This window comes from Cannabis sativa, chromosome 8, assembly GCF_029168945.1.
Source record: "Cannabis sativa cultivar Pink pepper isolate KNU-18-1 chromosome 8, ASM2916894v1, whole genome shotgun sequence".
In the NCBI taxonomy this organism is placed as follows: Eukaryota; Viridiplantae; Streptophyta; class Magnoliopsida; order Rosales; family Cannabaceae; genus Cannabis; species Cannabis sativa.
In genome coordinates this window covers 12,459,456-12,513,023 of record NC_083608.1, presented here as the reverse complement: position 1 = coordinate 12,513,023, position 53,568 = coordinate 12,459,456, and the positions used below count along the sequence as shown (strand labels likewise).

General features: G+C 30.1%; 2 protein-coding genes across 7 annotated transcripts; both read left to right on the top strand.

The window, feature by feature from the left end:
- Window positions 1-26,845: 26,845 nt before the first annotated feature.
- Window positions 26,846-48,319, top strand: LOC115717592 (uncharacterized). Of its 6 annotated transcripts, none has more exons than XM_061102386.1 (10): window positions 40,095-40,256; window positions 40,390-40,479; window positions 43,069-43,138; window positions 45,026-45,106; window positions 45,190-45,254; window positions 45,381-45,782; window positions 45,895-46,310; window positions 46,396-46,546; window positions 46,636-47,192; window positions 47,966-48,319. In XM_061102386.1, the coding sequence occupies exons 6-10, from the start codon at window positions 45,570-45,572 to the stop codon at window positions 48,156-48,158; spliced, it is 1,530 nt and encodes a 509-aa protein (XP_060958369.1). In that variant the 5' UTR covers window positions 40,095-40,256; window positions 40,390-40,479; window positions 43,069-43,138; window positions 45,026-45,106; window positions 45,190-45,254; window positions 45,381-45,569; the 3' UTR covers window positions 48,159-48,319. The 6 variants fall into 6 exon arrangements, with proteins under 6 accessions (XP_060958374.1, XP_060958369.1, XP_060958370.1 ...); XM_061102387.1 differs by having other exon boundaries at window positions 45,021-45,106; XM_061102391.1 differs by lacking the exons at window positions 40,095-40,256; window positions 40,390-40,479 and adding an exon at window positions 26,846-26,989.
- Window positions 30,232-33,616, top strand: LOC133030400 (uncharacterized). The gene is made up of 5 exons (XM_061103137.1): window positions 30,232-30,315; window positions 30,667-31,482; window positions 32,381-32,569; window positions 32,675-33,121; window positions 33,286-33,616. The coding sequence occupies exons 1-5, from the start codon at window positions 30,232-30,234 to the stop codon at window positions 33,601-33,603; spliced, it is 1,854 nt and encodes a 617-aa protein (XP_060959120.1). The 3' UTR covers window positions 33,604-33,616.
- Window positions 48,320-53,568: the final 5,249 nt, after the last annotated feature.

Sequence of the window (53,568 nt, the reverse complement as noted above, 5' to 3'; positions counted from 1 at the left end):
TTGCATTGGTATCTATACATAGAGATTTCTCTTTTCTAATGATTTTTAATACAAAAAAAAAAGCATCTCATACTTTAGCAAGAGGAAGAGAATAGAAAATTATCCTGCAATAAAAAGAAATATATAAATCAGTGAGAATAATCCACTATAGCAAATAAAGGGACCCTCTGAAACCAAACCTTCATTTATCTAAATTTAATTAAGTCAACCAAACAATTGAAACTAATGGAATCTTGTATGCTTAATAGCTGAAATCAGAAGGAACACAGTCATTAAATAAGTCAAAGAAATATAATGTTGTCTAGCTAGTTTTCAAAATCAGCTATGTGGGTAAACAGATGCAGAAGTTGCTACCATCATTTTTATGCTAATAGAATGTTGACTGCTAATCACAATCTGTAAAATCAATACAAAGAGAGATATATACAAGTTCTTAACACTAACATACATATATGTATATTAAAAAAAAAGTAAAAAAAAAATAATGAGGTAACTCTCTTGCAGAAAGTTCATTTACCAAATGGATTGATCAAAAGGGTTATCACAAAGTAGACTACATCTCAGAACATGTACAATTCCTTCAAAGACTAATTGATGTACACATTAATTTAATATAGTAGAGAATCAATAAGTATAGATAACAAAGTAATATTATTGATTTTCATAGTGGCACAATTATCACATTGAAGCTCTATATAGGCAACCTAGAAAGTGGAGTGGGTGGTGGCATATTAATGTATTAAAACAACATCTCTTCACCTAAAAAGCAATTATATATAGACATAGAAATGAAATTTAATATATTAGCATATAGATGCATGGCTAAGATGCCAAAAAAAGTAAAATTGACGAACCTTTATATCTCTGCAAGGTACATCACAAAATGCCAATGGCTAGTGTAATAAGGTATAGGCTGCTAAAGTCTAATGTATTTACCGTGCAGAAGCATTACTGATTATTATTATCATTGGACTAAAAGAGACAAACAATGTTTCTATAATCTAACAAGCCAATGGAGTCAAACATACCACTCTTGTAAAGGGCTGAAAACCTGACCTTTACGTGTACCAAAGCATGGTCTCTTTTATAAATACTACATGCATGTGAACCCTGGCAAGTCTACAAAGAAAACACATTATTTAAATTAATGAATTTTTAATTTCTCTTCTTCAATTTTGTTGCCATTTATAAAATCAGAGCTCACCATCATTTATCACTTGCCCTCCAAAATCAAAGTCATCACCAGACCAAATCGTACGAGAATTAATCTCTATTTTAATCGTTAATTTTAACTCAATACTCATCATTTTGTATTATGATATCATAATACATAATACATCAACAATACATCAACAATACATCAATAATACATAATACTCGATATTGCTTAATTTGAATTATGTTACTCCCATTTTGTAAAGACTAAAGGCTTTGATACGTAAAATTACTATACATAATACATCAATAATAGATAGTCCACAAGGACTACACAATCTGGATATAAGATTTAAAATTGGAACTCATGAAGAAAAAAAATCAATCTTTCAATGTTAACTGGCCTTTGTAGATGAGAAGGTGGGATTCGTAACCTTCCCATATGAGTGGACTAAGAAGCAGAGTTGATAATAGAAGAAGCAGAGCAAAACCCATCATCATTCGCTACCAAATCAAGCGGACTGGAAAAGAAAAGTTCAAAAATAATTGATCCCCCTCTTAAAATCCATCATCACCGACCATTGACTCACATTTCGTGTTAGGACTTAGCATTTCGCCGAGCTCTACATCGCCGTGAACCTCCGATCCCCTAAACTGGTATACCCACCTCAAAATAGAGAAAAATTGAGAGTTAGGGTTTCTTAATTGGGGCATTTCTTATTTGAAAAAGGGGTAATTAGGCTACGGCTAACTTTTTTTTCCATTTAACTTATGTAATAATATATAAATATTTTTAAAGAAATTTATCTAATAATATTTAATAAACTAAAGACGTAATTATTATTTTTTATACACTTTTAAAATGTCACTAAATTTAATATTTTGTGTCATTTTTTAAAAACGTCATTACTGATATATTTTAGTAACATTTTTTATATGATATTAAAATTAAATATTACAAATTATTGATATTTTTGCTCAAATGTGGCAAAATATCCTTATAGTAATATTTTTTTAAAATGCCACAAATTAAAATGTTATATATTCTCATTAAAGTGACATTTTGACCAAATGTCATTAAATTACTATTATTGTAACATTTATGACAAATGTTACTAATTGGAATGTCACAAAAACCTAGTTATAGTTATATTTTTTAAGAAATTGGGCCAGGGAACTTTTCAGGTTAAGAGAATGGATGGATCAGGGCCCCTCACGCCTTGAATGTAGACCACTTACGTTGGTACTACCAATAGGCAAAGGTGACCAAACCTTGATAAAATCCCGTAAGCTTTGTGTGAATATTGAAGTAATTACCTTCTTCAGATACAACCTACAGGTATAATGACATGAGAATAGAAATAGTTTACATTTGATTTCACATTATATATTTTTATTTTTTAAAGGCCACAAGTTATGTTTTAAACAAGTGACCAGGAAGTTGGAGACATCCAAACTTCTCAGCTCACTTGGGGGGTACTATGCCTAGCAATGTGTGCCCCTAAAAAATGTACATTGTGCTATGAATAATTACCTTAATTTTAAATATGCATGGTTTTGTGATTTACATTCAAAACTTGAAATAAGATATGTTTTCAACCAAATTCCTCCAAAGGAAAAGTACGCTTGAATTCCTTCTTAAGGTTAGATGAATGGAGACTTAGAAAGTAAAAGCGTTTCCAGCCAAAATTCCCAAAAAGGGAAAAGACTCACCTGGAATCTTTTTCAGAAAGTTTTAATACATAACTTAAGTTTTAAAACTGTTGGAATTGTTCAAATTGATATAATGGAAAAGGCCTCGCTTGAACTCTTATACACTTTAGCCTTATGTTGTTTATACGATATCGCCTAAAGTTCATAGCATGTGAAATCGGCCCCCCAAATTTATGGATAGCCTTCATGACCTTAAAACCTTATAAAAGAGATTTAGATAAAAAAATATGCTTAAACACTAATAAGATTTTAGCCCAGTACCTAAGAAAGGAATAACGCCTGAAACCTTTAACGTGTTTAACCATTTTTCCTAAAGCACAACTCCACGGGAATAAAAATTAGGGAATGCTTGGAATGCGTAGGCTCGACTCCTCTGTAAGAAAACAAACCTTGACTAAACCTTCAAAAAACACTAAGGCTCTGTGACCATATAATTGTCCAGAAACAGCCTAGAAGGAAAAGTGGTGTTTCCACGATGTCCGATCAACTTAGGTTGGTGAGCTTCATAAAAGGCTAAGATTGAGGTGACCCTACCTAAAAACAGGAAGCAAACAAGAAGAAAGTATTTTTCAAACATTTCCTAAATCAGCAGAGGGGTTTAGTGTCGAATAAAATCGAAAAGTTTGAAATTGTGGCTATTGGAACCACCTATTTCTGAAACAACCTAAGATGACAGACCTTAAAATGATCTAGCAAGCCAATATGTGAAGATCGAAGCTAAAAATTGAAAGTAAATGAAGCATGAAGAGTTAAAAACTATTATAATGTCTCCCGGACCAAACAAATAAAATTGTCTTTGTGAAAGGAAAAAAGGTGCTATAGTTTTTGAGAATTAAAAATGAAGGCCCCGCAGACTGGGCTTATAAATACAATTCCGCGAATAAAAAAAATTTCCCAGGAAAGCATGGAAAATGAAAAGAAGGATAAATTATGGATTATTTGAGGTAGGAGCATCTGATTGAATGGTTGTGTAATACCCGGAATTAAGAAATGGATTAGCAAAACCCTAACTAGATAATTATGTATAATTGAGGAATTATATTATTATATAATTTATTATATGTGAAGTAATATGAATTATGACATGTTAAGACCCCGTTGGTGAGCCAAGGGCATTATAGTAATTATGACCCGAGAAGGGTAAAATGATGAAATTAATTAAATTACGTGCTTAATAGAACTATATTATTATATAGTATACCTGTGTTGTCTTTTCAGGTGTGTTCTGACAGGTTGGTGCGGTATAGTCACAACCGGGCATTTCGGGCCGAACCAGGTTCGGGCCCGAAATGTAAATTGGATTGATTTATTTAGTATTATTATTTATGAGTGATAATCTGAAATTTGTTTGAAATTTTTTATGCATGAATTGACAATGGTGCCCTTGAATGACTAATTATGTGGGAATTGGCCCTAGAGGAAAAAAGGTCTTTTGGCCTTATTTTCTAAGTTTAATAAAATGGATTTTAGAGAGTAAATGAAAGAAATTCTGGGTTCTTTCTCTTTGTCTCACCCGAACTCTCTCTCCCTCTCTAACCTCTTGAAGTTTCAAAGTTTTTATGTGAAATTGCTTGATTCTTGGATTGATTGGAAGCTAGATTTTTGGGGAAATCTTTGTTCTTGCCTTGTTGTGATTTTGAGGTAGCTTCTATAACTTGAAATCTCTTTAATTGTAGCTGAATTATGTTGGAAAATATAGATTAAATGGTATTGTTCCTAGACTTGCATGATAGGAAATTAGTGTTGAACTTTGTGGTTTTTGAGTGAGAAATCGTAAGATATGGTTGTGGTTTATGTTTGGTTGTGTTTGATTGTAATTCTAGGTCTTTTTCCATGCTTGAAGCTGTTTTAGTTAATTTTGAGCTATTGAAAAATATGAATGATATGTGGGTTTAAAGCTCAAGTTTGAGAGCTTGAGGTGTTGTTGTTGAGCATGGTTTTTTAGGGGTTATGCCATCTGAATTTTTGGCTTTTGCTATGGGATTTTGATGCATGAAATGCATTATTTGAGCATCTATTATTTGCTAATGATCCTATTTGTTGTTATTGTGGGCTAAGAATTTTGGTGAAGCTTTTAAGCTCTTGAAGTTGGGTTCTTGGAGAATCTTGCTCTTGTTTGGAGCTTATGTTGTTTGTTGTTTGAATCTTAGTTTAGATGCATTTGAGTTGTGATTTTTGAGCCTTAATATGCGTTTTTACCCTCTGTTTGGTTGGGGTTCGAAATCTAGGAAAAGTTGGCATGTTTAGGCCTTAAAAATGGAGTTTTTGGGTGTTCTGAACCCAGTCGTCGCGACGGGATTTTTGGCCGTCGCGACTGGGTTTGGCAGTGAGAAAATATGTTTTTCCCGATTTTGTTTTGGCCATAACTTTTGACTCGGGACTCCGTTTGGGACGTTCTTTATACCGTTGGAAAGCTTTTTTCGAGCTCTATGTGATTATCTGTATTTGAAATGCCATGAATTTATTTTATTAATGTGAAATCAGAGGTTAACCCTATTTGTGAAAATCCCAGATTGTGTGTGACTAGGATTACCGGCACCTGGTCAGGAGCACACGGGGATTTGGAATCTCTACTATTGCGGGACATTAGGTAAGACAGTGATTAGCACATAGAGTATGCGCAGTGGTGCTTATATTGAGAATGATATGCATGAATGTTTAGTAACCGGGATTAGGGTTATTACCCTAATAGGAACGGTCTAATAGCCTAGGGTTATTACCCTAGTGATATATGTGTATAAATGCCATGCCATGTTAATTGAAATGAGATTTAGGGATTATGCGCTCAAGGCATAATCAGGTTGGACTCGGTACTCATAACCGAGATGAACCACTTCTAAGGCCTTAATGTATTTAGACGTGTGAGAGTAACACGTGGGTCTACGTGATGTAGATTTAATTAGATGTATGAGCGCAACACATAGGTCTACGCCACGTAGACATAAATGGGCATGATGAAATAATGATCAGGTCTGTGCTATACAGACATATGTGAATGAGCATAATATATTTGTTATGATTTATACTGTCTTGCTGGGCTTGGCTCACAGGTGCTCTACTGTGCAGGAAAGGGTAAGGCATTAGCTGATCAGCCATGAATTTCAGGAGCAGGGCGAAGAATGTACATGTTCATGCCACTTCAGACCAAGCGGGTTATGGGTCTAATAGTGTTGATTTTTGTATTATGTTTTGCCGCTTAGGTCGGCTAGTAAGAAAGAACTTGTAATAAGTTTGTAAATATTTTTGGGATCCCAACTATTTTGTAAAGTTTAAATATATTACAAGTTTATTTTCAGTCTGTTTAATATAAAAGTTTAAATTCTATGCTATTTTAATTAGTAATCCCGATTAGGGGATTAGGGTTTCATAAGCATTTTGGGTAGCGTGTCTAATTATTTAGGGCGTTACAGATTGGGTCTGCAGGCAGTGCTGCAAGGACAGCCTGGGGAAGAGAATCATCCTTTACTGAGGGAATATCCACAACTTCTAGAGTTTGGGTGTCACCCACCTGAGCATCTTTTGTATCTTCTGCGTCCTCTGCCTCTTTGACCGTTATCTCGCCCTCATCATCACCAGCAGCTACTCCCCCATCGTAATCCTGAAGGTACTCGTCCATAGAATTGTTGAAAGTTTTGACTCTCTTAGAAAAGTCCTCGATATCATCACCCAAGTGGCTACTAATGTTGGGGATAGTCTCTTAGAGGCGGGCCAGCAAAATGACATGAGCAAGGTTCACGGAACTAGTTAAGGTGCTATATGAGACTCTTGCTCCTCACAACACTTTTCCTTCTCGGCCTCGAGTTCTTTACATAGAAAAGAAATCTCCTTTAAAGCATCATTAAGGTCTTGCTGATACGAGATCTTAATTTATTTCAGTTCTTCGATGGTGTTAGATTTTTTCTCGATCCGCTCGTTCTTTTCCGCAATACCACCCTTGAAAGCTATAACTTGGTCTTCTACGAGCTTTTGAAATGCTTGAGTAGATTTAACCTGAGCCTCTAACCCCTTAATGATACCCATTTTGTTTCAAAGCTCAAGGATTCTGGACACAGCTTAATTCTCAAGGTCAGTTTTGGCTTTTAGGGCATTATTTCACCCAGTGGTAAGACGAGCCTTGTATTTTGCTTCAGTTTGAGATGCAAAAGCTGTATTATAGTCGTTGTACTTTTGTAAATACTTTTTATTGGTCGTCTCCTCTGCCTCCTTGCAGTGAGACTCAACTTCCTTCCTTCGGAGCTCCTACTCTTTCTGGGTAGCTAGAGAAAGGTCTAATTGAACTACCATTGTTTGCACTTCCCTTCATGTTTGTTCCACGAAGAAGGCCATTTAAAACCAATTGGAAACCATCAGGAAATTACAATAGCATTTGGTGCTAAGAAATAAAAACCGACAAAGACAGAAATAAAAAATACCCTGGGTGCCTGCTACCTCGAAGCATTTGCTAAGAGTACAGGGTCAGAACTTCTGCCAATGGCCCACTTCTCCGTGGTTAGCTCTGTTTGTTGGAATTTATTTTACCAGGATCTTAGATCTACTCACAAGTATGTTTATTAACATCCTAAATATGAACTTTCTAAAACGATAAAATAAACACATATAAAGTTTAAGAAACCTTACATTGGGTGCAGCGGAATATAATGACTCCTTCCGTTCAGATATCTAGCCCTTGATTCCTTTCTGTAGCAGAGCATTATCAATATCTGAACCTGGATCTCTTTCTCTGAATCTTTGATGCTGAAACTCCTTTTGCTGAAGGTCTTTCTTCACGATCTTCCTCACTATGATTGAGGTATCACTTGATGTGTGTGGGCACTACTCTAATCACTAAGGATTTCGAAATATTGAAGAAGAAGAGAGGGAGTGGTCAGCAAGATAGGGAGAGAGAAGGCTCAGTTTTTCTGATTCAGAAAGTGTCAGGAAAAAGTCACATTTTTCTGAAGCCTTCACTATCTATTTATAGCATTCCACTAGGGTTAGATTTGAATTATATGGCATTAAATTAATGAAAAAATTAATTTAAAAACCTACAATAGGTGGCCGGCCAAGCATTAGTGGATTGGGCCTTGGGTTTTGCAATTTTGCAATTTTAACACCTTTTGTATCTGATTTTCTCAAAAATGCCAATTTCCTAATTCAATCATTTAAATGCCAATTCTAACTATTTAATAACTATAAATAATTATTAAATAATATTGTCATTTATCATATTTATTAATTGAACCATACAAAGTATCATAATTAACAAATATGCCCCTATAAACTCTTTCTTTACAATTTCGCCCTTACTTAGTGAAAAATTCACAAATAGACATAGTCTAATTTGAGAATTATAATTGATTAATCAAAACCAATTACATGAGTCTTACAAGAAATATTATCTCAACTAGTGGGGGGACCATGGGTCTATATAACCGAGCTTCCAATAAGTAGATCAAGAATTTAGCACTAAAATTCACTAACTTATTAATTCTTCGTTGAATCCACGCATAGAACTTAGAATTGGACTCTCAGTATATAGAATGCTCTATATGTTCCACCATATAGACACATCATTAGTTATCCATTGTTATAATCCTAATGTGATCAATGATCCTCTATATGAATGATCTACACTGTAAAGGGATTAAATTACCGTTACACCCTACAATGTATTTACTACACTGTAAAGGGATTAAATTACCGTTACACCCTACAATGTATTTATTCCTTAAAATACTTGACCCCGTATAAATGATATTTCAGCTTATGTGAAATGAGTACTCCACCATTTATGTTCGTTTTGTCAAGCTCGAAGGAGATCATCCTTTGCTTACTATTCGCCAGATAGAAGCTATAGATTCCATGTTTATGCTAGCGCTCCCGCTCAATTGCACTACCGTGTTCCCAAAATGTACGTATCACCCTGACCTAAAAGTAGGCTTAACTAACAAATCAAAGAACACGAATAGCCTTTCAAGATTGAGCCTAATCATAACAGGATTAAGAACATTTGATCTAGGTTCAACTTGGTGATATTGACTTGAATAGATATTACGGTAAGTTTAATAAATCTAAGTCAAAGTTCAATATCGGTCCCTTCCGATGCATACTCCATGCATCCAACCTGAGCTTTACTTTAACCAATGCTCTGGAAAGAACATAACATTTCTCCAAATGCAAGTAAACTCTGTTGTAGATTATCATATCAGTAAAACCCTATGTCTGATAAATCTAGGAAACTTTATTCACATAGTCATGTTTACTTTCCAATGTGTTGACGGCACAATAAACAGGATCAACTATGTGAAAAGGGTTTCAGATGAATTCATACATTATGTACATATAATCATGAAATAAATCATGTGAACCATGCAACATTAAATGTTATTTCTGATCTATATTAATAAGTAAATCTGATTATATTGAAATGAGTTTTATTTAGGGCATAAATCCCAACAAACTCCCACTTGCACTAATATAAAACAAAAAGTGTGTTTCAAATAATCTCAACACCTTGATATACAAATCAAGTGTAGTAGTAGTAAACTCCTCGTAATAGGATCTGAAAGGTTGAATTAACCACAACCTTTTCTCCACCATTACTCTTCCTTAATCACAAAATCATTGATAATGTGAAATTCCTCTCTATATGTCTACTCTCTTGGGATATTGGATTCTATATCTTTGGCAACTACTTTTGGTTAATCAGGAAATTAACACTAGTAGTTTAAGGCAATTTGGAATGGTGCCAAAGATGTATAGAACTTTCCTTAGACTGAATAAGTACCTTTCCTGCAGCTTTAACATTCAGTATCTCTCTGGTAGACCTAGAGACTTCAGATAGGTTTTTACACTTCTCCAAAATCACTATTCCACCCCCAGAGTAACCACCATCTTATCAGAAAGATTTACTAGCACAAAGGCAAATTACGAAATCTGATATGGTGTAGTCTAAGAGTTTTAAACACACTCTTATAGACTAACATATAGTTCCTCTTCTTTATCTTAGGATTTACTTGATTGTCTTCCAATGTTCTTCTCCTGGATTAATCTGATACCTACTCATTACTCCCACTCAACAGCAGGTGTCTGGTCTAAGGCATACAAAAGCATATCTAAGACCTCTCACTGTTGATGTAAGAAATTCTTTCATGGCTTTATCTTTTCTGGAATAGTTAAGACTTTTCCTTAGATAAATAAAATCTACCTAAGAAGTTGTGAAGCTTCTATAGATTGCCATTAGAAAGAAAATGCTTCAGCATCTTACTAAAGTAAGTTGCTTGCATTAGAGTAAGTAATTACTAGGTATACCACAAGCCATAGGTTTAGATAAACTCAAACCTATAATACTAGGAACAGGAAGTTTGTTAAGTCCATAGAATAGACTTATTAACGAAATTTCCTTTTATGTCCTTGTAATAGAAAGCTTAAGGTTATTCCATGTGAATGGATTAAACCATAGTTCTATTGGCTTTCTTCTTATTTCTTATCTTGACAATCCATTACTTGTTTAAACTCACAATGGATTTTAATCACTAGTGTCTCCCAAGTCATGAGAAGGTGAGTTCCTAGAAACTCTCCCACTACGACAAGGTACCGTGAATTATGTCTAAGAAAACTAAATTGTATTAAATTCTTCGGTTGTGACAAGACAACAGAGGCAGTGGGATCATCATATGTTATATAAGATGATAGAACACTTTTGGAATCAAGAAAAATATCTCCTTTATTTTCTACTTGTTTTCAGACTTAGTCATTATCTTGGAAAAGTAGTATTTGTTTGAACAAACACTTTCTTATCTATTGACAATGGGATGGTCCACCCCTAATCACTTAGAATAGCTAACAAACCATGGTTAATGGTTCTAACTTTTCTTAAGATTTTAATTAGGTCATCCATGAATCTAGTAATGATTTACATTAAGTATACAACCATTACATCATTCTGAAATTGTATTACCATAGAAGGAATTAGGCAACGACTACTAACTAATCATCAATATGCAACTCGAAATTTCTGGGGAGGTAAGTTTGGATATAATTCAAAAATCAATTTAATGATCTTTGAACTGCATATCTACTAACTATTTCTCCACCCCTATCAGTTCGCAAGATCTTTAACCACTTACCTTAATGGTTTTAACCATTGCTAGAAATTAATGAAATTTTTCAAACATTTCAAATTTCTTTGCTAAAAGGTATAATCTAGAGTTATCGTTTTAAGAATACAACGAAAAACTCATATCCACCCCTGAATGTACATCCATCTGCGAATGAGATGAACTACTTTCAGTGGATATAGGCATATTAACTCTTTGCAGAGATTGATCTTGTCAAATCCACTATGAACAAGATACAAATGCCATAGATTAAAAAAAATGTGGTAGAGTCTATGATGACATAGGTTTAGTTACATCAAAGAGTTCTTAGAATACTGCAAGTGGATCCTGGTCACAGAATTCCTAACTCATATTCCATACAGTTTTAATCCATTAATAGAAGATGGATATTAAACACTTGAGAAAGTGTAACTGTATTGTATTCTGGAATTAGAAATATAAGAAAATTTCTATTTGGAATCTAAAATTAAAGTCAAAGACTTAAATTTATACCAAATATTATGAGTAATTCTATCTTGGACCAGCACTACTAATACAAACTCTAAGTCAGATTTGCCCATACAAGTAGGAGATTTCTAAGATTGAGGATTTATATCAATTGGGAATAGAATTTCGGGATTATAATCATATGGTCATTTAATTTCTGAAGAGAAAATATAATGACATGAAATGATTTATAGACCATTCATCCAATGATATGTTTTGAAGCTAATTCGAAATGAATGAGCTAAGAGGAATTAGGATAATTTCGTTTATAAATAAGAATCCAACAATGCTTCGATTAGCGAAAGTCAAAGTAATCTTATTTATATAATCTTCTTGTTTCATATCGTAAAAATACTAGTCTAAGGTGTCATCAATTGATGAACAGCTAGATGTCGCATATACAATATTTATCTTTCGAGATCTAACACTATTATGTATGTCTAATGGTGAAAATCCACTAGGGATTTATCTCATTAGATAAACAAGCCAAGTTACACAAACAATGAAGATTCGAAATTAAACTACAACTTAATAACAGAAAATAACATGGTTCAATATAAATTCATACACAATTCAGAAATTATAAGCATATAGCAAGTAGGAATGACAAGTGAAAATACTAAAACTTACAGTCTTAAATAATTTCCAAGGTTTTCAACAAACTGATATCAGTGTCCCGTTTAGGCGAGAGTCAAAGCTACCATTCATTGAATAGAGTTGTCAGCTCATCTAAAATGTTAAACATTCTAGCAACCTTTTATTCGATCAAGATTGGAATTCAGCGTTGTCCCGTTTAAGCGAGAGTCAAGGCAATTCTATCTTATGAGCTTCCACCATTGTTTTATAATTTGCAAGTCAAGTATGGTCGCCACCATTAGGGTGATCCATACCATACAAAACACTTACAAACTACTTATCATGCTTGGTTAAACGGTGCGAAATTGCTAATGAACGTTCCTCCATTAGGGAGGATTACTCACTAAAACAAACGCGGTGTAAAACCCACAATGGAGATCGAATGTCTTAATAATAAAGCTCATTATTTAAAAAGAGTTGTATTTTCTTTGATTCTCTTTATTTAATCTATTTATTTTAAATATATATATTTATTAATTAAAATTTCCAATTTAGAATGAAAAATTCTAAATATAAATTTTAATTTAATATTTATAAATTTTACTTAGATGGATATGAAAATAACATGAATTATTTCCATCTTAGTAATAATTTCCAATAAATATTTAGAAAAATATTCAATTTAAGTTGTTACAAAATTAATTTAAATTAACTTACAACTCAAATTTTATTTTCTATAAATATATATATATTGCATTTCGAAAAATTAAAGTATTTAAGAATACAATTTTCGAAAAAATGCATGTTAAAATAAAAAATTAATCCTTGAAAAATTATTCTAATTTAATGTTGGCCCAAAATTAATTAATAAAATTAATTTACAACAAAAAAATATAATTTTCCTATTTAATTAAATATATAAGAAAAATTTCAAATATTTAAGTATGATGATGAAAATCAACTTAAATATTAATTTTCTATTTAATTAAATACACTAGAAAAATACTTCAAGCAAAAATGTCATCTATCTAGATTTTCCTTTGACTAATTAATTCAATTTCTAATAATATACTTTAATTTAATTTATTTTAAATTAATCAATAAATGAAAAAATCATTGATTTAAGTTGATCCAAGAATTAATTAAAATAAATAATTAATTTACAACTTAATCTATTTTTCAAGATAAAATTCGAAATTCTAGCATTTAAGAAATGCAATTTCGAAAATTGATTAATAAAATAAAAAATATATATTTTGAAAATTATTTAAATTTAGTTGAAAAAATAAATTTCAACTAAAAATGATTTTTTTTTAATTAAATGTCATGAAAAAGAAATATTTAAGTATGATGATAAAAATCAACTTAGATATTTAATTTTCAAATTAATTAAATGTATTAAATTCAAGAAATAAATAATTAAGTGTAGAGAAGGCTTAATTATTAATTTCTAGTTTAATACTAGGAAAAAAATATACTTAAAATAAATTGTACCAAAATTAATTAAATAATTAATTTCACAATTTATAATATTTTCTTATTTAATATTAGAAATAATAAGTAGTCTAGAAATAACTATCTAAAAAATATCTTATTTGACTAAGTATCTTTTCCACAAAATTTGAAAAAAATATCTAATTTAAGTTGTATTAGAAAAAATCTAGAACTTAAATATTTTTCAAATTTGAATTTAATTAAATATCAAAAATTAAGTTGTAACCACTTAATTTGAAAATATTCCATTTTAAGTTAATATTCGAAAAGATATTAACTTAGAAAATATCTAAAAAATCTTAATAACCAATGTCTAAAATTCCTCAACTTAATTTTGAAATTTTGAATTCAAAAGATATTCAGATTTAAGTTGGTTAGTTGAAGATAACTAAATATCAACTTAAATAGGAATATTTAATGAAAAATTTAAATTAAGTTCCAGAAAGAATCTAGATGGTTATAATTCTATATTTAATTAAATACAAGAAAATACATATAGTTTAGCTTAGAATATAAAATTCTTTAAACTATGATTTTCTAAATTAATTTCGAAATAAATGAAATTAATTATGTTGCTAATCAATTTTAATTAGGTTAAACTAGTGTAATTAACCTAGTACAGTCATTCAAATCAGGCAAATGGGCCTTCACAATTGGGGTGGTTTGTGTGAGGGGGTGCTGGGTTCAGTATGTCGTACCCACTTTTATGGCTCCCAACTCTCACACAAGGCCCAAAAGAGAGGAATTTAACCTTAATAAGAACAACTGTTATTAATTGAATAGGCCCAAAAACTAAATGGGCCTAAATAAATTCTATCAAAAACTAGGATGATTTATTTTAGCAACATTAACCTATATGCATCTATAATAAAATTAAACACATAGGCTCACACAGGCACACTTTGGATGGGTCCTATCATGTTGCTAGGTCATACACAGATGAAAGAAGATTGTAAATATACCTCTTACAAATTATTATCTTGACCAAGGGAGCCATCAGATCATTAGATCTGGCAAAAGGTAACCATGGCTATTTGCAATCAAATAATAATAGGTTTTAAAAACTTAATACAAGCTAAAACCACATACTCCTGCAACAAGGTTAGCTGGATAGTTGGAAGTGGGATTTATTTAATTTTAAATAAATAATTTCGAAAAATAAATAATTAAAAAAATATTTTAATATTCGAAAAATAAAAAAAAAAAATTAATTTCGGAAATAAAATTTAAATTTCGAAATTTAAAAAAATATTTAAAATTAAACCTACTTTTTTGAAAAATTATGTTTCAACAACCCTAAATATCATTTCAAAATTTGCTAACTACTTTTAAAAATTAAATGTTATTTTAAAAATAAAAATTAGAAAAGATAAATGAAATATCTTTTCAGATTTTAAATTTAATTTAAATAAATAAAATAACAAAATTTAAAAGTTAGCAAAATATCTTACATCTATTTAAAATTACATGATTATAAATATCTTATTTTAAATTTAAATAAGGTCATAATATCTAAAAAGATTTAATTTAAAAACAATCTTAAAAGATAAGATATAATTAAAAATATCTTAAAAGATAAGATATTTTAAAAGATATCTTAAAAGATTTTATAAATATCTTATAAAATCTGACCTTAAATTTAAAAAAAAAATAAGATATAATCAAATTTAAAAAGAAGATAGATTTTTAAGCAAGAAGATAGATACTAATTCTATTCAAATTCAAATTACACTAATATCTTGAATTAAATGTAAAAAAATATTAAATTAATTCAAAATGATAATTAGAATTGAATTAGGAATAGTAATGGTATAAATACAAAACTATACAAAAAATTGGAAGTTAATTCCATGAAAAAGCATGAAAAATTGAAGAAAAACAAAAAAAATTCGAAACTGTACGGACAGATTTGCGATCGTTATGTGAAAATATCAAGACAAATTTCTCGATTTTTTCAAATCTTCAAAAAATCATAACTAATTCAAATAAAATCCAAATTAAGTTCTGTAAAAGGCTAACTTGCTTAATTTTTTCCATACTATCCAATAAAAATAATTCCAGAGATGAAATCGCAATTATGTTTCACGAAAATTTCACAAACATCAATCAATCATCAAATAATACTCAATACAACATGATACCATCCAAAGAACATACAAACAATCGTTTTAAAGTCCAAATTTCTTGCAAGTAAATCAATTACCATGGCTCTGAGGCCAGTTGTTGGAATTTATTTTACCAGGATCTTAGATCTACTCACAAGTATGTTTATTAACATCCTAAATATGAACTTTCTAAAACGATAAAATAAACACATATAAAGTTTAAGAAACCTTACAATGGGTGCAGCGAAATATAATGACTCCTTCCGTTCAGATTTCTAGCCCTTGATTCCTTTCTGTAGCAGACCATTATCAATATCTGAACCTGGATCTCTTTCTCTGAATCTTTGATGCTGAAACTCCTTTTGCTGAAGGTCTTTCTTCACGATCTTCCTCACTATGATTGAGGTATCACTTGATGTGTGTGGGCCCTACTCTAATCACTAAGGATTTCGAAATATTGAAGAAGAAGAGAGGGAGTGGTCAGCCAGATAGGGAGAGAGAAGGCTCAGTTTTTCTGATTCAGAAAGTGTCAGGAAAAAGTCACATTTTTCTGAAGCCTTCACTATCTATTTATAGCATTCCACTAGGGTTAGATTTGAATTATATGGCATTAAAATAATGAAAAAATCAATTTAAAAACCTACAATAGGTGGTCGGCCAAGCATTAGTGGATTGGGCCTTGGGTTTTGCAATTTTGCAATTTTAACACCTTTTGTATCTGATTTTCTCAAAAATGCCAATTTCCTAATTCAATCATTTAAATGCCAATTCTAACTATTTAATAACTATAAATAATTATTAAATAATATTGTCATTTATCATATTTATTAATTGAACCATACAAAGTATCATAATTAACAAATATGCCCCTATAAACTCTTTCTTTACAATTTCGCCCTTACTTAGTGAAAAATTCACAAATAGACATAGTCTAATTTGAGAATTATAATTGATTAATCAAAACCAATTACATGAGTCTTACAAGCAATATTATCTCAACTAGTGGGGGGACCATGGGTCTATATAACCGAGCTTCCAATAAGTAGATCAAGAATTTAGCACTAAAATTCACTAACTTATTAATTCTTCGTTGAATCCACGCATAGAACTTAGAATTGCACTCTCAGTATATAGAATGCTCTATATGTTCCACCATATAGACACATCATTAGTTATCCATTGTTATAATCCTAATGTGATCAATGATCCTCTATATGAATGATCTACACTGTAAAGGGATTAAATTACCGTTACACCCTACAATGTATTTATTCCTTAAAACACTTGACCCCGTATAAATGATATTTCAGCTTATGTGAAATGAGTACTCCACCATTTATGTTCGTTTGGTCAAGCTCGAAGGAGATCATCCTTTGCTTACTATTCGCCAGATAGAAGCTATAGATTCCATGTTTATGCTAGCGCTCCCGCTCAATTGCACTACCGTGTTCCCAAAATGTACGTATCACCCTGACCTAAAAGTAGGCTTAACTAACAAATCAAAGAACACGAATAGCCTTTCAAGATTGAGCCTAATCATAACAGGATTAAGAACATTTGATCTAGGATCAACTTGGTGATATTGACTTGAATAGATATTACGGTAAGTTTAATAAATCTAAGTCAAAGTTCAATATCGGTCCCTTCCGATGCATACTCCATGCATCCAACCTGAGCTTTACTTTAACCAATGCTCTGGAAAGAACATAGCATTTCTCCAAATGCAAGTAAACTCTGTTGTAGATTATCATATCAGTAAAACCCTATGTCTGATAAATCTAGGAAACTTTATTCACATAGTCATGTTTACTTTCCAATGTGTTGACGGCACAATAAACATGATCAAGTATGTGAAAAGGGTTTCAGATGAATTCATACATTATGTACATATAATCATGAAATAAATCATGTGAACCATGCAACATTAAATGTTATTTCTGATCTATATTAATAAGTAAATCTGATTATATTGAAATGAGTTTTATTTAGGGCATAAAACCCAACACTGTTAAGCTGCCAGTAATGTCCTCAAAAACTTTGGTGCTAAAAGGGGCTAAGTCCCTGCCCAAATGAGGGACCAATTTCTTGCTCACAGCAAGAAGGTCAGTGATAGGTGTTGTGTATCTAGGGTTGCGGATGTTGGAAATTATTTTACCAGAATCTTAGATCTACTCACAAGTATGTTGATTAACACCCTAAATATGAACTTTCTAAAACGATGAAATAAACACATATAAAGTTTAGTAAACCTTACATTGGGTGCAGTGGAATAATATGACTCCTTCCGTTCAGATCTCTAACCCTTGTATCCTTTCTGTCGCAGAGTATTATCAAGATCTGAACCTGGATCTCTTTCTCTGATTCTTTAGTGCTGAAACTCCTTCTTGCTGAAAGTCTTTCTTCACGATCTTCCTCACTATGATTGAGGTATCACTTGCTGTGTGTGGGCACTACTCTAATCACTAAGTGTTTCGAAATCTTCAGGAAGAAGAGAGAGAGGGAGTGGTCAGCCAAGGTAGAGAGAGAGAGGCTCAGGTTTTTCTGAATGAAAAGTGTAATTTTCCTGAAGCCTTCACCATCTATTTATAGTATTCCACTAGGGTTAGGTTTGAATTATTTGACATTAAAATAATGAAAATATCAGAGGATAATTCCTATAAAAGTGGCCGGTCATGGCAGTATGGATTTGGGCCTCACTTTTTGCAATTTTGCAGTTTTATCACTTTTGCATCTGATTTTCTCAAAAACGTTAATTTTCTAATTCAACCATTTAAATGCTAATTCTAACTATTTAATAACTATAAATAATTATTAAACAATATTGCCATTTATCATATTTATTAATTGAACCATACAAAGTATCATAATTAACAAATATGCCCCTAAAACTCTTTCTTTACAATTTCGCCCTTACTTAGTGAAAAATTCACAAAATAGACATAGTCTAAATTGAGAATTATAATTGATTAATCAAAACCAATTATATGAGTCTTACAAGAAATATTATCTCAACTAGTGGCGGCACCATGGGTCTATATAATTGAGCTTCCAATAAGCAGATCAAGAATTTATAACCTAAATTCACTTACTTATTAATTCTTCGTTGAATCCACGCATAGAACTTAGAATTGCACTCTCAGTATATAGAATGCTATATATGTTCCACCATATAGACACATCATTAGTTATCCATTGTTATAATCCTAATTTGATCAATGATCCTCTATATGAATGATCTACACTGTAAAGGGATTAGATTACCGTTACACCCTACTATGTATTTTATCCTTAAAACACTTGACCATGTATAAATGATATTTCTGCTTATGTGAAATGAGTACTCCACCATTTATTTTCGTTTGGTCAAGCTCGAAGGAGATCATCCTTTGCTTACTATTCGCCAGATAGAAGCTATAGATTCCATGTTTATGTTAGCGCTCCCACTCAATTGCACTACCGTGTTCCCAAAATGTACGTATCACCCTGACCTAAAAGTAGGCTTTACTAACAAATCAAAGAACACGAATAGCCTCCTGAGATTGAGCCTAATCATAACAGGATTAAGATCATTTGATCTAGGATCAACTAGGCGATATTGACTTGAATAGATTTTACGGTAAGTTTTATAAATCTAAGTCAAAGTTCAATATCGGTCCCTTCTGATGCATACTCCATGCATCCAACCTGAGCTTTACTTTAACCAATGTTCTGGAAAGAACATAGGATTTCTCCAAATGCAAGTAAACTCTTATTGTAGATTATCATATCACTAAAACCCTGTGTCTGATAAATCTAGGAAACTTTATTCACATAGCCATGTTTACTTTCCAAAGTGTTGACAACACAATAAACAGGATCAAGTATGTCAAAAGGGTTTCAGATGAATTTACAAATCAAATAGACAAGCAATTGATAAGGTTAACCAAAACATACACAAATGAATGAAAAATACTTCTGTTTCTTTATTGATGTTGAATAAAATAGATTACATTGAAATTGAGTTTTATTTAGGGCATAAAACCCAACAAACTCCCACTTGCACTAATATAAAACTAATCACAACATATCAATTAATCCTAAATTCTGACGGTGCTTTTCTAATGCAGTCACGGCCAAGACTTTGGTGAATGGATCAACTAGGTTGTCCTCTGTGTCCACTTTCTCAACTAGTACATACCCTCTTGCCACGTATTCTCTAATGATGTGATACTTCCTTTCAATGTGTTTGCTTCTCTTGTGGCTTCGAGTTTCTTTACTGTTAGCTATCGCTCCATTATTATCACAAAGTAGGACCAGTGGCTTTTCCATTACAGGTACGACACCGATGCTGGTGAAGAACTTTCTTAGCCAGACAAGTTCTTTAGCAGCTTCGGCTGCAGCTATGTATTCAGCTTCCATAGTCGAGTCCGATATCGCGGTTTGTTTTGCACTTCTCCAAACCACTGCTCCACCCCCAAGAGTAAACACCATCCCAGATGTAGATTTCCTGTCTTCAAGACTTGCTCGGAAATGCCGAATCAGTGTAGCCTATGGGATTTAAAGCACCACCCTTGTAGACTAACACAAGATTCCTTGTACTCTTTAAGTATTTCAGAATATACTTAACTGCATTCCAATGTTCCTGTCCTGGATTAAACTGATACCTGCTCACGATTCCTACTGCATAGCAGATGTCAGGTCTACTGCATAACATTGCATACATTAGAATTCCAACTGCAGAAGCATAGGGAATTTTTGCCATGTCCTCTATCTCTTGAGGATCAGTAGGTGACTGTTCCTTAGATAGACGAATACCATATCTAGAAGGCATGTTTGCCCCATTGGTGTTGTTCATGGAGAATCTCTCTAAAACTTTGTCAATGTAGGTTGTTTGAGAGAGAGCAAGAGATCTGTTCTTCCGGTTTCTGATAATCTGAATACCAAGAACATAGGCTGCTTCACCCAAATCTTTCATATCAAATTGAGTGTTGAGCCATTCCTTGATGTGAGTCATTTTCTTGACATTGTTTCAAATAATCAAAATGTCATCAACATAAAGGACCAGGAATACTACTACTTGGTCTTCCTTGAGTTGGTAAACACAAGGTTCATATTCATTCTGAAGAAAGTCGTAGGTCTTGATGATTTCATCAAACCTTTTGTTCCATGAGCGAGAAGCTTGCTTAAGTCCATAGATAGACCTATTTAATTTGCAAACTTTCTTTTCTTGCCCTGGAAGAACATAGCCTTCTGGTTGCTCCATATAGATGGTTTCTTCAACTACCCCATTAAGGAAGGCAGTCTTGACATCCATTTGCCAGATTTCATAATCGAAAGCACCAGCTACGGAGAGAAGAATTCGGATGGATTTTAGCATGGCAACAGGACTAAAAGTTTCCTCATAGTCCACGCCTTCTCTTTGGGTATAACCCTTCGCTACAAGTCTAGCTTTAAAAGTTTCGACTTCGCCTCCAGCTCCTCTTTTCTTCTTGTAAACCCACTTGCATCCTATCAGATGATAGTCGTCAGGTGCATCTACATATTCCCAGACTTTGTTCTTTTTCATGGAATCCATTTCTGAATCCATGCCGGCCGACCATCGTTTCCGTTGCAGACTAGCCATTGCCTGTTTATAGGTTAATGGATCGTCTTCAATACCGTCACCAACGACCATATTGATTTCACCATCCAAGCCATAACGAGCTGGTTTTGTGGAAACCCTCCCACTACGACGAGGAGCGATGATCTTCTGAACAGAAACTTTAGTAGTAGATTTCTCAGTTGGTTCGACTGAGGGAGTGGGATTGTCCTCTTCTTAAGTGGAAGAGGACAGAACATTGGAAGGAGTTATATCTGAAAGCATTTCTTCTAGAACAACTTTACTTTTCGGTTTGTTGTCTTTAATATAGTTCTCTTCCAGAAAAGTAGCATTTGTAGAGACAAACACTTTATTATCCTTGTGACTATAAAATAGTCCACCCCTAGTCTCTTTAGAATTTCCGACAAACATGCATACTTTGGTACGTGATTCAAGTTTGCCTTCTTTCTTTCTTAAGACATGAGCAGGGCACCCCCAAATTCCGTAGTGGCGTAAACTAGGTGTACGACCATTCTAAAGTTCGATGGGTGTCTTAGGGACTGCTTTAGATGGAACAACATTTAAAATGTCATTAGCCATCTGTATAGCATATCGCCAGAAGGACGTAGACAGAGTTGAATAACTCAGCATAGAGCTAACCATTTCCAAAAGAGTGCGATTTCTTCTTTCTGCAACTCCATTTTGTTGTGGAGTGCCTGGGGCAGTGTATTGGGATTCAATTCCAAGTTCAATTAAATGATCTTTGAACTGCATATCCATATATTCTCCACCCCTATCAGTTCGCAAGATCTTTCATGATTTACCTAATTGGTTTTGAGCCAAAGCATGAAACTCCTGAAACTTTTCAAACGTTTTAGATTTCTTTTGCATTAGGTAAAGAAAACTATATCTAGAGTAATCGTCAATGAAACTGACAAAATACTCATAACCTGCTCGGGCTTTTACATTCAGAGGTCTGCAAACATCAGAATGCACTAACCCTAGGGGGTATTTGGCACGCTCTCCCTTTGCAGAGAAAGAACGCTTAGTCATTTTTCCTTCCAGGCAGGACTCGCATACTGGCAATTCACCTAGGACGACATTTTTCAATGGACCGCCTTTGGTTAGCCTATTGAATCTATCAAAGCCTATATGACCTAAACGTAAATGCCATAGATAAGTTTGATCATCATTATCAATCTCTTTTCTTTTGAGGTTTCTAGGTTTAGCTACATTTAAAAGTTCACTGTATAGTGAGATTTGTGTATTCGGTCTTAAAACATAAAGCCCTTGTTCCATGGTAGCAACACATATTTGAAATCGATTACGAAAAATTGAACAATTTGAACTCGAAAAATTCAATATATAAGATTGTGTTTGCAAACATGAGACACTAATCAAGTTTCTACTAAAGTTTGGAATAAATAAAACATTTTCTAAAATTAAAAATCTTTGTTGAAACTTGATGCGGGCTTTTCCTCTACCTTTGACCGACACTAATTCGCCATTACCAACTTTAAGCTTTAACTCTCCTGGAAGTGGATTTTCCCAAGTTTCAAGCAGCTGCAGTGAAGAACATACATGGTTAGTAGACCCAGAATCAACAATCCAAACGGATTTGTCGTTCTCTAAAACACATGATTCAAAGACAAAAGCATTACCTTCGTTTGAATTGTTTAGAATCCGGGGACATCGTTCTTCTTGTTGTCCCTTTTCATTACAATTCGAACATAGAAGATTATGTCTGATAATTGTACTTGAAGAAGAACCTTTGCTAGAGCCTTCATGCTTAATCCTTTTCCTCTAATTATGAATTGCAAACCTAGGGGGACCCATTGCAATCAGATTCCGTTCATGGGCTCGTAATTCTGCTTTGAGCTTGTCCATGTCAGAGGAGTTGAAATTATTGATCATGTAAGAAATAACAAATTCATTATACTCCGGAGGAAGACTATTAAGAATGAGTTGGACCCATTGTTCTCTTGATAAATCAATTCCTAGTAGATTTGGCTTTTGGAACTTCAGATTCATCATCAACAGGTGCGAGTTATGCAACTAACAGGATGCATTTTCACACTATAGAGTTCTTTTGCTAAGATATTAACTAGGAGAGGATCAGGGTGAGGGTTATTCATATTGGCACTACAACAAATCAATAAAACAAAAGTAAGGTTTTGTTTCATAAATTCATACACATGTTCAGAAAATAACAAATAATCACATATGTTATAAAAATACTAAATCTAACACAGTTTATTTTCCAAGGTCTTTCAACAAACTTATACAGTGTCCCGTTTAGGCGAGAGTCAAAGCATCATCCATTGAATAGAGCTGTCAACTCATCTAAAATGATAATCATTCTAGCAACCTTTTATTCGATCAAGATTGGAATTCAGCGTTGTCCCATTTAGGCGAGACTCAAGGCAATTCTATCTTATGAGCTTCCACCATTATTTCATAATTTGCAAGTCAAATATGGTCGCCACCATTAGGGTGATCCATACCATATAAAACACTTACAAACTACTTATCTTTCGAGATTAAACGGTGCGAAATTGCTAATGAACGTTCCTCCATTAGGGAGGATTACTCATTAAAACAAACGCGATGTAAAACCAATGGAGATCGAATACGGGATGTAAAACCAACAATGGAGATCAAATGTCTCTTGATTAAAAACTCATTATTTTAAAATATGTATTTTGTATAATCATTTATCCCTTATTATAATAACGAAAAATTACAAATTAAAGTTGGTTTAAATAAAAAATCAACTTTAATTAATTTTTCAATTATTATTTAAATTCGAAAAATAAATTCGAATAAATATCGAACAAATTTGAAAATATCTTGTTTAAGTTGTTTTAGAAGAATCTAAAAAATCAACTTAAATATTTTTTTCAAATTAGACTTAATTAAATTAAAATTAAGTTGTAACCACTTAATTTGAAAATATTCCATTTTAAGTTAATATTTGAAAAAATATCAACTTAAAAATATCTGAAGAATCTTAATAACCAATGCCTAAAATTCCTCAACTTAATTTTAAATTTTAAATCCAAAAGATATTCAAATTTAAGCTGATTAGTTATAGATAACTAAATATCAACATAAATAGGAATATTTAATGAAAAATTTAAATTAAGCTTCAAAAAGAATCTAGATGGTTATAATTCTATATTTAATTAAATACAAGAAAATACATATAGTTTAGCTTAGAATATAAAATTCTTTAAACTATGGTTTTCTTAAATTAATTTCAAAATAAATGAAATTAATTATGTTGCTAATCAATTTTATTAGGTTAAACTAGTTTAATTAACCTAGTACAGTTGTTCAAATCAAGCAAACGGGCCTTCACAATTGGGGTGGTTCATGTGAGGGGGTGCTGGGTTCAGTATGTCATACCCACTTCTATGGCTCCCAACTCTCACACAAGGCTCAAAAGAGAGGAATTTAACCTTAAAATGAACAACTGTTATTAATTGAATAGGCCCAAAACTAAATGAGCCTAAATAAAATCTATCAATAACTATGATATTTTATTTAGCAACAACAACCTATATGCATCTATAATAAAATTAAACACATAGGCTCACACAGGCAGACAATTTGGATGGATCCTATCATGTTGCTAGGTCATACACAGATGAAAGAAGATAGTAAATATACCTGATACAAATTATTTACTTGACCAAGGGAGCCATGAGTTAAAATCAGATCATTGGATCTGTCAACAAGTTAACCATGGCTATTTGCAATCAAGCAATAATAGGTTTTAAAAACTTACAAACAAGCTAAAGCATATACTCCTGCAACAAGGTTAGCTGGATAGTTGGATGTAGGACTTATTTAATTTTAAATAAATAATTTCGAAAAATTAAATAAATAAAAAAAAATATTTTTGAAAATTAAAAAAAATAAAATTTTAAAAAAAAAATTAAATATTTTCAAAATTAATAAAATAATATTTAAAATTAAACCCACAATTTTGAAAAATTAGGTTTCAACCAACCTAAATATCATTTCAAAATTTGCTAACTACTTTTAAAAATTTAATGTTATTTTATAAATAAAAATTAAATAAAAAATTAAAAAAGATAAATAAATATCTTTTTCAGATTTTATAATTTAATTTAAATAAATAAAATAACAAAATTTAAAAGTTAGCAAAATATCTTACATCTATTTAAAATTACATGATTATAGTTATCTTATTTTAAATTTAAATAAGGTCAAATTATTTAAAAAAAAAATAAATTTAAAAATTTAATATCTAACCTTAAATTTAAAAATAAGTTAAGATATAATCAAATTTAAAAAATAAGATAGATAATTAAGCAAAAAAGATAGATATTTACTATTTTCAAATTCAAATTACACTAATATCATGGATTAAATTTAAAAAATATTAATTAATTTAATTATGATAATTAGAATTGAATTAGGAATAGTAAATGTATAAATACAGAACTACACAAAAAATCGGAAGTCAAATCCATGAAATAGCATGAAAAATCGAAGAAAAACGAAAAAAATGCGAGTTGTACGGACGGTATGCTGTGCATACACGTCCGCGCGCGCAATAGGGGTGTTGGGCCGAGAAACCTCGGCGCAAGGGGGATTTGCATGAAATCCGCGCGCGTAAGCCCTGTTGCACGACCCTAATTTTTTCCGAAACTTCAAAAAATCATAACTAATTCAAATTAAATCAAAATTGAGTTCTGTAAAAAAGCAACTTGCTTAATTTTTTCCATACTATCCAATAAAAATAATTCTAGAAACAGATATTCAATTATTTTTCACGAAAATTCACAAACATCAATCAATCATCAAATAACACTCAATACAACATGATACCATCCAAAACATCAAACAATCGTTTTAAAGTCCAAATTTCTTGCAAGCAAATCAATTACCATGGCTCTAAGGCCAGTTGTTGGAAATTATTTTACCAGGATCTTAGATCTACTCACAAGTATGTTGATTAACACCCTAAATATGAACTTTCTAAAACGATGAAATAAACACATATAAAGTTGAGTAAACCTTACATTGGGTGCAGCGGAATAATATGACTCCTTCCATTCAGATCTCTAACCCTTGTATCCTTTCTGTCGCAGAGTATTATCAAGATCTGAACCTGGATCTCTTTCTCTGATTCTTTAGTGTTGAAACTCCTTCTTGCTGAAAGTCTTTCTTCACGATCTTCCTCACTATGATTGAGGTATCACTTGTTGTGCGTGGGCACTACTCTAATCACTAAGTGTTTTGAAATCTTAAGGAAGAAGAGAGAGATGGAGTGGTCGGCCAAGGTAGAGAGAGAGAGGCTCAGGTTTTTCTGAATGAAAAGTGTAATTTTCCTGAAGCCTTCACCATCTATTTATAGCATTCCACTAGGGTTAGGTTTGAATTATTTGGCATTAAAATAATGAAAATATCAGAGGATAATTCCTATAAAAGTGGTCGGCCATGGCAGTATGGATTTGGGCCTCACTTTTTGTAATTTTATAGTTGAGGAAATTGCATCCTATACCCATTTTGGGTTAACTACTTTCATTTTTACCTTCCTTATCTATCTATTTTATTTATACCTTCATTTATTTGTAACATTCCCAATATACCCTCTCTAATAACCTTCCTCACTGCAACAAAGTAGCCATTCCTCACCACTTTCATTCCTCCATTCAACATCGCCAGCCCCTTCCACCCTACGATTTCAGCCCTCCTCCTTCGTCGCCAGCCCCTTCCACCACCGGCGATTTCGTACCTCTGCATCATCCTTTCTGCAATATCAAAGTTAGGTAAATTTCATTTCCATTTTATATCCTCTGAATTATCTTTTAAGTTTGTGCCTCCTTTCCTCTTACCCCTTCCATTGTTTGATTACTGGTTATAATGTAGTTCAGTAATTATTACTCAAACATTTGATTTTCTTTATCAACCATCCCCTCATTATTATGCCTATCTTCCCTTATTACAGATTTATATTGGTCAAAATTTTCAACTGAAAGTTGTGGTAGAAGAAGACTTAGGCAATATGCAACATTATTCGTTGGGTGTTGTTGTGTCTATATAATGATGGGTTTAGTTTGTGATTGTGATCTCTTAGTTGTAATCTTTAGTCTCTTTTGGTCCCAATATGCAACTTATGCAACTGAAAGTTGTGGTAGAAGAAGACTTAGGCAATATGCAACTTTCAATATTTTTCAATTTTTTTGGTCCCAAGATTTTGGGTATCATTGCCACATTAATGATTAGGTGAGCTATACAAATTCTTATATATGCAAATGTTGTTTTTCTTCTAGATATAAAATTTGATGTGCAACACCTTGCTCTTCCTTTTTGATGCCAATTTTTAGACTACAACTCTTCACTCTCTAATCTCATCATTTCAGGTGTGTGAGAAGTTTTTTATCTTTTATATTCACCTTTTTGTTTAGTTTCTATTCAAGTTTCATCTCTTATAGGAATTTTAATGTTGGTAGAAGCATCTAGTCATTAATGGATGCACTCATGCCTTTTATGTGTTTGATTAAATGCCTCAATAAAATACGTAATGCACATTTAAAATACTATCTATGTTTGATTAAATGATTTTGCGCCATGAGTTCCCCAACTACTTGACAACACTTTAGATCTCAAAAACAAAAGGGAAAAAAATTTACACTATTAACCATGTCAAATGAAATTCTATCACATAAACTACTAACTAAGCTTATATACTCACATAAATATTATAAATATTTTTCTCGCAACTTTTTCAGCTATGCCTTTAAAGAAAGAACAAGGTTTGTCTATATAATGATGGGTTTAGTTTGTGATTGTGATCTCTTAGTTGTAATCTTTAGTCTCTTTGCAATGTGTTGATTTTCTTCTATTTAAAGAACTCCATTATAGTATAGCTTACACAAAATACAAACATCAAGCTGTAATTACAATAAGCTAGTTAGTTAGGTGTGAGAATGTAATGGCAGCTACAATAATTATCTATAGTAGCTAGTGATTATATTAAGTTATTGGATAGTCTCCCAAGTGGATTTTCTGTCTCTATGGAATTTCTCTAAAGCTTCTAACTCTGGGTTTTGTAATGGATATATATTTATAGAGAATCACCTTCACTATAAATATAAGTACAGAAAAAGATAAAACAAGAATCACTTTATATATTGAGTCATGAGAATTATTATTAAAAATGAAAAATTGTAAGGAATATATTCAGAATAGAGTAGTTGGGTTAGTAGAGAATATCACAGTTTGTGAATTATACTTCATTCTTTTGTCTTCTATTTTGAGTGATCCTCATGAGATAATATTAGTAATTGTTTACTCTATTTTGTTGTCAAACTTAAAAAGATAGCTTTAAATTATCATAAATATAAACATTATAATAACAAAAGAAGAAACTCACCTTTCAAAAGTAAAAGAGTGTGCAAGAAGAATTTCTAATTTTTTTCATCTGGATTATGCTTCATTCTCATCACAGTTTTGAAATTTGAGATTCTTGTCATTACCATGGCTCCTTTTTATTTGAAATTTTCTCACTTTCTTATATCTTTTTCTATTTGATAATTTTTGAAAGAGAGAAATATATAATCTCTTTGTAGTGCAAAGTGTGTAAAACTAGGTGGGAGAAATAAAACAGTAAGAAATTAAAAAAATAATTGCAACTGAAATAGTTCAATGCACACTTCCTTTGATCTTATGTTCCATTTCCATGACAAAATTCTTTTATTTTGCTGTTATACATACTTTACTACTTAATTAGTATTATTAATTAAGAGAGAGGCACATGCATATTATAGCTGAATTAATTTGGTCATTACATATTAGAAAAAAAAAAGAGTTAGACAGATCAAAGAATGAGATTAAATAAAACCTTAATTCATAATATATATGTATAAATTTGTTATGAAGAGCTATGTATGACATTATTTGTGTTATTTTGTTTGTGGATTAGGATTTATTGGTTGTAAACTAGCACAGTATGGTTTGTCTTGTACTGCATCAAGAAAGGCCATGTCCCAAACTACTTCTTGTTTGGAAAACTAAACTCTTTTGTCCTACATTTCCACTAAAAACCATCATCTTCATCTTCATCATGTTTTGCACACAAATTGATTAGTTTTCTTAAAAGAGACATTTGATCATTATGCTGTATTTCATGGAGGTTTGCATATGAGGCTCTACCTTCTCTTAAGTTTATTTTATTTATAAACTAAGAAACCACTGATAATACTGAACCTTTTGGATCTTGATGTGTTGTGCAGTGTTGATACTGGGGTGCAAAAGTTAATTCGTTTGAAATCATGCTACTTATTTCTTATGTATTTATTTTTTGACCTATTATGACAGATAACTCAGATTACTGTGTGTGTTGTGAGGAAGCTATTTCATGCTATCTTGCTTCATAAGAATTTCTAAAGGACCATAATTATACCAATTAGGCTCTGTAAAGAAACTCCCAATATGACCATAATTATTTTATTTGTTTGTTGACTAGTAATGGTTAGTACTAATTTTTCAATCCAGTATTGTATTTTATATCATTAGTAAGTCTCCAAAGAAGACTGTGCTAAAACAACTCAGCTCAGTATCAATTAACGAGGACAATTTTAAAGTCGTGAAGCTGTTCTATTGCAGCGTAGCAAGTTAATTTTGTTTTTTAATTTTGAACCTACAATTAGAGTTTCATGGTAAAAAAATAATTGCTTTTAAACAATAGTATATGCTATTTCTTTTCCAACTTGTTTAGTTGCTTAAAGACTCATAATAATATAGTAGTAGTTCCTTTTACGCTCATTTGTCACGATGATTGAGCACCATCAACAAAATTTTTTATTAAGTTTTCTCTTCTTTTTTTTTTTTCAACTTCTCCAACATTGTCACATATTGCTTTGCTTAAAGACATTGATATAACACAAATAACTTTTCAACAAAAGTGTTGGGGAAGTTGCATGGGTGTTGAGCACCACAAGCATAAGCATATATGTTGTTATTGTTATTGCTAGCCTTAAGTATTGTGTTTTGTCTTATTGTTATAGATATGACGAAAGTATCACCTATGAAGAAAGCGCGAAGAGCTTCATCAAGTCGTCATCGTGGTGGAAAAAAGAATGTTGTTTTTCAGGTATATTTTTTTTTTTATAAATTAAAATTTATTATACTTAATGTATTTTATGTGTTTGAAGAAATATTGATTCTTTTTTTCTTGCTTTGTATATGTGCACTAAAAATTAGATGAATATGCATTAGTAATTATGTACAAAAACATATGTTAATTGCCTTGCCGACTTATTTTGACTTTTATTTTTTGCACTTTATATTTAGTAAGCTGATACATAAACCTTTGAAATTGTTATTGTAATTGGTAGGTGTAGTTTCTAATGTATGTTGTAATTGATGCTAATAGTTCTTTTAAACCTTTTTTTTTTCCTTTTTTCTGATCTTAGTTGTTTTTCAATGTTTGCTTTATATGTAGGATGTAGGTCCTGAAAAATTTTCTTCTGATGATTCTCGCATCCATGTTACATGTCATTGGCACGGTTTTAATTGTATAAAAGAGTTTCTAAGCGATTTACAGCTACAAAAGTTGAGAGAGTCATGTTTTGGGTATCTTTTTGATTTGGATGAATCTCTCAAACCAGCACAAATGATTATGCACTCTCTCTTACTTCATCAAGAGTGCAATTCTAATGGGAATGAGCTTCAATTAAGTTTTAACAGCAGCAAAGTGAAGTTCAGTATTGTTGAGTTTGGCATCATTACAGGGTTGAATTGCAATGAATTTCCCACAGATTCTGATATCATTGAGCACCCAAATCGATTACTCAACAAGTACTTTTCTGGCAATGAATCCATTAGCAGAAAAGAGTTGGCAGAATGTCTTATGAAAACCCGAATTGATGATGATGATGATGTTGTAAAATTGACAAAGGTTTTCATTGTGCAGAATATTTTACAAAGTAAGCGTGGCCAATGTCATGTAGACAATTTTGTTATGAAGTTGGTTGATGATGAACAAATGTTTGAAAAGTATCCTTGGGGTCGTCGTTCTTTCAATGACACAGTTAACAGTCTTTCTCCTGTTTTGAATCGCCGAAAAACGGGATATGAGATATGTGGATTCCCGTTAGCTTTTCAAGTTTGGGGCTTTGAAATTCTTCCAAGTTTAGGTTCATCTTTTGCAATTAAGGTTGGAAATAACATTCCTAAAATTTTAAACTGGAAGATGACCAACTTGCAGCGTAGCTCACGCTTGAAAACAATTTGGAAAGAAGTTTTCGGAAAAAATAAGGTGTGTATTCTTATATTGTCTATGTTCTTTTTGCAATTATTAATTGTTTTATTTTCAATTTCATGTTTTTTTTTTCATATGATATTAATCTTCTATCTTTGATCTTAAATTACTTATGTTCAATTTCATACATTATTTTGGGGTTTTATGGAAAAATTTTATTTGTTTGTTTGTTGTTTTTTTGGTTTCCCAATTTATAACAACATAAAATAAAGACCCAATTCAAGTTAAAATATCCAATAAAAATCTACACACTTGTTGTTAGTGGTCTAGTACCTCGAAGATTAATTTTGTGGCTTAATTTATCATTTCACAAATTTGTTTAAACTACAAGTTTTTTTTTTAAATAATGAATACAATGAAATTATGTTATATACACCACTTTTGATTTTTTTGATAAAACCCATATCACATCTTATGTCATCAAATGTTTGGGCTCCTTAATTTATATGTGCTCTACTTAGTTGTTACCACTCATTTAATAATGTCACTTTAGCTTAGAATCAGCATAATATGAATGTAATAACTACTTGCTTTATACATAAAATATTTATATTTTTGACTTAGTGCCTTCCTTGACTCCAATTATATGAACAACTAAAAAGAAAAAGAGACACACATGATGTGATTGGGGCCTCTCCTCACTCCCACCATTGACAAAAATGCTTTCCTTTTCCTATTGTGATATAATTTTATGGTGGGCATTGTTAGATTTCATTCTAGTAAGAATTTTGATTGATTGGTTCTTTCCATATTAGGAATCTCACAGAGAGGGAAACAACATAAAGTGACAATATACTTCTGTTTGATTCTTTTTTTTTTCTCTGCTTACTACTACAAGTTGCTACTACTTCATTTTTAGTCATTGAAAAATTTATTCTTATATCGTTGATCATAGATTACTTGTGTTCCTTTGGCTCCTGTGGATGATAATAGAAGTACAACCGCTGAGCAAATTGGATTAAATCACGACTCTTCTAGTCCAAGAATGAATGATAGAAGGACAAATTTGCAAAAAGAGATTGAAGTAAATCATCATTCTTCTAGTCTAAAAATGAATAAAGATGAACACACCATTTTGTTAAAGGTATTATTTTTATTTTCTTATTTCATATATTATTATTTTTTAGTCTTTTCATACTATTTACAAATTTATAAAAGATTTTGTGTTTTGCCTCTTATATGTTTGCAGGATTTAATGAAAGAGAGTGCTTCTCTTAAAGCATTAAATGTTGAGATTAGAGAAGAAAATGTCGAAATTAAGAAAGAAAATGCTGAAATCAGAGAAAAAATTACTGAAATAACAAACGAGAATTGTGGATTAAAAGATGAAATAGCTGCCGTGAGAAAACAAGTTGATGTGTTCATGCAATATTTTACAGATCTTCTCGAGTTGAAGACAAGTTTCAAAAATATTGAGAAACTTGTATTATGGTTAGCGGAGAATGGTGGTGCAGAGAAGAGAACTTGTGGAGAAAAAGAGAATGCTAAAGAAAGCAGCGAAGATCTTGTCTTTTTGAATGAAAGTAAAAACACTTTTTCCCGAAGGAATTTTCACGAGTGCACAAATGAATTGAAATCTAGTAATACTGTTTTTAGCGGTCCAGATTGTCATCCTAATGTTGCAGAGATTTTAAAGGTAATTTTTTTGAATCTAATTCAATTTGAATATTCTCTTATCAAAGTTTTCTTATATTTTTGCAAGTATGTATAGTATTTACAAAATGACCATATTTCATTATGTTATGTTTTATAATTTTATCTATCAAATAACAATGACATGTATCTTATTTTCATTTGTAGGATTCTAATGTAAAAATTCATCAAATGAAAGAAGGACAACAAGACAAGGAAGCAAATGAGGGATCTAGAAGCATGGATCATGTCAATGATGAAGATAAAGAAGTTGTAGAGGCAAACAAAAGTGGAAAAGCAATAATTGAGAGCGATGATGATATTCCAACCTTCAATCTTTTATCTCAATCATTTTCGGAAAATGAAAATGAGCCGTTGTGTGAAACATTGAAGGTGTTACGTAGTAAAAGAAAGAGGAAGACAACCTTAAGCCGCTATCTTATTTCTCCATTTGAGCCATTGAATAAACCAAAGGGCGCAAGATAACGTGATCACTAAAGACTCTGTTGGAAAAATTCTCATTACAAGAGAGAATAGGAGGATTACAATCAAAATACTCAAAATACAAATAAAAGTATTTCATCAAGATTACAAGAAATCTAGAAAAGAAGAAGGATAACACACAAAAAGCTTGACCAAGGCTCAAGGACCTTTGTCCTAAAAGTCATTTCCTCCCTCATATGGACACTTAGGGAAACTCTAGAAATGCTCTTAAGGATTTATCAAGCCTCATATGCTCAGCCTAGTGTCTAAGGATGAGCATATCCTCACAAGGTTCTAACCACAACAAATGGTTTCAACCACCTTTTTTTATGCAAGTGAACAATATGGCCTTTATTTATAGAGTTTTCACTCTCATATGAACATGAATGATCACCATAAAGCCCTTGGATGTTACCAATCATAAATTGGGCATTTATGTTATTAATTGGGTGATTTGGAGGAGTTTTGGGCTGTTACAAAGGCTCTCAAACTTTCAAAAACGTGGGCAATAATATGCTGAACTAGTTACTAGTTACTAGTTACCATTTTTTCAGCTTTGGCCAATTCTTTTCCAAAGTGCTCCAAATCATTCCCACTTGATTTTGAACCATTTATACACCTTATAAATGAATAAATCAAGTCTCCAACAACTATATTTTTAATAGCTATCATTCATTCACATTCATAAATAATTAGTAACATCTTTTACTAATTTAAGAGTGAAAAAGAGATGAGAGTTACATATTCAAGTGATCATCAATTTAAAGGATTTGCAACTCCTATTTTGTGATCATTCTACATACATTTTGTAACTCCATAATGTATGTTACAATTTGACAAAATTAATACTTTGTCACACTTAATTATTTACAACTTAATTATTTAATCTAAATATTATATTATATAAAATAATATAACATTCCCCCACTAGATTAAATAATATCTCATTTGTAGCAAATAATTTTGTAACACAACATTTTATTTAATCAATCAAACATTATATTATGGAGTAATATAATATTCCCCCACTTGATTAAATAACTTCACTCTAATAGAAACCATTGCATTTGTGCATAGTGTAAAATGTCTTTCGACTTGAATTTTACCTTAGTGTAATTACCACAAAGTTTATCGAAATTTTGGTTGCCGTAGCATTGAACCACTATTTCTTGATAACAAACCGGTGATAACACACACACATTTGCTATGTTCACTCAAGAACCTTATGGATTGCTTTTGCACCGTTAATGGCCATGTGCACAAATCCAATTCGTGGACTTTCTAGAGAATAACTCCCAATTCTCATAAGAGGCGGCACCACCCCTAGTCCATATAGGTGGAGTTTTAGTGTCTCGCAATACTTACACTTTCTTAAGCTTAAGTGAGTTTTCTTAAGCTTAAGCTCCATTAAAAAACCTTTCAGTTTTAACCCTCAATTTTCACCACATGTACTCATCTATAGATGGGACAATTAAGTACCACATTCACTCTATTGACTTGTTATTACCTATTGAACTTAAGACTAGATTTTTACTAGTGTTAAGATAGGTTACCATCAATGAGCAAAACGCTAAGAGAGTTTAGGTCCCATCCCTCGAAATTCATGCTTTAATCTTGTATGAAGATTAAGCGATTTGTTAACCTCACACTTTTGATTCCAAACGAATCATGCTAGCCAAATATATAGTGTTCACTTTGTGACCACTTTTCTCCTTAAGTACTTAAGCTTTGAAAATTCAATCATAAAAGATTAATTTTCACACAACTCAAAATTCTCAATAATTTTGATATCAAGCATATCAAAATTAAACATTAATTTATACACCAAGCATGTCTAAATTACACACTTAACTTTATACATCAAACATGTCAAAGTTATACTATATTTAAGACATCAAGCATATATCTCAAATATATACATTTTTAGTTTTAGACACTCAATATGTCTAAACTTCTCATATTGGAGTATGCACCCCCACTATCTTAAATTTAATTTCCTTCATGAAATTATTACCACCAAATTTTAACACTAAATATGTCAAAATTTCACATATGCACATAGAAAAATATTAATTTAGAATATTAAATTCAAAACCACATATATATAATCAATAATTTCTCAATAAATTTGATTAAACTCAAATCTCACCCCCACATTTAACCATAAAGTTAAAATACCACATATCACTTTAAAATAAATCTCTTTATTTTATTTTGTTCTCTACACATTATCTTTCAAAATAATGTGCACTCAAAATTATCATGAACCTTTCGATATCACATGATAATCTCTCCAAATACCACTTACAAATTAATAGAATTATTTTATCCATTATTTGTCCTTTATTAACAAAATTATACTTAAAATTTGTTAATAGATAACACAAAATTCACATAATGATAAAATTGTTTCTTCAATTTTATGGTTATCTCCTCATTGAGATTAGTCCAAAGTTAACAAAATTACTTCTCATCAATTTTGTTTCACCACTTTACTTTTTAAGATTCAAAATTGCTTCTCCAATTTTATAATCTTTTATCTCATTATTTGAATCCACAATGATCCACTTTCTTTGAGTATAAAATTGTCCTTCCAATTGTATGAGCTCATTTCACAATATAGATCCACTTTGATCACTATGCTCTTGCTATGAAATGAACAAACACAAAAAAGTGTAACTCACATAGTTCACTTTTTCTTATCTCATAAAATGAGATTATTATCACCAAAATGGAACTTCATTTCCAAGTAACTATCTTTAATCATAATATAGTTTCACAATAATAATGATAGAATGAACACATTTTTCTTATGATCATCTCCATTATCATACTATATAGTACATATATTAATATGATAATTTATATACATATATTAATACACAAAATTAATATATAACTCCCATAAAATTATAACTCTCAAATAATTTTATATTAATTAATATTGTATATATGTTACCATACTATCATAAATAACATATACAAAATATCAATATTAATTCCACAATTAAATATATATATGTTACATATCATATATATTAACATACAAATACATTAATATGCATATACACAACATATATATCATGTATGCATGTATATAGAAATCACTATTTCTACATATTTATTATCACAAATATATATATGTAATTATATCTCATGCTCATCATATAATATACATATAACTCACATATGTCACATATTATATGATATATATATATATCTCTCACATATTATATGTAATAATATGTTATAATCTCAATTATAATATTATATATCACTATATATAATAATATAATATACACATATCATATATATTAACATGTAAAAACTTTATACCAAAATATCATATCTCATCATATGAATATGTTAATATATATTACTATTAAATAAATAAGATATCACAAAATAAATCCACCATGCTTACCCATGGATGGCTTGAATCTCTTACCACATTATTTTTCTTCTCATGATCTTGATTGATGCTCTCCCTCATGGATAATTTTCTTTGATTGTTTGACCTCCATGGCATGTCTTTTAGAAAGAAGAATATGCCATAGAAATGACTTTTAGATTGTTGGAAAAATTCTCATTACAAGAGAGAATAGGAGGATTACAATCAAAATACTCAAAATACAAATAAAAGTATTTCATCAAGATTACAAGAAATCTAGAAAAGAAGAAGGATAACACACAAAAAGCTTGACCAAGGCTCAAGGACCTTTGTCCTAAAAGTCATTTCCTCCCTCATATGGACACTTAGGGAAACTCTAGAAATGCTCTTAAGGATTTATCAAGCCTCATATGCTCAGCCTAGTGTCTAAGGATGAGCATATCCTCACAAGGTTCTAACCACAACAAATGGTTTCAACCACCTTTTTTTATGCAAGTGAACAATATGGCCTTTATTTATAGAGTTTTCACTCTCATATGAACATGAATGATCACCATAAAGCCCTTGGATGTTACCAATCATAAATTGGGCATTTATGTTATTAATTGGGTGATTTGGAGGAGTTTTGGGCTGTTACAAAGGCTCTCAAACTTTCAAAAACGTGGGCAATAATATGCTGAACTAGTTACTAGTTACTAGTTACCATTTTTTCAGCTTTGGCCAATTCTTTTCCAAAGTGCTCCAAATCATTCCCACTTGATTTTGAACCATTTATACACCTTATAAATGAATAAATCAAGTCTCCAACAACTATATTTTTAATAGCTATCATTCATTCACATTCATAAATAATTAGTAACATCTTTTACTAATTTAAGAGTGAAAAAGAGATGAGAGTTACATATTCAAGTGATCATCAATTTAAAGAATTTGCAACTCCTATTTTGTGATCATTCTACATACATTTTGTAACTCCATAATGTATGTTACAATTTGACAAAATTAATACTTTGTCACACTTAATTATTTACAACTTAATTATTTAATCTAAATATTATATTATATAAAATAATATAACAGACTCAACATTCAACAAGTATCAATTTTTTGATACTTCATATGTGTTTTTTCTAGTTATTCTAAAACAAAAGTACAACTTCTTAGTTTTAACCCATTTTATAGTTTCTTAATATTAGTTTCCTTTTTTTGTTATATACTTAAGGAATGCTTTTGGAATAGGTACTTGATTGAATGACATTCAAGGTTTACTAAAACCAATTGAGTAATACAAGATAGCAATTTTGCAAAAAATTATTAATTTTTATTTTGAATGCTTTAATATAATTTATTTTCTAGGAGTCATTGTCTAAACAAATTCTTTGTTGTTAAATGACACAATTTTTAGTTTGCTTTTTTTTTTTTTTGGAATTAGATTAAGCTTTTATTATTATATTTTGGTAAACTTAGTGCCTCATTTTAATTTTATTGTTCAATTTCATTTTCCCCACTTTCTTTGTATCCATTATAATAAGTTTGATCCTATCAAGCTTAATTTTATAGTTCTATTTATGGGTGTGGATTCATAATGTTTACCTTTTAGAAGCGAATTGGTGGAATTACTAAAAAAAATTAAAAAATCAAATAGATTTGAATCAATTTCTCTCAATTAAATATTACATTATCTCAAGGTATTTTTTTTTTTTGTCAAAGCATCATTTTATTTTTTTGGCTTGCTACGCTCTTTGGGCAACTTCAGACTAAAGACTGGTTCTTGAAGTATAAAATTTGTCTTGATAAAAATTGTATGATGTGTGGTTCTGCTAATGAATCAATATCTCATTTGTTCCTTAATTATTATCTAACTAATTGGTGCATTTGTGAGATCGAGAAAAATACATTATACTATAGGATTGCCTTATTAGCATTACTAAGAAATTCAGCAAGTTAATGTTTGCTTGAAATTATGGTAAACATGTCTTTTTAGGTAAATTTAGTGACTTAAATAAGGTAATTCAAAATGTATTTATCATTAAAATGGTAAACCCCCATTCTAAAGTAAGGTAAACAACATGCTTAAGTAAATTAAGTGCATAAGGGAAAGTAATTCAAAAATATAATTTATCATTAATATGGTGACCTACTATTCTAAAATTAGATAAATAACATATTGTTCACCTTAAGTTTTTCTTTTTCTTTTTTTGGTTTTGTGAAATTATTTCATTTTAATTTTTTTTTTTTTTGAAAATTAGCTTAAATTTCAAAATTTTCATTTTAAGTTTTTATTTAATCAACTTAAGTTCTTATTATTATTTTTTGGTAAACTTGGTACCTTAATTTATCATTAAAATAGTAAATCACTATCTTAAATTATGGTAAACATGCCATTTTAGGTAAACTTAATTCCTTAAATAAAATAATCAAAAACATAATTTATAATTAAAATGGTAAACCACCATCCTAAACTGTGTTTTTTGGACTCATTGTTATCTTTTTCAATGATAGTGGTGTTCATATCTATATTAGTTAACATCTATTCCTATTTCCAATCTAATATTTTATTATGGTTTTTGTTCTTTATAAGTGTTGTTACATAATTAATACATTATAATAATATAATTTTTTTCACTTCTTCTACTATTTTGATTAAATATAAGAAAAAGTTTATGCATGATTTGATGATAAGCTTAGACTTTGTTAAGACTTAAAGTGTAGGTAAAATATCCCTCTTTCGGTCATTTATGTTACAACGACAAAATATTTTTAAATTTAATTTTATTTATACTTACAAATTCATATTTTAAAAATAATAATATTACTTAAAAATTCAATAAAAATATAAAATTAAATTTAAATTTATTTTAGAAAATTAAACTGAAAAAATATTTTATTTTTTTCAATCAACTTAAGTTTTTATTATTTACTATTTATTTTATATGTTGAAAAAAAAAAGAAATTAAAAAGAGATAGAATCCCAATAATATATATAAATTTTTTCTAGTCTTTTATTTTTTTTTGGACAACAAATGTAGTTTAAAAATCAATTATTTGATAAATAGGAGCCAATTTAATAATTAAGCAAAATATTTGACAAAAAAAAAAAAAAACTTTAGTTGTTTTTGATGAAATGCCTTACCCTATCATATTCCCTTTGCCTCTTCCTTAAACCCACATCACAACCAGCCAAGTTAATGATTTCCTCTATATTCATTTTTCCTTCAACTCCTAGTAGCTACTCTTTCATTTCTCACTCATCAACACCAGCCATGTAAGTTTATAATATGAAAACTTTCAATATTTTTCAATTTTTTTTTGTCCCAAGATTTTGGGTATCATTGCCACATTAATGATTAGGTGAGCTATACAAATTCTTATATATGCAAATGTTGTTTTTCTTCTAGATATAAAATTTGATGTGCAATACCTTGCTCTTCCTTTTTGATGCCAATTTTTAGACTACAACTCTTCACTCTCTAATCTCATCATTTCAGGTGTGTGAGAAGTTTTTTATCTTTTATATTCACCTTTTTGTTTAGTTTCTATTCAAGTTTTATCTCTTATAGGAATTTTAATGTTGGTAGAAGCATCTAGTCATTAATGGATGCACTCATGCCTTTTATGTGTTTGATTAAATGCCTCAATAAAATACGTAATGCACATTTAAAATACTATCTATGTTTGATTAAATGATTTTGCGCCATGAGTTCCCCAACTACTTGACAACACTTTAGATCTCAAAAACAAAAGGGAAAAAAATTTACACTATTAACCATGTCAAATGAAATTCTATCACATAAACTACTAACTAAGCTTATATACTCACATAAATATTATAAATATTTTTCTGCAACTTTTTCAGCTATGCCTTTAAAGAAAGAACAAGGTTTGTCTATATAATGATGGGTTTAGTTTGTTATTGTGATCTCTTAGTTGTAATCTTTAGTCTCTTTGCAATGTGTTGATTTTCTTCTATTTAAAGAACTCCATTATAGTATAGCTTACACAAAATACAAACATCAAGCTGTAATTACAATAAGCTAGTTAGTTAGGTGTGAGAATTTAATGGCAGCTACAATAATTATCTATAGTAGCTAGTGATTATATTAAGTTATTGGATAGTCTCCCAAGTGGATTTTCTGTCTCTATGGAATTTCTCTAAAGCTTCTAACTCTGGGTTTTGTAATGGATATATATTTATAGAGAATCACCTTCACTATAAATATAAGTACAGAAAAAGATAAAACAAGAATCACTTTATATATTGAGTCATGAGAATTATTATTAAAAATGAAAAATTGTAAGGAATATATTCAGAATAGAGTAGTTGGGTTAGTAGAGAATATCACAGTTTGTGAATTATACTTCATTCTTTTGTCTTCTATTTTGAGTGATCCTCATGAGATAATATTAGTAATTGTTTACTCTATTTTGTTGTCAAACTTAAAAAGATAGCTTTAAATTATCATAAATATAAACATTATAATAACAAAAGAAGAAACTCACCTTTCAAAAGTAAAAGAGTGTGCAAGAAGAATTTCTAATTTTTTTCATCTGGATTATGCTTCATTCTCATCACAGTTTTGAAATTTGAGATTCTTGTCATTACCATGGCTCCTTTTTATTTGAAATTTTCTCACTTTCTTATATCTTTTTCTATTTGGTAATTTTTGAAAGAGAGAAATATATAATCTCTTTGTAGTGCAAAGTGTGTAAAACTAGGTGGGAGAAATAAAACAGTAAGAAATTAAAAAAATAATTGCAACTGAAATAGTTCAATGCACACTTCCTTTGATCTTATGTTCCATTTCCATGACAAAATTCTTTTATTTTGCTGTTATACATACTTTACTACTTAATTAGTATTATTAATTAAGAGAGAGGCACATGCATATTATAGCTGAATTAATTTGGTCATTACATATTAGAAAAAAAAAAGAGTTAGACAGATCAAAGAATGAGATTAAATAAAACCTTAATTCATAATATATATGTATAAATTTGTTATGAAGAGCTATGTATGACATTATTTGTGTTATTTTGTTTGTGGATTAGGATTTATTGGTTGTAAACTAGCACAGTATGGTTTGTCTTGTACTGCATCAAGAAAGGCCATGTCCCAAACTACTTCTTGTTTGGAAAACTAAACTCTTTTGTCCTACATTTCCACTAAAAACCATCATCTTCATCTTATCCATTACTCTACCCAAAAACACCTCTTAAATTATTTGTGCTGAAAAATAACTTGAATAATCTTGTGCTGAGAAATAAGACTTCAAGTGATGAAGAATCAATGATCTCAATTATTTGGTTGTAAACTTTATACACTGCAAATTCTGGGTTTACCAAAATTTCCACAATGAGGAATAAGCTCAAGTCTCCAGTCTCCAACCCGTCAAAATATTTTTCCTGCAACCAAAACAATTTTCTCAGTAAGCATAACTAGAAGACTAGTTGGGGAGCTCACTTTCAGTTAAATATGAATTTATATAATTCAATCATATTAATATTATTTGTTGCTCCACAAAAATAAATCATAATAAAACAGAGACCAAGATCAAGACCATACTGAGACCAAGATCAAGATAGCATCATGACTCTCTTTCAGTAGTAAAGAAAAAAAAAACTAAAATAGCACCACATGAAAAAACTAAAACATACGTTTAGCAAAAATAAAAAAAAAATAATAAAAAAAAAAACTTACAGTACCAAAGTTTGACAACAATGTTCGGGTTTCAAATTACTGCATAAACTTGGCTATGTATAATCTTACATATTACATATTAACAGATTCTTGTTTTAACAATATATACCCAGTTAAAAATTAATTTTGACAGAAATTTATATTACTAAACAGTTGCATACATTACAGAATAGGCACCCATTTACAGTTGCATACATTTAAAACAGAACACATTAGTTGTTGTAATGATGAAAAAACTTTTGTGTATAAGGTACCAAATGTACATAACAATTAGATGTACCTGATACTAATACATAATTTGATATGTATTTGAAAAACTATATTGTAAATTTATATATATTATGCAATTAATTAATGCTCACGATGTATACCTGTTTAGAGTATTGGAGACAACTTGTCAAGGAAATGATAGAGGAAGCCAATTCTCTAAGGTGGTCACCAAGTTGAAGGTACTTTCCCCATGGGTAATAAAGCCCAAATTTTCCATGCCAAGGTTCCCATTTTGCAAAATTTGTCTGTAGTAACATGAAAATTATATATTAATTATTAAATTAAGTTGGAGTCATATGAATACATAGCATAAGTAGTATAAATAAATATACCAATTGTTCATCTTTGGCTTTGGAGTTCAACACTAATTTACAATTACTGGATAAGGTAAACAACATGCCTTAAATAAGGTAAACAATGATTACTACCTTAAAATAAGTTCAACGACATGGCTTATTAGATAAACAACGTGCTTAAAGTACGGTAAACGACATGCGTTATTTAGGCACGTTGTTTACCTAAATTAAGGCATGTTGTTTACCTAAAAAGTCATCTAATTAGGTAAGCAACGTGCCTTAAAATAAAGTAAAAAAATATGTTTCTTTAGGTAAACAACAATTATATGACATATCTATTTGAATGAAAAAGTCTAATGTTATGCTGTTATGACCATTTTTGGTATGAGATCTGAGGGCTTTCTTTGACTATTCATCTCCTCTTAATTCAATATCTTATAATGCTCTATTGTTGAAATTTTCTTCATTCATTTTGCTTTGTAAATTACCAAATATTATTTTTTCTGCATGATGGTGACAATATTACGCATTGAGTCACTGTTTGGTTTTTTGTTAGATGAATTTTGCTTCATTTAATTTGTTTCTAATTAATTGCATGTTATTCTCCTCTCTTATAATAAAATTGTTGGATGCATTTTGCTTCATTCAAATCAAGCATGGGCAATGACAACACTGTATTTTTTGTGAAGCTTTGTTTAATATAAGTAGACAGAATATAGTTATTCCGTGTTGGTTTTGTATTTGATATCCTAGTCAGCTTCTTGTCATCTCAGGTTAGCCAATTAGGTGTCATTGACTGTTACGACAGTTGCAACAAACACTTGGCTACTTCCTCTTGTTGCTAACATCATAGGAGGATGTAGTAGCCATCCTTGTGAGTTTTTACGTTGGCCCTCAAAAAAGTATTGAACAACGAAAAATCGGTTGTTGTGTTTTTGTTTTAGCTTTGTTACATATTTTCTGCTTTAACCATCTACAGTAAATTTTATTATAACTATGTGATGTAGCAGGTTTAAAATATGTAGGATGATACATGTACCAACAGCATTATCACACTTTGTGGTGGTGCTAGACAGCATTGGTGCTATTTTGAATGTCTGTTTGCTTTTGGTGTTGGTTATAATGGTGGTGTTTAAACCCTGAATGTTTTGATTGACTTTTAAAGAATTTTCAATGTCCTTGAAATTTTTCTTCCAAGTGGCAATTTATTGTTATGATTATCTCTTACATCTCTTATTACAGGTACATATTTCTCTTGTCTTACAGTGGCAATAATGGATGCATATTTAGTATTTTGCTTTATTCAAATATCATTAAACAGACTATGGCAACATCTGTGTATTAGTTAAAGCCTAAATTAAGGCATGTTGTTTACCTTTCTTTAAGGAATGATGTTTACCTAAAAAGTCATCCAATTAGGTAAGCAAAGTGCCTTAAAATAAGGTAAAAAAACATGTTTCTTTAGGTAAACAACAATTGAAAAACTAGCTAGATACAAACAATGACATAGGAACAAACAATATGAACTATTTCAACAACAATTGAAAAAATTGAAGCTTTCTGACCTTTAGGCCAGTCAGCCAAAATTGAAATATTAATTTTGAATTTTAAGACTTTTGCGTGTGTAGAAGTAATATTATTTTTGTTGAGTTTTTGTGGTTATTAGATGGATTATTTGCCATATGAAGTTGTAGTACACTTCACTACTTACGAAACTTACATGAAATATAATTTTTTGTGACATGGTTGTATTTTGTCGTTCAAGTGCAGGGTATGGCGAGAAAATATAACAGGAAGTACAAAAAAAGAAAATCATCAACACCTTATCAAAAGGGACTGACTTTTTCCAAGGTAATAAAATTGGACACCTTATCAAAAATTGTGCAACTAAATTTTATAGGATTTTCTTTGTCTCTAATAAAAATTTAGTATAGGTTATGCCAAAGGTGCTGCTAAAAATACAACATTTAGTACCAATGAAGAAGGTGTTTTTTATAAGGTGTGTTTTAATTTGTCTGAACATTAAATTTGATCTTTAATTTTGTTTTTCTTGTTTATTTATTGTTTTCTTCATAAATATTTTAACATTTTTATATATTTATCTTCCCTCTTATATCTTTAACAGGAAATTACTGAGAATATAAAGGAAGTCGCTGATAATAGAAAAGAGCTTTCTGAGAATAGAAAGGAGCTTTCTGAGAATAGGAAGGAGCTTTCTGAGAACAAGATAGAGTATTCTGAGCGTAGGAAAGAAATTTCTATTCTTGGAAAAAAATTAGATGAGATTCGTGAAAATATTAATGATCTCGTTGGAATGAAAGATGATGCCAAACGTGTCGAAGATCTTCTCCGAGCATTGTGTAATCAACGAGAGAAGGACATAGAAAGAACTAAAGTGGAAGAGAAAAAATTGGCTGCACAAAAGGACTTGGAGGAGTGCATCAATGATTTAAAATCCGGGAGAATCGTTCTTAGCAGTCCAGATTGTGTTGCTCCTTCTCCATCAATTTTAAAAGCTGTCATACAAGTATAAACTATTAATTTTCATTTACCTTTATGCATCTTTTATGTGTTTTCAATTTTTTTTTCTATTTTCTTATTTTAATGATATATGACTAACATAAATTTTACCTATGTAGGATGACAATAAATTCTTTTATCAAAAGCGACCGAAAATTTCCAAGAGAAAAAGATCTAATGAAGATAAAAAAGTACAAAAGTCGTATTTTTCGGTAGCGAGCAAGGAGGACATGACTTCCGTCTATCATTCTTCAAGTGCAGAAATTCCACCAACAATTATTGCTTCACCACCTTCGTTTTCAACACTTGTTGAAACAACTGTAATCAAAGGAAATGATATACATCCCAATCGTGATCCTCCAGTCGACTCCCATCCAAATTATGTTGATATTTCTCCAACATTTTTGACACCAGAAAAGAAGATAAATTGTTTCTCAGGCAACTTTCCATTTGATAGTGATTTTGAAGCTATGCCTTCAAAGGAAGTAGCTGATGCTTTCTTAGAGTGGTATTCAAAAGGCATGAACATGAAACGGTAAATTGTTTGCGTATTTATTATATGTATATATTTTTAGTTCATTTTTTAAAAAAAAAACTAATTGCAATTGTTTTCTTTTTAGCAAGAATTCTCCATCTTCTCCTCCATTTGTTGGAAAAAATGACATTATCACTTTTCAAAGTGGAAAGAAGTTCAAATTGGGTACAACACATGTTACAAGGAAGAGGTGGTTCTTCGATATATATGATGCTAAAGGTCTTTTATCAGATGAAGTAAGTGTTATTTATAATTGTTTTATCTTTCTAAATCGATGGGTTATGTTTAAATCTTGTTGGTTACTATTTTTTTTTTCCTTTTTCAGCATGTTGATACATCTCTGTATTATTTGCGAAAGAAAGCATTATACCATAGATGTTGCCCTTCATTTTTGAAATGCACTACAACAAGTTGTCTTTTTGATTTCTACATGGGTCAAGTTTGTAGGGATGTTAGTTCATTGGATGAAATTCATTTAAGGAAGATATTTTCAGATATAAAAAAGTTTGACCAAGGTGAGATTATGAAGCATCCGTGCCATTCAATAAAAATCTTGATTAATATGATTAAAGGAGATTGTATAGAGTTTTCGAAGCCATGGGTGGATCTTAATCATGTTTTTATGCCATTGTGTCTTCAAGGAGGTATTTCTTTAGCTCATTGGTTTCTAGGTGTTTTAGGAATAGATGAAAGAATTATCTATATCTATGACTCATTTTATAAGGCCAATGATGAAGCTATAAAAAATTATGTGAGAAACTACTGCAAAGTTCTTCCATTCATTCTTGAGCATTTGGGATTTCATCAAAAACGTAAACAATACGCTGTTGGTCATGAAGAATTCAAGTTAGTTTGGATTGATGCTCCTCACCAAGGAAACCAGTAAGTTGTGATATTAAAAGCTTGTTGCTTTCTTTATATATTAGAAAATAAGCTTTATGTTGCTGCTTATTTTTTTGATAACAAAGCTTCTTGTTGTTGTGCTGATTCTCTCATCATTTGCTCTATTTTGATATGATCTTGTAATTACTTGACAATCTGCCGTTGAAATTTTTATTAAACAATTGACATGTTGTTAAAATGTATAAGTATGCTATGTTTTAAAATTTAAAGTTCTTTGCATTCTCTTGTTCATTGACTCAAATTTGATAAAAGACTTTACTTGAGACTTGGATGCGTTGTTTTTTTCATAAGAGTTATATTTGTTTGTTAGTTTGTTGTATCTAACAGCATCTCTAACTCACATTTTTCAAATTTTTTAGGCTATATTAAGGACTTTTAAATTTAATTCGATCTAATCAAATTTGATTCATTGACATATTAAATGCATTACAATTCATGTTGTAGATGAAATATATGTGTATGTGTATAATTTGTTTACTTTTGTTTTGCCTTGGATAATTTTTTTACTGTTATTTAAGTTTGTATTATATGATATTAAACATAGAGAACAACTAAGTTTCCTACAATATTAAGATCTCGAATAATGACTAATTAGTTAAAAAATAAAACTAAATGAGATATTTATTTGAATACAACAGAAAATAAAATTAGATTCATAGTGATAAGATGAGCTTTTCATATCTCATGACGTTTATGTTGCATTTATTAATCCACTATTAAAATTACTGACTATGTTGTTCGTATTTTTTCAGAACTGATTGTGGCGTTTACCTCATCAAATTTGTTGAATTATTGATGATGGGGGAGTCTCACTTCCGTATTAGCCAAAACAATGTTGAAGACATGAGAAGAAAAATGGCCATAGAATTTTGGGACCATGCATGCATCAAATTGATTGATGATTGTAAAACTCCATCAGTTCAAATATGCAAATATGATCAGTGAGAGTGTTTCCAGATGGTTCATTTTCGTGTTGGTTTAGTGAAAATTATCTAACAAAACAGATTTCAATTTCTAGTTTCAAACCGATTAGTTGTTTGAGTTGTTGGACAGATGTAAGTTTTCTATTTCTAGTTTTAAACAAGCATGGTTAGTTTTGTCTGTTAGTTTTGTTTACCTTTTTTAAGGAATAATGTTTGTCTAGAAAGATTTCTAATATTAGATAAGTAACATGCCTTAAAATAATTTACACTCCAATGATATGTTGACATCAAAGATAAAACAGAACAATTCGTATCACATGATTATGACAGAACTCACAACACAGCCAAACATAACTTAATTACATTATAAATTAATGCTAAAACTCTCATTTGAATTCTAAATCAAAGGTCAACAACATGCTTTATTAGATACACAACGTGCCTAAAGTACAGTAAACAACATGCTTTATTAGATACACAACGTGCCTAAAGTATAGTAAACAACATGTCTTATATAGACACGCTGTTTTACCCAAATTAAGGCATGTTGCTCACCTTTTCATTATATGAATATTTCACAAATAATAATTTATTCAAAATTTTAAACAACGTGCCTTAAAATAAGGTAAACAATATTTCATTAGATAAACAACGTGTGTTAATTTAGGTAAACAACGTGCGTTAAAATAAGGTAAACAATATTTCAATAGATAAACAACATATGTTAATTTTGGCAAACAACGTGCTTTAAAATAAGGTAAACAACGTGCCTTAAAATAAGGTAAACAACGTGTCTTAAAATAAGGTAAGCAACATGTGTTAATTTAGGTAAACAACATGCCTTATTTAGACACACTGTTTACCTAAATTCAGGCATGATGTTTACCTTTTTATTATTTGAATATTGCATAAAAATATTAAAATTTCTTCTATTTACCTATAATAAATAGGTTTTTTAAAATCTTAATTTTAAATAGCTTAACGTTTATGAAAAAATCAATAAATACATAAAGATTAAAATAAATATATGTATATGAGTTGTTAGTAAAAAAATCATGATATTTTATAAAGTGTTAGGACGATTAGTGAATATATGCATATTGTTAAAAGAAAAAGCCTAATAAACCCTTTAGAAAGAAATGGATAAGAAAAAATACAAAAAAACTTTCCAAATATCATTTATTTTGTTTGAGAAAGAAAAGTATAATAATAAGTTTTAAACACTATTTTTTTTTAAAAAAAAAAAAAATCTTTGTTTCTTGGCACTTTGATGTTCATAATCATTACATTATTAACAATTTCCAATCTCATTTAAAATAACAAAATAATAAGTTATTCAAAATTTTAAACAACGTGCCTTAAAATAAGGTAAACAATATTTCATTAGATAAACAACATGTGTTAATTTAGGTAAACAAAATGCTTCAAAATAAGGTAAACAACGTGTCTTAAAATAAGGTCAATAGCGTGCCTTAAAATAAGGTAAACAACAACGTGCCTAAAGTACGGTAAACAACATGCCTTATTTAGACACGCTGTTTACCTAAATTAAGGCATGTTGTTTACCTTTTTTATTATTTGAATATTGCACAATAATAAGGTAGACAACGTGCTTTAAAATAAGGTAAACAACGTGTCTTAAAATAAGGTAAACAACGTGCCTTAAAAAAGGTAAACAACATGCCTTATTTAGACACGCTGTTTACCTAAATTAAGGCATGATGTTTACCTTTTTATTATTTGAATATCGCACAAAAATATTAAAATTTAAACTATTTACCTAAATTAAGAATTTCGTGTGAGAAGTGAAGGAAAGAGAACGGCTATAGGCATATTGTAGAAACAACATTGCTATTGGGCACCACTTTTGCCCAGTAATTTTTATAGGTGGCGTTCCACGATTGGTTAGCAATATTTTTTTAAAAAATTTCTTGTGTGATACCGAGGAGAGTGCAAGACAATAAGACTTTAAATTTTTTATTAGTTAATTATAATTAGCTAAATTTTTATGATAAAATCCATTAATATATAAAGATTAAAATAAATATATGTATATGAGTTGTCACTAAAAAAAGTCATGATTTTTTATAAAAATTTAGGACAATTAGTGAATATTGCAGAAGATAAAGTCAAAATATATGCACAATGTTAAAAAAAAAAAAGCATAATAAATCCATTAGAAATAAATGGATAATAAAAAATACAAATAACTTTCCAAATATTATTTATTTTGTTTGAGAAAGAAAAATATAATAATAAGTTTTAAACACTATTTTTTTAAAAAAAAAAAAATCTTTGTTTCTTGGCACTTTGATGTTCATAATTATTACATTATCAACAATTTGCAATGTCATTTAAAATAACAAATAATAATTTATTTAAAATTTTAAATAACGTGCCTTAAAATAAGGTAAACAATATTTCATTAGATAAACAACATATGTTAATTTAGGTAAACAACGTTCCTTAAAATAAGGTAAACAATATTTCATTAGATAAACAACATGTGTTAATTTAGGTAAACAACGTGCCTTAAAATAAGGTAAACAATGTTCCTTAAAATAAGGTTAACAACGTGCCTTATTTAGATTTAGGTGTTTACCTAAAAAGTCCTCCAATATTAGATAAATAAATTGCCTTAAAATAAGGCAAACAAAATGTGTTAATTTAGGTAAACAACATGCCTTATTTAGACGCGCTGTTTACCTAAATTAAGGCATGATGTTTACCTTTTTATTATTTGAATATTGCATAAAAATATTAAATTTTTTTCTATTTACCTATATTAAATAGGTTTTTTAAAATCTTAATTTTAAATAGCTTAACGTTTATGAAAAAATCAATAAATACATAAAGATTAAAATAAATATATGTATATGAGTTGTTAGTAAAAAAATCATGATATTTTATAAAGTGTTAGGACGATTAGTGAATATATGCATATTGTTAAAAGAAAAAGCCTAATAAACCCTTTAGAAAGAAATGGATAAGAAAAAATACAAAAAAACTTTCCAAATATCATTTATTTTGTTTGAGAAAGAAAAGTATAATAATAAGTTTTAAACACTATTTTTTTTTAAAAAAAAAAAAATCTTTGTTTCTTGGCACTTTGATGTTCATAATCATTACATTATTAACAATTTGCAATCTCATTTAAAATAACAAATAATAAGTTATTCAAAATTTTAAACAACATGCCTTAAAATAAGGTAAACAATATTTCATTAGATAAACAACATGTGTTAATTTAGGTAAACAAAATGCTTCAAAATAAGGTAAACAACGTGTCTTAAAATAAGGTAAACAGCGTGCCTTAAAATAAGGTAAACAACAACGTGCCTAAAGTACGGTAAACAACATGCCTTATTTAGACACGCTGTTTACCTGAATTAAGGCATGTTGTTTACCTTTTTTATTATTTGAATATTGCACAATAATAAGGTAAACAACGTGCTTTAAAATAAGGTAAACAACGTGTCTTAAAATAAGGTAAACAACGTGCCTTAAAATAAGGTAAAAACCGTGCCTTAAAATAAGGTAAACAACATGTGTTAATTTAGGTAAACAACAAAAATATTAAAATTTCTTCTATTTACCTATATTAAATAGTTTTTTCAAAATCTTAATTTTAAATGGCTTAACGTTTATGAAAAAATCAATAAATACATAAAGATTAAAATAAATATATGTATATGAGTTGTTAGTAAAAAAATCATGATATTTTTTAAAGTGTTAGGACTATTAGTGAATATTACAGAAGATAAAGCCAAAATATATGCATATTGTTAAAAGAAAAAGCTTAATAAACCCTTTAAAAAGAAATGGATAAGAAAAAATACAAAAACCTTTCCAAATATCATTTATTTTGTTTGAGAAAGAAAAGTATAATAATAAGTTTTAAACACTATTTTTTTTTTTTAAAAAAAAAAAAGTCTTTGTTTCTTTGCACTTTGATGTTCAAACTTTTAAACAACATGCCTTAAAAATAAGGTAAACAATATTTCATTAGATAAACAACATGTGTTAATTTAGGTAAACAAAGTGCTTCAAAATAAGGTAAACAACGTGTCTTAAAATAAGGTAAACAGCGTGCCTTAAAATAAGGTAAACAACAACGTGCCTAAAGTACGGTAAACAACATGCCTTATTTAGACACGCTGTTTACCTAAATTAAGGCATGTTGTTTACCTTTTTATTATTTGAATATTGCACAAAAATATTAAAATATTAACTATTTACCTAAATTAAGAATTTCGTCTGAGAAGTGAAGGAAAGAGAACGGCTATACGCATATTGTAGAAACAACTTTGCTATTGGGCACCACTTTTGCCCAGTAATTTTTATAGGTGGCATCCCACGATTGGTTAGCAATATTTTTTTAAAAAAAATTCTTGTGTGATACCGAGGAGAGTGCAAGACAATAAAGCTTTAAATTTTTTATTATTTAATTATAATTAGCTAAACTTTTATGAAAAAAATCAATAAATATATAAAGATTAAAATAAGTATATGTATATGAGTTGTCACTAAAAAAAGTCATGATTTTTTATGAAGATTTTAGGACAATTAGTAAATATTCAGAAGATAAAGCCAAAATATATGCATAATGTTAAAAAAAAAAAAAGCATAATAAATCCATTAGAAATAAATGGATAAGAAAAAGTACAAATAACTTTTCAAATATTATTTATTTTGTTTGAGAAAGAAAAATATAATAATAAGTTTTAATCAATATTTTTTTTAAAAAAAAAAAATCTTTGTTTCTTGGCACTTTGATGTTCATAATCATTACATTATCAACAATTTGCAATGTCATTTAAAATAATAAATAATAATTTATTCAAAATTTTAAACAACGTGCCTTAAAATGAGGTAAACAATATTTCATTAGATAAACAACATATGTTAATTTAGGTAAACAACATGCCTTAAAATAAGGTAAACAACGTGCCTTAAAATAAGGTAAACGACATGCCTTAAAAAAGGTAAACAACATGCCTTATTTAGACACGCTGTTTACCTAAATTAAGGCATGATGTTTACCTTTTTATTATTTGAATATCGCACAAAAATATTAAAATTCAAACTATTTACCTAAATTAAGAATTTCGTGTGAGAAGTGAAGGAAAGAGAACGGCTATAGGCATATTGTAGAAACAACATTGCTATTGGGCACCACTTTTGCCTAGTAATTTCTATAGGTGGCGTCCCACGATTGGTTAGCAATATTTTTTAAAAAAATTTCTTGTGTGATACCGAGGAGAGTGCAAGACAATAAAACTTTAAATTTTTTATTATTTAATTATAATTAGCTAAATTTTTCTGAAAAAATCCATAAATATATAAAGATTAAAATAAATATATGTATATGAGTTGTCACTAAAAAAAGTCATGATTTTTTATAAAAATTTAGGACAATTATTGAATATTGC

What these genes read in the sequence shown, in the direction of transcription:
- LOC133030400 (XM_061103137.1), top strand. Translation starts at nt 30,232, where the DNA reads ATGACGAAAGTATCACCTATGAAGAAAGCGCGAAGAGCTTCATCAAGT. An exon ending in AAGTTTTCGGAAAAAATAAG is followed by an intron (nt 31,483 to 32,380) that starts GTGTGTATTCTT and finishes CGTTGATCATAG; the next exon opens with ATTACTTGTGTTCCTTTGGC. An exon ending in ATGTTGCAGAGATTTTAAAG is followed by an intron (nt 33,122 to 33,285) that starts GTAATTTTTTTG and finishes TTTCATTTGTAG; the next exon opens with GATTCTAATGTAAAAATTCA.
- LOC115717592 (XM_061102391.1), top strand. Translation starts at nt 45,570, where the DNA reads ATGAAAGATGATGCCAAACGTGTCGAAGATCTTCTCCGAGCATTGTGT. An exon ending in AAGGTCTTTTATCAGATGAA is followed by an intron (nt 46,547 to 46,635) that starts GTAAGTGTTATT and finishes TTCCTTTTTCAG; the next exon opens with CATGTTGATACATCTCTGTA. An exon ending in GCTCCTCACCAAGGAAACCA is followed by an intron (nt 47,193 to 47,965) that starts GTAAGTTGTGAT and finishes GTATTTTTTCAG; the next exon opens with AACTGATTGTGGCGTTTACC.